This window comes from Emydura macquarii, unplaced genomic scaffold (genome assembly GCF_026122565.2).
Source record: "Emydura macquarii macquarii isolate MOO-44397 ecotype Brisbane River unplaced genomic scaffold, CSIRO-AGI_Emac_v2 contig_3671, whole genome shotgun sequence".
NCBI lineage: Eukaryota > Metazoa > Chordata > Testudines > Chelidae > Emydura > Emydura macquarii.
The window spans coordinates 10,258,126-10,330,214 of NW_027133808.1; the positions used below are offsets into that span (position 1 = coordinate 10,258,126).

Genomic DNA, 72,089 nt, shown 5'->3' on the forward strand with positions numbered 1-72,089 from the left:
GGGCAGAGGGGCCTGGAGTCCCATAAGGGTTTTTGCTTTCCAGACCTATTGTGCTCCAGGACTTACCCCTGAGCTGGCTTGCTGAAGTCCTCCTCGTCCTTGGAGTCTCTTCCTGCTCAGCATATCCACACTAGGCTTTTCTCTGTTGGAGACATGGCTTCTCAGGGCAAACGTAGGGAGGAGGGAACCCAACATGCCTGTTTGACTCAGAGCCCTATGCCCTAGCAGCGCAAAGGTGGGCTGATTGAGAACAGGCAGGGCACAATTTGCCCTCTGAAGAGCTTGGAAAGCTGCCTCACAAGTAGAACAGCATTTTGCTTTAGCTCAGTGTTCATGCGACAGCTCTGCCACGTCTGAGAAGGGGCTGAGGAGTCTGGCAGGAAGGCGCTGCCGTGCTGGCACTGGGAGGCTGAAAGCACCCTACTCAATGCCCAATCCAGGAGAGGAAGAAGAAAGAAAAGCTGCTCACTAGTGCCGGTCAAAACAGATAAAATAAAAGGCCAGCAAAGAAAAGTTGGAAGCAAAGTAACCAGTCCCTGGCCTGCTGCTGGAGAAAGGGGCGTGGTTAGCATGGGCTGTGCTACAGCTTTGAACTGTCTCCTCAAACTGCAGACAGGAGGGGAGCAGCCCATACATATCAAAGTTGTGGGAGACACTGAACTTCAGAATTTCAGGTGAGCTGACTCCTGTGCCAACCACACACCAGGATATTGGGTGTGTGCCAAGGGAATGTTGGGGAAGGAACCAGGTACAGCTGCCCTCTGCCTATTCTCAGCCAGTGTATGATCCTTTAGGGTAAATTAGAACTGCTCATAGGTTGCTCTAATTTATGACTGTGCCAAGGCCAGAGCAGCTGCAGCCTGAAAATCAGGGCGGCGGAACCTGTTCCTTGATGCCCCTTCCTGTGCCAAGTTGATCTCAGTGCAGGAGGGAAACTGGCCCTAAATTTTCAGGTCATAATTAATTAACCAAAGGGCATGGAAAAGTCATTTTCCAAAGCTAATAGCCTCTGCAGTTATGAAATAATCTAGAAAATGGGTAGTTTTGTAAATATACATTAATGAGTTGAGTCACAAGGTTGAGAGATGCTAAACGACAGGAGAAAAGCTACCTGACATGACCCCGCTTACTACCAGTAGAGTGACAAGTAACTTCTATAGTTGCATTAAAAAAACAGATTAAATTGATGTTTTCAAATAATCTGGTATGACGTAAACGAGCAGGATGAGGTTATCTGCTGACCAACGGATGTGTTCAGGAAGATGAAAAGACTGAATGTCATACTACATATTTATGGTCAGATGAACTATGAATTCTGAATTAGGATTTTGTATTCAGTATATTTATAATGTGATGTGAATGAATTGTTTACCTTTATACTAACAGGCGGTTGCCATAGATTGATTTATATTAAGTAACAAAAAAAGAGTACACCGGGTAAAGAAAACACGGAGTGCTCCTTAAGAAAGGTATACCTTTTCTGAATAAATTAAAACCTTTATCATGTCAAATCATAAACTATAATATAAACTGCCTCTATTCCAAAAACAGTGTATATTTTTAATGCGTGAAATACGTTTGTCTTGTACATGAGGAAACCCACAACTATTCCTACCCTATTACTAGAGACTTACACCAAAACAGAATGCTTTCTCCTTTGGAAGTGGAAAACAGACATAACCAACAACATTTTGATGTGGTAATCAGAGGAATGTGATAATTAATCTTGTAGTCATTCTGCAGATCGTGTGAAATTATAATATCTCATCTTTTCTAGCCTCAACCTGCCATTCTTGACCTGAATTACAGAGAAGAACTAGCAAGAAGATGATTTAATGAGCGACTTTGTCACGTTGCCATTTTGCCGTAGTCAAAGGCAAATATTTCATCTATCTTGAAACAAAAAGGGAACATTTTTAGTTTCAAGCAAATCTACAAGAACAATAATGTCATAGATATATTTAAACTAAACTCTTATCTTCGTATTTTCACAAAAACACACATTACAAATATGAATTTTCATTTCTTCTAAAAAATTCAGTAAGTTTACTAGTAAAATAAAATCAATGCAGTGAAGAAACAAAATGTGACAATAATAGATCTAGATAATTTGACAAATACCAAATGAAGTACAAACAGGTAGTTTTCAATCAATGACTTAATAGGAATGTTTATATGATACAGAAAACAATTGACAAAATGATTTAATCACACTCAATAAATAGAGACTTCAATAAAATATATATTTACACTGGCATTCTGAATGCTAGGGCATCACAAAGATGTATGGCTTTATTACAATGGATGGAAGATGGCAACTACTTAGAACCTAGTGCCAACATGGATTATAACAAATCCAGTGAGTATTTTGTTTTTCAATTATTCATAGAAAATTTAATCCTGATTAAGTATCCTTGGGCAGGAATTCATGAGTAGTTGATGACTGAAACCAACATTTATTTGAAATGCTTCTGTTAATTTAATCTGTGTATATGGCTTAATTATGATTGAATCCTCAATGTAAGAGAAATGAATTATATCAGGATTAAAATTCTAGTACCATATCACACATTCTTTCCTAAAAAAAGGCAAGCCTGCTGTTTTTCTTACTTTAGTGTTGGCACCTATTTAAAGCCTCATCGCACCTATGTTATGTTTTTAGTAACATTTATCTAAAAAATGTTATGGCTAAAAACCCCATTGGTGCTTAAGTTAAAATTCAAACTAATATCAAGGGGGGGGGGGGGAGAAGTGCTTTCCTTTTGTACAAATAATGAAAGCAAGCTTACTGCAGTTAGCTGTAAACATTTTACATTGGTTTCCTGGAGCAATTTTGTTTTTCAAGTCCTTTAAATTTAAGCACAACATTCATTTTCTTTACAGCATAAAAAGAAAAGCATAAACTTTTATGTAGTGTATTACACTGATTTCATAATTGGTCTATTTCAGACTTGTTTGAGTTCACAGCCATTTAAAGGACTAGATTTATTAGGCCTTCAAACTTAATATTGATACAAAGTGAGGGAGTTCTTGGAAACACTGTGGCTATGAATAGGAAAGGTTAGAGTCCTTTGTCCTCCTTTGTTGTCACACAACTCAGCAACACGTATGCCACAAAAACAAATATCTATTCAAACACTCAGATTTCAAATATATTTTCATACCAACAGGTTTTTTTTTTGGTTTGTTTTTTTTAAATGAATGTACCTAATTTGAAGACTTGTTCAGATCCAGGGTCAGTTTTTATTATGCAGTTTTTCCAGGGAAACTGACGTAGCACACAGACCTGATGAAAACAGCTGTATTTAGGTCATTATTGCACTATATTCTTTCCTAAATATATCTCAGAAGTAATGTCGACTTTTATGTCCAGATGCCATGGTCAGTGGCAATGTTACTGATGAGAGAGAAGACACTTCCCAATATAGACTATGAGACAGAAAAAGTCTGTAGAGGATAACCATGGAGACAGACTGGCAGAGGATAACACCTATGGTAATAACCTAAAGACAAAAAGGGAGTGGGGGAAAGAGAAAGTGAATGTTTTGAAGAAAGAATAAAATCAAATCAGTGACTGTTTTTATAAGCATAATGAAGCGTATCGAACACCTTTTGCTACTGCAGTAGTTACAAAGGGTTTGAGCATGGGCCTGGGATCCAGGAACTCTTAACTATTAATTCTGGATCTACAATAGCTCAGCGGGTAGCCCTGGACAAGTCACATAACCTTTTGGCCTGTGTCTGCTCTTAGAAATCTCAGTCCTGTAGTTCAGTGTTTCTCAACCTTTTAAGTAGCAAGTACCTCCTAATTTCTGAAAATTTTAATAAGTACCCCAACACTCAATTTTCCACACTGAGAAATACAATCTTTTTCCCCTTTACCGCTGCATGACTGTGTTTCTCATAAAGCAGGAGAGTTCTGCAGTGCTGTATGTCTGTGGCAGATCACAAAACCCCCTGCTGTTTCTCCCCTCCTTCCTTCTCCCCTTCCTCCATATAGGAGCAAAGATCAATGCCAGCCAATCACTATGGCCTGATGGCAGGGTCACGTGGTGTTCTCCTCACACAGGTGGCAACTTGTGAGGTATGAGCAGGCACTAGCAGCCCACTAGAGTGGATAGCAGCGCTCCCCATATCCGTCCCTAGGGGGGTGCAGGCCTGGGGCAAATCACACTGTGAGAGTCCCTCAACATTTTTAGACTGGTAAAATCTGGGGCTGTCATAGTTGTTAATTTCATGGCTCAACTAGAGCTGTGAAATTGACAAGTAAGTCTGCGGCTTCAGGACTGGGCAAGCCACTGGGCTCTCTGCCTGGCTTTCTGGGCACCAGGCTTTCAGCTGGGGAGGGCAGCTGCCACCTGGGCAAGTTGTAGCTGGCTGCCAGCCCGGGAGGTAGGCTACTGCCACCTGCTCTAAGCTGGGGTGGTGGAGGCTTCCGCGCAGGCTGGGACCCGAGGATGTGGGCAGGTGGCAGGCAGCTGCTCCCCATCTTCAAGCCAGAGCGTGGGAGGCTGTCTCTTGGCTCAGAACTGGGGCACGGGTGACAGCCACCCAGGTGCAAGCCCAGCTCGCAGGAGGCTACCACCGGGCTCCCACCTGGGAGCTGGGACTGGGCAGGATGCAGGCAACTGCTGCCCGGCTTCCCCAAAAGCCATCAGCTGCTGCCCAAGCCAGCGGCTGGTACTTGGTGCCCCAAAAAGCCAGTGGCTGCCGCCCAGCTTCCCAGGACTGGGGCAACTGCTGTCTACCTCCAAGCTCGGAGGTGGGACCGGGCAGGAAGTCAGCGGCTGCTGCCCGGCTTCCCCAGAAGTTGGACACTGCTGCCCACCTCCCTTCATTGGTTTTTTCACCACATACCCACTGCTTGTGTCTCACATACCCCCAGGGGTATGCGTACCACAGGTTGAGAAACTATGCTGTAGTTCACCACTTCAGCTCCACAGGAATAGACAGGGCTTTTTTACCACTACGATAGATTCACAAGAGAACATTTAGGCACCACTGGACAAAACCATTGCTCAGCTGCTGCTTAATCCCATAGGTGCCTACATTTCCACTAGTAAAGTCCACGAGGCCCCTTAGATTCTGCCAGTGGGCATGCATGAAGCCACTTACATCCTGACACCACGGAGCTACTCAGAGCCTACATCACACAAAAGCCTTTGTGGGATCACAAGAGGCGCTTCCCTGCCTATCTTCCCAGCAAGGCCCAGTCTGGTAAACTCTGAGCATGTCTAACATGCAAAGATGGTTGGCGAAGGTGCCACTACTGCTATTGCCACACACTCTTATACTCTGTAGTCCAGTGCTTAGCGCACTTACTCGGGATGTGGGAGGCCGATTCAGGGCAGGGACTTGAACCCAGCTCTGCCACCTCCCAGATGAATGCCCTAACCACTTGGTTATTTCTCTCTCAATCTCACCAGCTGAGGCTGTTCCACTTTGTGTGAAATACTTTCACAGTCATTAGGCTATAGAGACAGAGTGTGAGAATAACTCTACAGACCACTGCTGAGTATCGCCATGCCTAACTGCCCATCATGAATCTAGCCCTTAGATGACACAGCAGTAAAATGCCTGAGCCCCATCTGCCCCACAGCCTCCATTCATGGAGTTGCAATGGTGTTAATTTATTGGTCTAATTTCCCAGTGTAGACAAGGCCTTTTAACCTTAGTTTCTCCATCTGTAAATGACGTGCATGTTAACAGTTACTCAGCTCACAAAGGTGGTGTGAGATTTTACTTGTGTGTATAGGCACTTTGCGGAAATTCTATATTAATGTATAGAGCATCTTTTTTAAATACATGTTTTTCCTCAACTCAATGTGACATTTACTGACCAGATATTTTTCTATATTTTTAATTAAAAGGCAAACAATATTAAATCTTCATAGTTTCAGAACTGCAGTTGCCCAAGCACAGTGATTAAACTTGCCCAGTACCCAAGAGCAAAAATCCTCCTACAGTGCTACCAGATCTCTACATCACAGGGAGGAATAATTTCCTGCACTGAATGCCATCTCAAGAGAGCTGGAAAAAACAGCATGAAGGTTTTCAACCAGCAAATGAATGCAGCTATAGGAATCAAAGCCCTAAAAGTAAACTAAGGGCTAAATTTCTTCTATATTTTTAGTAGCATATCATTCTATCTGCATATCCTCTGAACATTAATGGTTGTCTCAGAAAATATTTGCACACTCATACACACACTGCATTAACTGTAAGGAATGAGAGAACTCCGCTCTGGAATGATGTACTCACCCACCTGAGAATGATGGTGTACATTATCTAGGTGTGGCAGGCTCCACACACTGGCTCCCTAGCTTCCAGAATGTTAAAGCAACAAGAAAGCCAAATAAATCCATCTTTGTTTTCCATTATTAAGAGTTTACAAACCAAATTATACATTTGGAGAACATTTTTTTATCCAAATACTGTTTAGCTGTGGCTTTCCTGATCCCCTTAGCCACCTATATATAAAATATATATTTTTAGGAATTAGCGTAAAAGCCTCCCCAGAGTTTTTTTTTTTTTTTTTTTTTTTTTTTAAACCAAAGTAGGCAAACCGACAAAAGTTTGAGTTTCTACCTAGAGCCATTTTTTTGCTGTACCTTAGCAAACATCTCCCACTTCTTCCAAAAAAACGATTACCCTTCCATTTTACAAGGTAGGCAGGGCTTCAGCCATGACTCCCTTTTGCGTCAGTGACAGTGGTGTGACTAAAACTCTGTGGGTTACTTTGGGAATGTAAAGGTTAGAGGCCTCGAAACATGAGTTTGCTAACAGAACACTCAACAGAAGGAACAACTCCTTTGCAGTTTATGCAGAATGTCTATTCAAATCCCCTTTTTTTTTTTTTTAATCCTGCCCATACATACCTTCTCTCTTTGATAGTCTCTAAATAGTACAGAAATGGTTGCAAGACCTGGGTGGCACAAAAACCACAGAATGCAGCCCTGAAAGAGAAAAATGGCATTTTATATCATTTACTCTGATATATCAGTACAGAAGATAGATATGACAATTAGGGAGATTACATTTACATGTTTCCATCTTTGGATATCCATTGTTCTGCAATCAAACAGAATGAAAACCACACTTAATGCTTTTCACATCAAATTTAACTACAGAGTAGATACTGAATGAATACAGTTTATTTAATCAAATCAAATGCTTAATCATTAACTCCCTCACAGAGGAAAAGCATAGTTCAGTCAATAGCATGCCACAAGAACATTTACAAAGAAAGAGATTAGTTTTAAAGATGTGAGACCTACTTTGGAAAAGGTGATATAGAACTCCCTTTTGAGTGTACTTCTCTCCACTGTGATGATCTGGTAAAGACCACAGGCCAATGACAGAGATAGGCAAACTCTTAGACCAATAAGAAGTCCACTTGCTAAACTGTGGTGTGAATGGTAGCTGTGCTGATTAGTATCTTCAAACTGCTCCCAAATTAGTAAAATACTCTGCAAAACAACAAAGTACATTTAGAGTAAATACTGTACTTACGTTACATTTCTTCGAATAACTAACTCTGTTCACGATAGGACCATGAAACTAGTTATCAGCACAAATGCCTCAGTTCTGTCTTCTTGCCTGAAACTGCCACATTACTAAAAGCAATAGTTAGAACTGCTCCTTTGGCATTGCCAATTAACACATTAAATACAACTGATGCTTCTGTTATCAGGGAAGGAGTCTGATTCCTGCCTTTCCTAATATTTTGAAAAATTCACTAATTTAAAATATCAATTAATGTAGTGACCTAGAGCTTCAAAGCTGCAGCTAAACTCCATTTTCTCCTCTGAGAGGAACCTGATGGAGAACCACAATCCTGCTTCTACTTACGTGGGAGTTTTGCTAATTGACTTCAACAGAAGCTGGATTAGGCTCATAGGCACTAATTCTCCAAACTGACAGCCCCCCCCTCCTACCTGAACTAGTATGCTCTCTAGTAGCACCACCTTCCGTGACTTACGCCTGATCCACTATCCATTGAAACAAATAGGAAGAATCCCAATTGACTTCTGTAGGCTTTGGTTCAGGCTCATTCTTAGCAGGGATCACTACTAAATACTAACTGCTAATAAGAGAGTTCCAGGGCTCCATTTAATTTCTGTTTGGGATCAGTACTAGTTACAAAGACGACCAAAATCTTGTGACAGTCCACTTCTAGCTCCCTTCCAAAACCAGTAGCCATATGCCTGCAACATTCTTTTTCTTCATTACTGTCCTCAATTTCTCTCTGCTCCTCCACTTCTCTGATTCTCTCTTCCCTATTTTTTTTTTTTTTAAGGTACTTCAAAGGACCAGCAAGGGTGGATGTTCCATCTACTAAGATAAGTTTTACTATAATGTTAGCGATTTATTTGCTATTCTAAACTGACTTTATTTAATTACATTAATTCAACTCTTTTCAGTATATGTCCTAGACCATTTTTATATTTGAGGGACCAATCCTGCATCTGAACAGCTCAAGAATTCTCCTAGATAGATTTGAAAGACCGCTAGATACCGTAATCTGAGGGTCCTGAGCTGAGGACGCTAAATAGTAAATGACAGCAGATGTTTTATCAACTGTTACTTACTCTGTCTAGTGGGTATTTGATTTTTTGTTATTTTCTCTGCTCAAGTGTTTAAAAAAGATTGAAGATCTTGATGTTCACCCAGTCATAAAATATTGAAATGGGATGTTCCCTGTTATATCATACTTAACAATACGCTTCTGCCAAAGTAGCAGCTGCTCAGGTAACAGTATTACAGTCTGTCTACAGTACAGCAAAAAAAGTCAACACAAATACAAACCTGGGTTACAACAACTACTACAGCAATGCCAGTGGATGTTGGAGTGGAATCCCACTGAAGGGGTCTGCTTTGAGATTTCTTCATTCTGCCTATCGTCCAACCCATACACAAACTCAGCAATAGGTATAGCATTTGTATCTGGCAGATTATGTCACACACTAGTGGGAATGAAAAAAAAGTTAATGTAGTCATAACAACAGAGTGGCAATTGGTTTCTCTAGCAGAAAAAGCAGAGTTAAGTGGCAACTCTATGGTAATCCAGCTAATGTAAAATGGACACTTCTCAATATAATTTTCACTCTTAATTAAACACTAGAGACTTTGAGACAGTCTGACTATTATTTTCATGCTGTGGATAATTATCTATGTGAAATTTTATTTAATCAGTGGAGAATTACATCATCAACATTCCCTTACTAAGGCCCAATCATGCGATTGGCTCCATGTAGGCAGATGGATATATCCATGCAAAATCCCACTAAAGACAGAGACTAAACATGGGCTGAAGCATCCACCTGCATGAATCTGTTTGTAAGGTCAGAGGACTAAAATAGAAGTCTATATATTAATTACTAAGTATGTCTTTACCCTGCAAATACAGATATATATCAGAATGAATTCCCTTATTTATCCAGCAGGACTCTTGTTTCCAAGATCAGATACTTGTAGTGTAATTTCTTTAAGTTAAACTGTATCTTTCTTATGGAACCATACAGCAACCTGAACAGAAAAACACATTCTACTCTCTCTACTCTACCGATTCACTGGTGGAAGTGAGGACAAAATCTGACCATTCGTATTTAAAATGCAGGTATTGTAGGAAAAGTTACTACGCCCAATGGCACTGGGGCCAGGGCAGAAAGGGGTGATTAGTCATCCCTGGAGACAGGAATGAAAAGAACCCTATCCTGTGGCATCAACTACCATGGTCATGCCTGGAGGGGGGAACCTCCATCTGTAATAAGATTATTAGAAAGGGGGAGGAGTCAGATTTCTAGCAGGGGCTTCTCTACAAAATAGAAGAGACTCCTTCCAGAGACAGAGGTAACTGGATTTGCAAGGTCTGTCTTCTACTGGCTGGTGAAATGGCTCATTTTACAAGTGGTTTGACCAGTCGGTGAATGGGGAAAAGTTAAGTCCAGGCCTCACTGAGGTAAGAGAAAACCTGAGGATAAACTTTTTATGGGTTTTTGTTTCCAAGTTGTCTACAGAATAACCAGAGACTGACTTGGGTTTCCTAACCTAGCTGGTGACTGACCCTGACCAACACTTAATTTAGACTTTTAGTCCTTGCTTAACTGATTTAACTTTTGAATTTAAATACTTTCTTTTTCCTAATTTCAATGTTGGACCTTGTCCATTTTTTCGCCCTTGCTGGGCTCTATCTTAACCACAAACTCTGATCTCTGAGTGTATTTGTGTGCTGTTATATCTGCTTACTCTAGTGAAGGGGAAATTGGGTTTGGTTTTTTTTTTTACAATTCTATTAGCCTTCCCTGGGTGCAACTGCTGTGGGAGAGGAAGATGGATGACTAACAATACTACAGTCACACATTTATTACCACCAGTGCCAATGAGCCCTCCAGAAAGAAAATTGCTCGACTTGTAGCTCTTGGACTGAGTTTCTGACAGTTCTGGAGTAGCTTTGCTAGATCAATTAGCTCTCTAGTTTTAATAAACTGAGTAAACTTGTTATGGAATACTCCGAGACAGCCAAACTTTGAACTTCACAATAATTAGATAGAATACCTTAGTTTCATTAAATATTCAGCATGTAGCAAATGACATTTCAGATGCAGCACAGAAATATGAATACGAGAAATAGCATTGTTTTTGTATCACACTGACAAACTTAAGTACTTTTCATACATAAAGTCTTCAAAATGTTATGGGGTACATGCCCACACAAGAAATTGTATTTATGTTAAACTGTGGTCAGTGAGAGTATTTCCTTGAAGTTTGGCGATATTAGCAAAATGTGGATGTTAAATAGTGAAGCACCAAGATATTACCCTGAGATTTATATGGCATTAAAAGTAGTTTATTGGCTCTTAATTCTTCTGGTATTTGGAGTGCTCAGAGTAAACGTTTTGCTTATTTAAAAATTATTTTCAGGCCATTTTAATAAAGATGTACTAGTTCTATCTTTAAAATCATGAATTCACATTTAGCTGAGCAAAACATAACTGTAAACTTGGAATAATATTAGGTTCCCAGACCACCAGGTGTGAAGGCAAGATTAATTATTTTGGTTATTTGAAGACAAGGCTACAGCACTGGGTCAACTACTTCAACAACAAGCCCTGACAGCTATTCTGTAGAGTGGTATTATCAACTTCACAATGCCATCAGTACTTGGCTATAGATTTGGCATTCATCTGCCATGGCAGACAAAATCAAAAATAGGCAGATGACTGAAAACAAGACAGCCTGAAATCTAAAGGAATAAGAAAGAAGTGACTACTCCATCTCTCTTAAAGATAACCTCTTCCCTACCAGCAAGTTATGGACAAACAGATGCTCTTTTAATCACAGTTCAGAGATAGAAATTGTGAAATGTTCCAGGGCATTTGTGGGAGCTCAATGCGTCTTATTGCACTGTGGAAAAAAGGAAATAGATTAAGTGGATTTATGGAAAAAATCATATTGTATTTTCGTCCGCTTTGATAACTTGTGTAAATTGTTTGAGAACAATACGGTTACCTTACTGTTCGGTGAGATTTCTAAATTGTCTACCGCACAGTAGTACCAAAGTCCAATGTACAGCCCTGCACAGGCGCAGCTGGTATGAAATTTACTTGCTATCTTCATCATCCATTTCTCTCATCAGGCTGTACAATAGCAAGAAAAATTACTGTCCAATTCTCACATTTAGAAGCTGCCTAAACTTAAAAAGATCTGCTGACTACTCACAACACTTGAAGTCAATGGGACTATTCATGTGAGTGAAATTAAATGCTTAAACTGTTGTAGGAGCAGGCCATTAGCTTGTATGAGATATTGTAGAAAGAAATCTCAGATTAGTTACTTGGGATAGTGTCAGGACCGGATATCTTGAGTGAAATCCTAGCCCCACTGAAGTCAATGTGAGTTTTGTCACAGATTCTACTATAGACAGGATTTCACCCCTCACATGAAAAAAATCTGCTTTGAGAGCAGTAGCAGCTACAAAAGATTGTTGCACCTCCGCAATCTACACTTGTATCATCCATCCTTCCGAGCTGTGGTTGTTGCCGTAAGAAATCTTCCAATTTCTATCCCTTCTGCCCTCCTGCTTCCTTTGGAAACTATTATCATAAAAAGACAGGAGTAGAGAGGAAAGCTCTCAGAGCCAAACACTTCTTAAATTAAACTATTCTTAAAAGAAAGATAATGGGGACAAAGAGAATAAACTATCCCATTGAATTAAGAGGATATGAATGTATGGTGGGGGTTGCACCGTAAACAGTACCCCAAGAAAAGAATCGAAACTACAGTACATATCAACCCAACATATACAAGAAAGTGCACAGCAGTGGCCTCACCAAAGGAGTTATGAATAGGTTCAGATACGCCATCTAACCTCACCTCTGGAGGCCGAAGAAAGTGAAAGTAATCACTTGGCAGAGGCAGAGTCATGAGGATTCACTAGTTCAACTGTCCAAAATGAAGAATTAATGTAAGTTACTGTGGGGCCAGCTGCCACCAAGAGGCTGTTAATTCCAACTGCAAGTTTTTATGGACTCTCTGGATACTTTTTGCTGTTGGCCAATGAGACAGCACACAAAATTACATGCCATGTCAGAGTGGCAGAGAAGAAAATATCAGTTACCCTTACAGCTAAAAACAAACACTTTCATACAAATTGTTTTATAAATCAATCATATGTACCAAAGTAGTGCAATAATCAAAGACTCCTTTATTTTGCATAGAAATTGAATTCCTGCTGTTTAATGAAATGGAACATTATCTGCGGGAATTTCCATAACTTAATGACAACCTGATCAACAGCTGTCAGATTTCTGCTCACTGAATGGGCTAGAAAGTAGGGTCCAGTATAAAACCTGCACAGGTTCTAAATCTTCAGCCTGAACCTATTTGATAAGTGTTTATATCCAGATAAAATAATCTGATTACAGACCCCTGGCAATAAAACTATGGGATCTACTTTATCAGGTGTGTACTATTAAGTGTCAATATTCTATTTAGGTGACATTAGCCTAGTACTGTATTTGCATAATTTCTTCACACAACTTCAAATCCTTTGTTCAGTTTTCAGCAAACATTCACTTATTAATACAGTATGTATGATTTCCTTCCTAAAGGCCAGATTATGATCCTTACTCCCATAGGTGCTCAGTCAGTAACACAAGTAGTCCCACTGGCTTCAAAATGTCTGACACTTACTAGCAAGAGGCTGTTAGGGAGCCACTCAGTAAAGTCCAGGGACTGCACTCTAGTATAAATGCCAGCACCTTTCCCATTGTAAACAAACGTGTAGTAGATGGGAGGTCAGGGCTTCTCGTCTAGCTTTTGCCAATGAGCTTCACTGGTGTAGATCCCCTCTTGTCTTTTGTATCCACCTGTGGTTAGGTAGGTTTATTCCTTCAGCTAGTAGGTCTCTGACCAGTTTTTTCATGTCCTCTATTTTAAGATACAAGATCATGAAAACTGTTGACTTTAATAGCCATTGAGTAAAGGGACTGCTGGACTATGGACTGCACTAGAGCTCGCAAAAGGATTCCAAAGGGCATCCAGTTCAGCTGCCAAAGGTTTGTGGAAGTCCAGAACAGCAGGATAGGATTTGTGACAATTTGTGAGGAGATACTTTGCTATTTAGGTTCTTACACTGCATCTTACACTTGAGCACCAGTTTCTTGGAAAGTTTCAGTCAAGTGGAAATACAATGCATTATCTTACAAAGAACCCCTCTATATTTCTAGCCAGAATTTCAGAACAACCAAAGCAGCGTCAGCTTGTGAAGAAACCAGCCAAGATTATGTACAACTAGTGCATAACTAGTGCACTAGACAGGATGCTCTAGGCTTTGGTTCCACTTAGATGTTCAACAAAGCTGGATGAAATCAAGAAAGCTGCTTTGTGCTAATATTGAACCTGAGGGAAATTTTTTGGGCACAGCTCTAATCTTAAAATACTTGTGCCATTAAATACTTCATTTTCCACTAAAATATATATAGATGTTCAGCCTCCATAAAATGGATACAGATTTTTAAAATGCATCCATACTCAAGAAAACACCTGCTAACAACCTGATCTAGCAAAATGCTTCAGCATGTGGATAACCTTCTTCATATTATAGTCCCCTAGACCTGAATGGGAATACTTACAAATATTTAGGCACATACCTTTTACTCATGCAAGGCTGCGTTTTAAGGTGTTCTTAAATCACACCTTAATTACATAACTCTTAGAAATACTCAGAAAAAGAGCCATTATTTTCAAAGAAATAGCTGCATTTCATATATTTAAAATAAAGTAGTAATATATACCTGAGATCAGAATCTGGCCCTAAATGTTAGCATTAGTTAATACGCTTTAACAGATTATTCCTCCACATTGCTCTGCATAAACATGTTGAACAAGGTAAGTGTTTGTAAGCATACTCACATTCTGCCAGACTTCCCATAAAAGGTGCCCCTATTCCATCTTTAGCGTAACTAATAAAAAACAGGAGATAATAATGGTCTAAATTATTCAGTATTAAATTTCTCTTCTTTCTTAGAGAGTCAGCTAAGTAATTACATATCTGTAACAAGTCAACCCTACAAGTTTGGTCATGATCACCATTACCTTTAGCCTTACTGATCTCTACAGCTGCTTCCCTCATTATTTAAAGGAATTTTAAAATGGGAAGACAAGTACGTAAAGTTACCTTGAGAAATGCAGGTAGTTGGCAAATGCTGAACCAACTTGAAACAATAATGCTGTTGACAGCACCTTTAAGACAGTATGCATAGGTCCACCTTTCTTAAGAGTTTGCCATAGAGACTGAGCATATATGCAAGCAGTTACAAAGTATGCTAGGACAAGTAGGAAAAAGAATTCATGTAATCCTGCGAAGAGAAGAAATGCAGTTAAATTTAATAAAGTAAATGATGGCACATAACAAATACTAATAAGATGCTTTGACTACAAGACAATATTAAGTTACGTGGTTGTTACTAAATAGTAACATAAAAGAGATAGTGAGAGTTCTGTAGCACCTTAAAGACTAACTAATTTATTTGGGCATAAGCTTTCGTGGGCATAAGCTTTTTGTCAGATGCCCAAGAAAGCTTATGCCCAAAGAAATGTGTTAGTCTTTAAAGGTACCACAGGACTCTCGCTGTTTTTCTAAAAACAGACTAAGATGGCTACTCCTCTGGAACTCATAAAAGAGACAGTAATGATGGACTAGCATTCAGCTACTTTCTCTTATCCTTTCCACACAGTATTAGAAAAAAATCTTCATATCAGTTTAGTTCTTTCAGATTATTTGACCTGTAAAGTTTTCATCCATCAAAAACACCTTTCTTAAACATAAAGAGGCATTCTGTAAAACAATTTCTCTTTAAAAAATGAAAACATATGTAAAAATTATTGGAATATCATAAATGGTAAATAGTTTCCTGTAAATAAGCTTGGGCGAATTTGATTTTGATTTTTTATAATTTTGATGGAAAATACTGATGTTAATTTTTAAGCATATTTCACATTTATCAGTTAATATTTTCACAGTTGCACAAAGTTATGAGCTTTAAGTATTTTTAATGGATTTAAATTTTTACAGTTACAGAAAAATATTGGGGGTGGGGAGATGTCAGACAATTATTTAATGACCGTGGGTGTCAAGATTAAAAAAGTTAAAGCTTTACAACCATTAAAACATAAATTGCCAGCATCACATGTCAAATGATATAAAGTAAATATCTTAAATCAAATGCTAATAAATTCTCAAGCAGTTTTTTCTTACATTTGTCTTTTTCTTTGCCCATCTGTAAATTTCTATGATCACTGCTGGTATGTTTTTTTGTCATGTGCGCGTCTATGGTGAAATCGATGTTTACCAACATTTATCAACAAAAATCTAATTCTCCCAAGCCTACCTATAAGTTAAACAATAGCCTAGTTCAATGGGTAGTCGGGAACATCTACAATAAATGGATTCAAGTTTAAACAATTGTTTATCTTCAAAGAGAGGATCTTAGATGAGAAGAGCGAAATCCAATACACACTTGAGGTGAGCCTGTCTAACCACTGGGTGTCACTCTTGCACCATGTAAAATGAAGTATAGTTCGCTCAGACAGCACCTGTGTCAAAGGGACAAATCTTTTAGGCATGGAGAAGATAAAGGCAGAGCTGTTGGAAAAAGGCAATTCCATTTTGGAGATTTTATTATTCTGAAATCTGGTTGGAATGAAAACCAGAAATTTCAAAATTCTCTGTGAAAGGGAAAGCCCTGGGGTCCCTGGCTCGGGATAGTTCACCTGGCTGGCTGCCCTGGAGCCACAGACCCTTGAAGCCCAAGCTGCTAAGGAGTGTCAAACTTGGGACCCCGTGAGGGGGAATCAGGCTCTTGGCTTCCCCTCAGCATGCCAGGCAAGCTGCCCATGGGCTGGATGGGTAAACTGGCAGGAAACCTGCCTGGTTTCCAGCAAAAACCTGCCTGGCTTCCCTCAGACATTTGTCGAAATTGGACCACATCCATAAAACACTTCAACAATCAGCGTTCTCTGATGGAAATATGCTCTGCCAGAGAATTTCCAACCAGCTAATTAAAGGGGATAGGAAATCTAGAACAAGAATACATGTCCCATACCTATTAACCAAGGAATGGAATCTGTGTTGGAAGAAGTATGAACATTTGCCAGTGCAGCTAGTGACTGAGATTGAAGGTGGGCAATGATGGACACAGATAGCATGGGTGGAACTCACCTCAATGTTTCAGAACATAATAAGGAGCTTTCATTACAATTTTTTTTAAAATAGACCCTTCTGTTTCTCCCATCTAGATTATCCTTCTCTCTTCTTTCTTCAGAATTCTTTATTGTACACTGCATCAGATTTTACCACCCTTACTTGCACTGAGCTGCTCCTTACTCCATAAATAGCTCCATTAAAATTGAGAACTTCATGCAAACTGATTACAGGGCTGGATTAATGCAATCTGGGACCCTAGGAACACCATGATATGGGGGTTCCCCTCCTCTCAGAGACAGATGCATAGGGTCCCTTCCCTTCCCTCCCCCCACGGCCCAGACCCCCTCATCCCTCTGGGAACACCAAGAGGACAATCAGTACTTAGCTCAGCTGCTGGGCTAAATATTTGGGTGCGAGGACAGGACAGGCCTACTGCACTCTTCCTTTCCTGTAATATAGTCTCCTGCTAGGGTTGTGTTATTGGGGACTCCCAAGGCAGTGGGCCCTGGTGTTAACATTGAGATAGCTAAGGCTGTTCATATCAGCCCTGCATCTGCCATGCTCAGGTCACTTCTTCAAACTTTTCTTTGCAACCCTGAAGACTGGGAATTTGCACTTTTTAAATGAAAGATGGAACTATCATAATTGTATGGCTTCGGGGGCTGGGGCTCTAGCAATGGGGGGAAATCACTGTTTTAATTTGTCATTGATGATTTAGGCATACTTAACTGAAATTTCACTAGCAGAAAATTAACACAGTCCCTGCTGGATTTATATAATAAATCTTGCATATTTCTTAAAGAATTACTAGGACTAAAGAAATGACTATGGGAAATAATCCACACCTAGGCTATTTTATTTGCATAGGTGTCAGATTGATCGAACAGTTGTAAGGCTTATTGCTTAGCAACAGTAAGTTGACTGCTGTACAAACAAATGAAGACACTGTTCCTCCTCCAAAGAGTTACAGTCTAAATTACTCAGACAATCGAATTCATACATATACAATGGAGGCTGAAATTTCAGCCTGAAGTGAAGGTATTTTGCATATATATAGTTCCTACATTCACTCATGTCTTAATACTTGGAAGTAGTCACTGTGTTTCTAAGAAGGGATTTAGTGCAGATGGCATGGGCTTGTCTAAATATAAGCTGCATTCCTTTAAATATATTGATATAGTTAAATGGATAACCCCAGCATGTGGACACTTAAGACACGAACAGTGCCTTAACCAATATAGCTTCTAGCTATTCCTATACAGGAAGGGGAATAAGTGATATAGGACACCTTTATACCAAGAGAACTGCATCCACATTGAGGGGTTGTATGGTATGACTATTTTGATTAAGGGTGTGATTTTTTTTAACCCAAATAAATATATCAATACAAAAACCAGGTGTACAAGGTACAAAAACGATGCACAAGGAAGAAGGAGAAAATTTCAAGCATAAAGGGTAGATGGCATGGAATAAGGCATGAAAACAAAGGGGATGAAGGATACAAAAACCAGAGGTAGGAATGAGGCTTTACAAGTACACAAAGTGAGAACTGTAGTAGGAACACGGTTATGGGATATTTGTGTGCAGACGCAGAAGAAGCCTCAGAGTTCCATGCTCAAAGCCCACTCAGGCTCCTTTGACAATACTAGCCTTAATGTAAAAGGCAAGAATAAGCCTATAAGTGGATATGAAGAGGGGGGTGCCAAAGTGATCAATGAAGTAATGATATTAGCAGCAATGCTTTGGACAGACCGAAAGTGACAAAAATAAGAAGCAGGAAAGAGAAGAAGATCAAAGTTTGGACAAACACATTCTAGAGGTAGAGACAGAAAGGATGGACTTTTGAAGTGATGAACAGGAAAAACTGACATGATTTGGTGACAGACTGGATATAGGGAAGAAGTATCAGAAGGAAAAGAAGACTCAAAGATGACTTTGAGGTTTTGAGCCTGTGTGGTGGGTGTGTGTGAGATGGGTGTGTGTGTGTGTAGAAATGAGATCAATTTTAAGTTGACAGTAGGACAAACAAGATGACATGTCTCAAGATAGCCAAAGAATCAACTGAAACAACACTACAAATTTAATACACTAACTAGTATTATGACAATACCAATAGGGTAGAATGAAAAATATATATAGAATGATTCTGAGTCCAAGACCAGAGGTATCCATTATAGAATGTAATGCAACATATCACTGATTTTAGCGCTGATCTTTCACTTGTTCCTGCAGTCTATACTATAGGTGAGAAGTTCAAAACCAAACAAGCAATAAAGCTCCTCAAAATGTTTCAAAAATCTTTATTGTGAACTTCTCAATTCTAGGACAGTTTTATCCTTGACACTAAGTGATAAAACCTGTAAATGCACCTAAAGAACTAACTTCGTCAAAGGAATAAAGTATATGGTGAATTAGTTTATCAGAACTGTTAAATATGTAATAAACAAGAACCTAATAAATAAAGTATTCTCTTAAAGGTATATAACTAACCATGGCCAATCTCATTTTGGGGAGTTGTGCGTTTATGTATGTAAAACACTTTGAAGATAAACATGAAATAAATCAATTTTTTTTACTACTTCTAAAAGATCCATATTGGGTTACAATACACCTACTTTGTATTGCAGCAACATAAAACTTCAGTATACAGTTGTAGATCCCAGCTGTTTCAAGTTAAACAAATACTGGAGAAGCAGACTGTTTGATATTATCCTTTTTAAATTAATCTATTTCTCTGATTAGACCAGAGCTGGATAATTAGATTAAAGATCTAGAAAGGTCCTTGTGTTAGAAAAATTCATCAGAATTACCTACTCTCTGAGAAAGCATTGTGTGGGAGTGTATTATTTGTACCCTGACCTGATGGCTACCTAAGTGGACACTTACAGCAGGCCTGGTGCTGGACACTGGGTCAAGTGAGGCTGCCTACAAGGAAAGTTGGCCAACTCAGGGGCCTCACTTGCGGCGAGTTCCTAGGACTTGGCCGCCATCCACTAGATAGTAGAAAGTGTTCAAGGTCGTAAACAAGATAGTTGTGTGAGCTAAGAAGCTACCAATAATATTAAGCTGTTCCCATGTGAAGTAGGTGAAATCATATAATAGCCAATTAGCAACTGTGTGAATTTTGTAGGCAAAGATGATTAAAAAGGTATATAAGCTGGGAGGCAAGAGGGAATAAATGATTCTGCTTGCAATCATACTGGTTGTTGTGCTTTATTCCTGCATCCTCTGTCATCAGCAGTGGAACTCTCCCTCATCCTCTGCCATCAGCAGTGGAACCCGACAGCATTGTCCTAAAAATGAAAGGCCTCTACCTGCAACGTATGTCATTCATTTATCCAAATGCACACCTTTTCAAATACAGTGAACACTTATTTGTTTGATGATTTGATCTTTAACTTACTGATCTAATTTCAAGAAAAAAATCTTACCCGATTCCCCTGCGCTAAAGTGATTTAATGGATTCCCTTCTGCATCTGGGTTTAGTAACACCATTTCAAATTGAATATCCTCGGATTCAGATTTTTCATAATTCTCCTCGCAGGTAAACTTGTCTACATAAAACACATACCATGTTTCTGGATATGGAATCTGGGACACTGTCAGATTTTGCTCTGTGTGGTTCATAGGCACTTTAAAAAGAAACAAAGAATGAAATAAGCATTTAATGGACTACTAATCTTTCTGAAAACTATTAAATATTCTGAGATGTGGTACATTGTGATACTTCCCAGAGGAGAACCCAGGGTTATGAGTTACCTTGCTACCACCTGCCCGTAGCGTGAGGAAGCCTTCTCTATGCCTGCCAGAGGTCAGCTCCCCAACTTCACTGACCATGGGCAACAGAAGCACTGCCCTCTAGGTTTTGCAAACTCTGCCATCACACTACAGTTTAGCAATTGTCCCCACCCCAACCCTCAAATCCTCCGAGCATTACCCTGGATTGTACAGCCTTTACTTCACTGGGCATTTGCAGTATTCAGAGATTTGCTGCTTGCAAAGAAACAGTACATCGCCACTTACCAGTTCCACCTCAGATGACTACTCTGCTTAACACAGTTATGTTTATATGAAAAAAAGTATAAAAGTTTATTTAACAAAGCCCAGAAATTCAAGTAATAGCAATAAGCATTATTGGAAACAAATGATTACATATAAAATAAAATCATAAACATGCATTCCTAAGCCTAGATTTAATTAACAAGATACTCTGCAAGATGTGAGAGAATTGCTCACCCAAAATCCTTGGAGTACTTTACATCCAGGCTGGCTGTGACCCTGAAGCCTTGTCTACACTACCGAGTTTTGTCCACAAAAGTCAGCTTTTATTAACAAAACAATGAAGGTATACACATTACAATGCTACTCCCGCCGACAAAACTCTCCTGCTTTGGCGTCAAAAAATAATAAAAAAAATAAAACCACCCCGACAAGAGGCGTAGAGCTTTTTGCAGCAAAGTTAGATCGACAAAGCGACAGTGTAGATACTGCGCTTGGTAATGTCACTGTAAATGGCCTCCAGGTGTCCCACAATGCCCATCCTAACTGCTCTGGTCAGCAGTTTGAACTCCGCTGCCCTGAAGTGTTGACCAAAAGATAGAGCCTGGCTGAAGGGAACCAACTAGCCTGTGATGAAAATCACCTCAGTTTGTAAGGTTGCTGAAAATATTAAGCTTAGTTTAGAAAGTTTTTTGATGGTGTTACTCTTGACTAAATCTAACTTGTTATGCTTTGACTTGTAATCACTTAAAATCCTTCTGTAGTTAATAAATTTGTTTGTTTGTTTGTTTCACCTAAAGCAGTGCCTTTGGTCTGAAGTATATTGGAGACTGCACTTGGAATAACTAGGCTGGTGCATATCAATTTCTTTGTTTTTTAACAAACTTACATGAGCTTACATTGTTCAGTGGGCATAACTGGACATTGTAAAATGGAGGGCATTAGGGTTGCATCTGGAGCTGGGGTTGCTCTGTTATATAATCAAAAGAGTGGCTTGCTAGAAGCACTCACTCACTTAGTTGGCAGCAGCTTACAAGCTGGAGGTTGTGTGTGAATAGCCTAGAAGTGAGGGTTCTCACAGCAGAGCAGAGAAAGACAGGCTCTAGGAGTGGGGGATTAGGGTGACACAGCAATACACTACTCCAGATTGCACCCAGGGAACGTCACAGCATGCCATCTATTGCCCTGCCACAGTTAGGGAATCCCATTGCAGCAAAGCCATCTACTATTTCACACACATTTCCAAAAGTTAGTCCTTCGTAGCATGATGCAATTAATGGCCCTGCACACTTGCATTAACGCGACCCCCAACGATGGACTTTCAGACTCCAAACTGATTTGCAACTGGCTGGTAACAGTCTGGAGTTGCCAGCTTCCACACAGTGATCACCACATGCGTCTCCACTGAGAAGACAGCTTTCATTTTGGTGTCCTTGCGGTGCAGTGCAGAGGCGAGCTCCGCATACAGTTCCAAGAAGGTGGATTTGTGCATCCTAAAGTTCTATAGCCACTGCTTATCATCTCATACATGCATCACAATGCAATCCCACCACTCAGTGCTTGTTTCCTGGGCCCAATACCGATGATCCACCGTGGCAAGCTGTTCCATGAATGCCAAAAATAACCTGGGTCTTGTTTCTTTCCATGGCACATAGCAGGACAGGCACCCATTCAGGTTCAGAGCTCATGAGATATGAACACAATGTGGCTGATCATGTAGTAACACCGACCAGAACAGCAGAGAGCAGTGTAGGATCCAACCTTTCAGGCAGAGATGGGAGGTGCACAGTAAACAGGGGTCATTGAAAAATGATGCAAAACATGGTCAGAAGCCCATGCAATGATGGGACAGAAAAAATTGAATCATGGAAGGTTGAGCCCACATCCATGATGCATTGCAAACCACTATGCCTTCCCACAACCCGTAGCTGCAGAAGGTGGGGAGTTGCAGTGAGTTAGCTAGCCACAGTAAACTACTCTCACTGTGAATGCTAGAATATCAGAAGCGTGTCATGTGAACATGCAGAAGAGATGTAATAATAGTGGTTCATGATGGTCGGCGTATCTTGCGTTGACAAAACTTTGTGGTGTCAACAAAGCCTTATTTCATGAGATGGACACACTGTCAGTTTGCCTCCTGGGTGAAGAATTCAGTGATTCTCTTTGCATTACCAGATATACCAGACCAATCCTCTGTCTCTACTCATGAACTAGACACTCCCCCACTGTTTGTTTCTTCCTCTATGGTTTCTCACTTGTCGATCTCACAACCTCTTAATCTGCACCTGTCTTAGTATGCAAATACTGGCAGATAAACATTTATCATCTCCTGTCTGAAAGAAACACTGCCAAGAGATGTCATCTTCTGATGACCTGCCTTAACTCCAAGACCTTAATGACATAATTTTCATTATAGACACAGAGGTCTTTAAATATTATCTATACATACATTTTGCTATTACTATGACAACCAGTGGACAACTGGCTCTTGGTACAGACCTCACATGCCACCCTTTGGGGAACTTATACAGGGGATCCCTGTACAACCATGTGAACCCTGTGCCCTCTGCCATTTGGCACTAAGAGGTCCCCGGATTATGTACCTATTTAACTCTAGAGCATCCATCATATTTCTATACACTACAACTAATCTACATATTGACAAAAAGGAAGAGTCTCTACTTTGAAGCATAACCACAAGACTGTATGAAGACAGACACTGGGCTAAATCTTCATTTTTGCTGAGTTTAAACTTGATTCAATTTAGGAAGTGTCTGGAGCACACACTCTGATCCATCTTTCAGCTTCTCTAATCTTGGGTTGGCTGGGGGATGAAAAACCACAGATCTAGTGCAGTATTGTGTACTTTGGCACCTCCTTCCCTTTCTCCTCTGGTAAGGAAGGAATGGGTTTCACTTGGCCAGTGGAACTGGGTCTGAGGACTGAGACCATTTTCTTTGAAAATGTAGCTGCTCCCAAATTGCATTATACTTATGTATTTTTTTTTTTTTTGTAAGAGATTAAGATGCTCAGTTTGGCCATGAACTATTGCATCTTCAAAGAACAGTAGCAGCAGAGTCAATCATTACTAGAATTTTCTGGAAAAAACAAACATGAGTCACAAGTATTTAAGTGTTTAAATTACTGTACTGTAATACAAACACGTTGTGATACCAGCTCAGACTACCAGGCAGCGAGCAACTTCTTGGCAGTTTTCTGATATTCTTAAATTATTCAGAAGGCCTATACAATATACCTCTTGTGAAAAGGTTATATATACCTGGTATTCATCTTTGTGGACTTCCTGTAGGTTCTGTTGAATGCAACTTGTAGATGGGCTGAAGTTTGGGGTGGGGAAGCAAGACTAAAAGGGAACAGAGAAAAGTGGAAAGAGGGGCAACTAGAGCATTATTGAGTTACCTGTGTAAATCATGAACGAAACGTCAGGTTCCTAAATTGACTGTGTCCCCTAAAAGGGACTTACCTTACGTAGCTAACATTTCAGTTAATAATCATAGCCACATTGAAGCAATATTTTAATTAACTGCTCCTAAACAACCTCTCTGTGTTATACACATATATTGTTTTTATTGCATCTATTTCTTTCCTTCAGAAAAATAGTGTTATTGGGTATAAAGGGGGAGAAAAAACCACTTGTGCTGAGAGTTTCCCTGGTCTCTGACAGAATTCCAGATTATTGCTGAAATAAAAGGTTCTTGTTCTACACTTAAATTATTTTTGTGGAATCTCTTTTCAAGGCTTCAGTGCAACAAAGCAATTAGTATTAATTCTTTGAAGTTGTTCTGGAGACAAACTAGCAATGAAAAGATGACGAAACAACTAGCAATGTGGGGTGGAATCCCTATTATGGATTAAAAAGACAATGACTAGATGGAAAAGGAGAAACAAAAGAAGTGACAAATTTATAAACTAAATAGTATAGAGAAGGACACTTGAATACTTTGCAACACTTTTGCAAAATACAAAGAGAGTACTCTAAGATGGAAGACAAGCAAACTTGTGAATTAAAAAAAAAAATCTTAAATTACATACGAAAAACTCTATAGAACATACTGCCCCAGGATATTTAAGACAAACAACTTAGAAAGTCTAATTCCCTTTCTGAAACCCACTATGATTAGCTGGAATTAAATTATCTGGGATCAAGTTTAAAGGGCTATTTTCCCCTATCCTTCAAGGCATACATTGGATTCAGTTGGATTCAGGAAGAAACACATTCAATGTTCCATTGAAGCAACTGGCATTGAGTGCTACTGGGGACTATATACTGAACTAACACCTCCACATGTCGTAAATGCAATTTGTCTAATGTAGCTCTTTTTAAGCTTGTGTTATCCATGTCCCAACCAAGCATACGTTGTGGTAACAGCTGACACAAGACAACAGTTTTTAGAACATGGTAGCCTTAGAACAGCACCACAGTCAGACTGAATGAAGGTTCCAGTCTGTCAACATGCAAAGAGGTCACTTAGTTACTCCACAGATTGTGGTCTCTTGGTCACATAAGGGAAACGTGAAAATAGAGATGCATTCATGTAATGTACAATGAATGAAGTTCCTAATATCTGTTTAATTTGAAAAGGAAACTTTATGCTTGCTTCAATTAGAATTTCTAATGTAACACTCAATAAGTAGTACAAAAATAATGCTTTTAGTATCTGTCTCTTTCAATTACATAATTAATCTGAGCTATTGAACGCTTAATTGTTTGGCTGTTCTACCATTTGCACTTTTTTTTTTTTAAACTTAGATCAGTACACAAATTAAGCATTATCTTGATTAACACTTCTTTGAAACTGAATTTAAAGAGGGTCTTCAATGCTTTGTACATCAAAGGCTGACAGATTTATGCTTCCATAAAAGTGACACTGCCCTTTTATTTTTGTTTTCCTGTCCTTGAACAATGCCATTTTCTACAGGGATAAGGAAAAAGAGCTTCTTGACAAAACTGAGTTATTCTTCTAGAAACAAAAGACCATGATACAGCATGCATATTCTATGCTGGTGTAATTATCAACTCAAATATTAACAACACTTGAATTAGAGATTCAATGCTGAATAGCTAACTGCAGAATTAAATGGTAAAAGGAAATTAATATTAACAAACTTTGTGGAATGAAACAACACAATTCAGTCTTGAATTAATATTTAGAGAAATGAAACTTACAAAAGGAAATGAGAAATGCTAAAGTAATTGTATGAGGCGGTGTGAAAAAACATGTAGAGGGGAGGTTCAGATAAAAAGCTACCCTTTATGGATGCCTTACTCTCTGACAATTATACTCACCTTACAAACATGCACTTCTTACTATGACTGAGATCTCTTAACATTTTTAAATGTATTTATAATGAGTGAAGTCTATTGCAATTATATGTCTATAAAATCTGTTTTCTCCTGTTCCAACAAAGAGAATCTAGCACCCCCACCCCAACTATACTGATTGTACATTTAAAGAACTAATTCCTGCCCCTAATCTCGCAGCTCCCCCAAATATTTAGACAACATAGTGATTTTATTTTGCAAATTGGCTTAGAGACTGCACTTTGTTAAGGTCTTCCATTAAGATTTTCTGCACACTTAATAACTGAATCTTATACCATTGTGAAATGGGAATAATTTCCAGGCTGAGCCCATGTATGGAAAAGTTCAGCCAAATACTAGTATTTTTCAAAATTCTAAGCAAAGGAAAGCATTGGGTTATAATGAGACTGGATATAAAATTACCTATATTAAAATGTTTCACTATTTGGTTTGTCAAGGAATGTTAGTATCCCAGCTGTTAAACAAATCATTTGTAAAATAAACCTTCCAAAATGACAAGCATTTCGTTATAATTTAAAAATAAAAATTACTATAGGGCAATGTTCTGGTTTCACTTAAGTTGATAACGAAAGTCTTACTGACTTCAGTGAGACCCTGAATTGGTCCTAAATACATACAGTTAAAAGAATCTTGGCTCCAGGATAAAAAAAAGAATAAACTCACTTGTCAGCTGAGCTTTGGACAGATCCTCTCCACAGCTGCGATCCTGGGTGCTGTCCTGCAGCTTTAGCCATTCCTGTGCTTGAAAAAGGTGAAGTCTGGCCTCTTTTCCAACAGCTGCTGCTACGTTGTTGATTCTGACATACAGAACAGCATGGTCACCTTGATATTTAAAAAAATAAAATCAACTGCTTGTTTTATGTGGATCACACAAAAAAAAAACCTGGAAAGAGTGCCCAGACAGCTATCACACTATCTAATGCATATCACAGATCCAGATGGACCTCTCTTGGCCCCTCACCAGACTACCAAGAGGGGGCCCACTTCACTGAATCTGTGTGCTTTAGACCACTGAGCATGAACAGTGTCCAGTCATTGCCCCTGGTTTGGAATCACTAGCTACAATCTTGAGGTGCAGTTCTTCTGTATTATGCTCCCTACGGAGAGCTAAGACCTCACATTCCAAATGCCCAGCCCCTAGGACGAGTACTGACCCCTCAGTCTCCCTTGTAGTTTAAACACACCCTCTCCCAGAACTACAGCTTTACGGAAGTTCTGGGATCCACAGGTTAATTCTTGAAGTGCATGTGATAGGTGTAACACATAACACACAGACTTTGCATAGGATTCTAAACCACCATTGCTCTTATTCAATTGCACAAGAAATATCCAAATCTATATAAAAATAATAAACCCTGCATGCATTTCCCTGCCTTGGTTTCCTTACCACCTCAGATAATTTTTTGGCTTGGGGTCTGAATCTTCTGGGGCTGTCCAGGGTTCCTCTACTGCAGCAGCACATGGCTTATCTTCTCAACTACAAAGCTTCCCTCTAGGTCACCTTGCTTTGATCTTGGTTGGCCTACGCCCTGCTATGAAAATATGTCTCTCTCTTCCTACCCAAAGCTCCTATGGGTTCTGGGACTCCCTCAAGTTTGTGTCCCACAACCACCACCTGGTTCCTTTGTCCTGTTGCTGGTAATTTTCCATGCATCAAACTCTTTCAAACTCTGGCCCCCTACAGACAAGCTGGAGGAAATGGTTCCACCCACTTCAACCAACCTCCTTAGCATATCTACTGACTACTCATAGTCATTAAGATTAACTAGAAGCAGCACGCTTTGTACCTTGTGTAGGCCAAGCTTACTGCATACGACAGGGGTGGAATGCAGGCCACATGCTACTTGTGTGCCATCCTCTTATTCCCCTTTATTTCAGGGGTGCCCTGCAAGTCACCTCAATCTCCCTCCTGCCTAATCGCCCCTCCTCCCCTACCAGGATTCCCATTCTCCTCTCCCATACCTCACACTCAGCACCTCTGAGTGCACCCCAATTCCTACTTCCCCTATGCTCTCCATACCCCTCAATGAAGAGGTTCTTTGTACCCTCATCCCACCTCCCATGCCAGGGGCTGTGTGCATGTATCCATGCCTGTCACCCTTCTGCTTTCTGTCTGAGTGATAAGTTATCCAGGGTGTCAACATGTTTCACTCTATTGGGAGGACAGGCAGAGACAAGATGGGGTACTGTTATACCAGAAGATGTTAAAGGGTGCCATCAATCTATTGTTTGTTCTGCTGACAATTGCAAAGGTGTTTGAGGTTGTGGTTGTTCTAAAGAGCTGACAGGAGGAGGGAGGGGTAAATGGCCATTGATGCCTAGAACATTCCCTGAAATTTTGCAACTGATTGGATGAGATGCTCAAAAGTTATGATGTTACAGACAGACAGATGATGTCAACTTGAATACAAAGCCTTTGCAAGCCCAGCAAACTACTCTTCATTGTATCTAGTCTGACAAAGATGTGCATACAGACCTATCCGCCAGTAATAGTGGATAGGAATAAAGGCATTGCATGGAACAGCAGTTTTCATAAGAACACCTTCATAATATCAGCCAGAACTCCTAATTTGTAGATAGATTCCCCAAATCATCACCATGTCACCCCATCAAAAGTTCATTTTATTCTATGCCCACTGTCATTGCTTTCAGCTGAAGTCTGCATCATCTTTACTGTAACTAGTTTTCTAACTGTACTTAGAAAACTCTGTAAGAGTAATAAAGAGTCCCTTAATGCTCACGCATCACATTCACGAACATACTCTCTATCCAATAAATGAGTTCCATACATCTCCAACTCATACAGTAGCACAATATACATGTGTTCATGAACATCATTCTCATGATTTCAACTTGTGCAAAATCCTTTCTGGTCTCAGTAACATAAACATACATGTGTGTTATAAACAGTTGCTTAAAAAAAAAAAAAAAGCCTTTGAGATAATTGTCTCCCCTTTTCCTCCCAAATTACCTGCTTAGGGTCCAGGAATTGTTCTATTCAGTTTTGTACTACTGACTGGTTAAAGATGTGATTTCACATTTGAGTTCCCTCAAAACTCTTGGGTGGATACCATCTAGTCCTGGTGACTTATTACCGTTTAATTTATCAATTTGTTCCAAAACCTCCTCTAATGACTCTTCATTCCGGGACAGTTCCTTAGATTTGTCATCTAATGGGGGCTTTCAACTATCCCCATATTGACTAGGTACAGTTTGGTTCATTTAAGATTTTTATTTCATTTGACTCTATACTTTCTTTCACATATAGTGCCACTACTCCACCAGTGTGACCTATTCTGTCCTTCCGATATATTTTCTCCAATTTTTTTTAAACCATCTAGAAGTTCCTCAGTAACATGGTGTATGTGTGTGTGTACATATACACACCAAATACATGGTAGGGTGAAAAGGTTTTATTTGTTTGAGGGTGACTGGCATCACTCATTACTTCGTCATTTGTGAATAAGTCAGTCATCTCCAACTTATGCCAATAAATCCATTTATTCTTCACCACCATGAGATCTCGATATTAAATATAATACATACCTCTCTGCCCTGAAAAGAAAAAATTCTTAGAATTGAGAATTCTAGTTAAAGTCAAAACAATACAAATGGCAAAGAAATAAATTTCTTCAAATTTATGTTGGTATGGTTTGACTTTTAAACTGTAGACACCCACTCCTTTTCCACCCTCTTGTATATTATCTCTAACACTCATAGCTTATTCAGGCACCAATCCTGAAACTGGCTCTGGGCAAGTGGACTCCCATTGACTTCAATAGGGCTCTACACAGGAGCAGAGGTCTGCCACATAGAGCCGGATAGTGGTCTTAGACGGTAAAAACTTGGGGACAGAAATAGTCTTAGACATTGTCTAAGCTATGCATATATGTCTATGCTACAGTATAATGCATATGCATACATACATATGCATATATGTCTATGCTACAGTCTAATAACTCTTTGTCTGCATAAGTAGATTATTCATAAACATGCCCCAATAAAAGACACAAAAACTGGTTTTATAACATTAATTATGAATAACTGATGATCTATACAGAGGTGTTTGCAGAGGAGTCATTTTCTGGGAAACATCCTGATATTTTAAGGGCACATGCATATAGTAAATGGAGAAAGCTACCAGGCTCCTTGAAACTTTCTGATTGAAGAATGTAAAGTATTAAGTGTCATCCTAATTACTATTCAGTGGCTTAACATATAACCCGAGTTACTGTGAAAATTAAACAAACATAATGCAAAATACCCTCAAGATAACTTTTCTTTTATTACCTGGCAACTTTTTTGTAGCCAAAGCTCATAAAGTTCTTGGCTCTGCACTCTATTGCTGTGAGGCCTTGGATAACTCGCTATCCCTCCGTGAGGCCCATTTTTCCCATCTGTAAAATGGGGATAGTGATAGTGATCTCCTATGTAAAGTCTTTGAGACTGACTGATGAAAACACATTAAGAACTAGATATTGTTATTACTGTATAATCTAATGGGATATTTGGACACTGGCAGAGCCAAACTAGATGGTTTGGGATTGCTGAAAGGCCCCTTTGGGTATGGGTACACTGCAATCAAAACCCGTGGCTGGGTTGTGCCAGCTCTCAGGTTTGTGGAGCTCTGGCCAAGGATCTGTTTAACTGTGGTATACACATTGGGGCTTGGGTTAAAGCCCAGGCTCTAGGACTCTGTGAGGTGGGAGGGTCCCAGAGCTAGGGATGCAGCACAAGCCCGAACATCTACACTGCAATTAAACAGCTATTTAGCCTGAGCCCCATGAGTCTGAGTCAGCAGGCTCAGACCAGCCACAGGTTTTTAACTGCAGTATAGACATACCCTTAGTGGTTTACTTCTAAGGCCTGGTTCTACACCTAAAACTTAGGTTGAGGTAGCTACAGCACCCAGGACTATTAACAATTTCATGCCCTGTGCAACATGGGTACCTCGCCTTAACCCCCACTGTCCACCCAGCCAGGTCGATGGAAGAATTCTCTCCCTGACCCAGCAGCTGCTGCTGCCTCTCCAGGGGGGGTGGCTTAACTACAGCGATGGAAAACCTCCCCTTCTTCCGTGGCTGTCGGGAGCATCCACACCGGAGCCGCCGCGCCGCAGCTGAGGCTGTAGAGCGGACATGCCCCAGTCGCCCTTCCAGACCTGCCGCGGGGGCATCATTCGCCGCACAAGAAGTGGCCCGGGGAAGAAGGGGGGGGGGAAGAGACAGGCTGGCGGAGTCGCGTCCTCCGGCTCTTGGCTCAGCGCCGAACCCACTAGGGCAGCAGAAGCGGGGCGGGGCGGGGCGCGGCGCTGCACAAACGGGTCCGCAGCCGGCTCCCGCCCGCGCCCTGAGCGCAGCCCGCGGGCACCTACCGTGGAACTGGAACCGCGCCGCCGGCTGCGCCCCGCCGGAGAAGCGGCCGCGCAGCGTCTTCCCCTGGGCGCCCGGCAGCCACCAGCGGCTGCAGCCCAGGGCCACGCAGAGCAGCAACAGCCGCCCCATCCCCGGCGGCGGGCAGCCGGGCTGCGTCATGGGTCACTTACTCGCGCCCCACCTGTATCACGTGACAGTCCCACGTCCACGGCTAGAGCCGGAGGGAGAACCAATAGGAACAGTCCTGAGCCGTGAGAGCAGGCGGGGGGGCGGAGCCAGCGCCTGACACCTCCCCCCTCCTTTCTGCAGCCGCTACGTGTCCGTTGCTTGGCGTGGCCGTCAGACGGCCACGTGACGTGTCGTGAAACTGTATTTTACGGCGGCCGGGGGAGAATCTGTCGGGGGTTCTTTACACTGTAGCTGCTTTCTGTGGGGTCGCCTCCACACCATCCCCGACCGCACAGACCCGCCTCCTGCCTGCCACGCGCTCCCGACGACAGCGGAAGAAGGGCCGGGCAGGAGTAGCGCTTGACTGCGCACGCGCGCGGGGGGGAAAAAATAAAGGAGGGGGCCCGAATTCGCCTTTCGGCCGCGCGCCGCGGCGGCAGCCCCCGGCGGGCAGCGAGTCGAGTCGCGACGCCGCCGCCCGTGATGTGATGTGAGCGGGGCGGGTGCCGTAAAGTGCGGGTGATGTCGGGGACTTTGGGCCCTGAGGCTGCCGCGGCGCCTTCTGGCTTTGCCAAGCGGCTCCTGGTGACCGGCGGCGCCGGCTTCATGTGAGTAATAACGGGCGCGGGGCGGGGCCTCTGAGCTGCGCTGCCGCCTCCCTGCAGCCCCCGGCCCCGACGGGGGGAGTCTGGCTGCCGGCGGAGGGGCAGCAGCGGGCGCGGGCGGTGGATGCGCCGCTCGGGGCAGGGGGTGAGTCTCTGTCTCTACCCCCCCCCCCCCCTCCGGTTATCTCGCCGCTGGACGCTGCTGCCACCCGCGCTCCTGGCTCGGCCCCCCCCGGGGTTGGGTCTCGGTGGCACGAGCTGCCGCCCATCCAGATCCCTTCGCAGCGGCGCCTTGCGGCTGTCAGGAGCCCCGCCTGGCGTGGGAGGTTCCCCCCCCCCACTTCTCCAAGAGCTGGTGGGGAGATTCCTGCACTCTCCGCTTCTGGCGCTGCGGGCTCCTGCCCTGAGCTCTCCAGTTCCGTGTTGACCGGGGGAGGTTGACCTGGACCAGTGCTTCTTAGCTGCTTACCGTTGTGAGCCGCATATGCAGCTCTCTAGGTGTTGTTATGTGGGCTGCATCCGCACAATAAACATGTTGCGTGTATAGCCCTGAGGATGTGCTGACTGGGCCACAAGCAGGTTGAGGACCGCTGCCTTCAACAGGTCGGACCATGACAATGCGAAAAGCCACTTCGTAGACGGTGCCAGCCTCTGAGTCCCCCCCGTGCCAGCTTCAGCAGTCTGGCCGCACGTTCCGATGCTCAGAGTTGTCTTGCCTTTACTAGTTGCAGTATGAAAAATTTGCGCAAACAGGGCGAGCTGGTGATGGCCCTGGACCTGGAAACTGACAGCTCTGCACTGGCGGATAACTGCAGATAGAATCACACCTCAAAACTACTTAACAGTGCTGCCAAAAGCCCTAATGTAGATGCAGTTACAATGTCTTTTGGGAAGGTGGTGTGTCCCCTAGGAAGGTTTGCTGGTAGAGCTGTATTGTCAAAGCCTTTATAGAACAGACAAGGTAAATCTCTAGGAATCTTTTCTTTATTCCTTTTTAAGAAAAGAAAGGAAAGGAAAGAAAAGCTTTATCTTCAATACAGAATTTGCACCAGGATAACTTAAATTGGTTATAAAATTGATTGGTTAAAGTAGGGCACAAGTCTAGTTTATACTGATTGAGCTTAAATATCTTCCTCACTGACTTCATCTAAATGAGTGTGAAAACAGGTTTTTATCAATTTAAGAATGTGTATACTTAGTGTTTTGCTTCTGTTAGCTAGATTGATTGGCCAAGCAAAGTGAGGTTTACACTCCAGGGCATTTCTCTCTTTTGGTCTGTATAAGTCCGGCCATACTGGATCAAACCAATATTCCATCTAGTCCACTATCCTGTCTTCTGTTAGTGGCCAATACCAGGTGCTTCAGAGGGAATAAACTGAACAGGAATTACTGAGTGATCCATCCCATTGTCTACTCTGTTTCCGGCAGTCAGAGGGATGTCTAGAGTATGGGGTTGCATCCCTGACCAGCTTGACTAATAGCCATTGATGGACCTATCCTCTATGAATTTATCTAATTCTGTTTTGAGCCCACTTACAGTTTTTTGATTCCAGAATTTCAAGGAATGTTTCAGGTGTCAATGGGCAGAATCCTTTGCTTTTGGTGAAAAACAGAAAACTGGAAGGGAGAGAAAAGGAAGCCACATAAGTGCTCCTTGCATTTAGATAGCAAATCTAGCAACTGAAGTAGATCAAAGAACTGGTTAATAAAAGCTGTGAATGCCTTCCAGCATACATTCCCCACCCCCCCATCTCAGCTCTGCTCTTCCTCCTAATAGTTTAAAAGTGTTGACAACCTGAATGACTTATCTCCAAGACAGAAACAAAAGATATCAGAATGGTGGGGTGGCATGGGAAAGGGAGGGCATGGCTGAGAGAATGGAAGACCCTTGCATGGGGGGAAGGTGGGAGCACATGGACTCACTGGCTCAGGGAATCCAGTAAAGGAGATTACAGGGAAAATGGAGTATAGTATGGGCAGAGAGGGCAACAAGGAATGCACAGGGCCTCCTGGCTTGGAGGGAGAATAGAGGACAATAGTATGGGAGGGAGTATGGGGGGGCATACAGCCCCTTGATTAGGGGTGGAGTGAGAAGAATTGGCAAGAGTCCCTGAAATAGAGGGGAATGTGAGGGTGGCCCACAGGGAGCTTGGGGTGGGGAGGGGGAAATGAAAGTAAGCAAGGTGCCCCTGGTGTGTGCAATGTGCCCATTCCCTCTTATCCTTCCTACCCATATCAGGTTCTGTGTGACCCTCCCATTCTCCCTTCTGCCCAGAAGTGTCAGAAACTGCTAGGTTTGCTAACCAGCTGCAAGGGGCTCTGCAAATTGGCAAATTTAAGATCGAGGAATGTACAAAAATAAATTCTGAAATGTGCATAGGTGTAGCAACTAATGTAATATATAAATGGAACCATGATAAGTGAAAACAAATCTGTGGGTTCATAGTGTGTTAAAGCACAGGCTATTGAGACACTATTGATGTGGCAGATCAGCTCTTTAAGGTAACACACGTGCTTGCAAACAATCATGTGTTTAACTCTGTGCAGTGAAACCACACACCTATAAATGTCACGGCCATATGTAAGTTTGCAGGATTCTGGCCAAAAATATGCTGCTATCTAGGTTATACAGTTTATTAGAAAATTATTAAATTTGAACAAATGAGAATCTAATTGATTTTGTGGGGGATGAGTTAAAGCATCAAAACTTTAATTATAGAATAAAATTATTTCTCTAGCTTCTAATTTACTAACATTACATGCTGATGAAAAAGCATTACAAAGCAACACTAGCAAAATTTTTAAAAACAATTAATTTTTGTGTCAATTAGTGTTTTGTTTGTAAGCATCTGATATCCTAAAGTTATTGTAATTTAAAACAGGATTATTCTTTTGTTTTAAACCTGCAGTGCATCACATGTGGTTGTGTCGCTTGTAGAAAACTATCCAAACTATCTGATTATAAATCTAGATAAGGTAAGTTTTTTGGGGTTTTTTTTCTCTCTAAAGAAATGTGGAAAAAAGAATAAATTAACCTACAATATGTTGAAAGTTGGCTTGATGTGGAAAATTTTACATTAGACATTGAATTTCTTAAAATTCAGAGTTGGGATGTTTTATGTGCTAATTTAGGGCCTGATCCAAAGCCCAATTCTCAAAGCCCAGCTCAATTCTGCTAACATGTTTTTTATTTCACATGCCTTAACTCTAAGCAAACAAAGTATTTTTATTTGGAGTTTCAATGAGTTTCAAATCAGCTTCTCAGCCATGTTATGCTTTCTACGGTGGATTTGAAATTGTTACTTCAGACAGCATATTTGGTTAGAGTTGCTCAACTGCAGATCCCACCAACTCAATCCCTGAAAACCTCCAGGGAAGAGCACCTAAAAATTCAGACTCTTCAGCTCTACAGTAAACTCTTTGCACTTCCATAATATAAACAATCACAATGGCATGTGTTCTGATAGTCTGAACCAATCCTGAAAATATGTACAGAAGCTTAATTTACTCATGTAAGTATCCCACTGAAGCAAATGCTTAATCATATGTCTATTTTTAGAATCAGGGACCTATAATGTTATCTCTCGGGGGGGGAAAATAGTTGGGGAATTTTAAAAAGAGGCTCACTAAAATGCTGCTTCTGCCAAAATTTAATATTTTACTCCAAAATTATAGAAAATTAAAGGGCCCACAAAGAGATTGTGTCTAAACTTTGAGCCTGTTTTCAATTGAAGCATGAAACAGAAGCATTTTAGTCCTGCCATTGCACTGATGCAGCTGTAGCATGTCTGGTGAAGATGCTGCATGCCAATGGGAGAGTGCTTTTCAGTCAGCATAATTACTCCACCTCCATTAGAGGCTGAAGCTATGTTGTCAGGAGAGCACTGACAACGTTGGTGTGGACAGCGCTTAGGTTGCTCAGGGGGTGTCTTTTTCACACTCCTGAGCAAAGTGAATTACATCAACTTAAGAGGTAGTGTAGACCTGCCCTAAACATTAAGGTGCTGTGCAGGGCGTCTCGCTGATGCCACCAATGCTGCATCCTGAGGGTATAGAGATCCATCAGTCCATCCAGAAGCTTTAAGGGCAGTTTGTTAATACATACTAGACAAAATAGCATTTTAAAATATTCAAACCTTTTCATATCCTAGTGTGTATCCAATTAGTTCTTGTATGAAGTGCAAAGAGTTAAGTGTTTTGACTGGTCACAATATTTTCTGTGCTCCTTTGCCTAAAAGTATGTGAGGTCACTAATTAGCCTTGGAGTTGTGATATTATGCAATATAATATGCACTCTAAACTTATTTAGATACCTCTGAGAATTTGTGCACAAAGTTGCCTATACAACCTGTCACTTGTTAATGATGGATCTATCTATAGAATAATGGCAGTCTTTTGAAATCTTCAGTGAATTAATCTAATTTTCAGCAGTTCTTTGAAGCAGATGATATCTGAAAGATTGTGGGGGGGGAAAAATCCCATTTAGAGACAACTCAGTTGACAACTTCCGTACATTCCTCCCTCTCTATTAGAGGGCATTCATATGAAAATGTCTCTGTTTTGAAGGACTTCAACTGTTTCTCATTTTTATTTGCCCATCTCATAATCCTCTGTTTTGGCTACCAAATGATCACAGAGAACTGTTGTTGATAAGATAAGAGTGAGCAGATGGATCAATTCTGGGGGACTGGGTTCGAAGCTGATTATTGCTAAAGATTTTTGCATTCACCAGATAATGATACACAATATACCTTTTAAATAGAAAAATTTTATCTCTCAGCAAATCTATTTTAAACAGTAGCCATAGCACTTTCTTGAAGAAACAATATGTACTTCTCCTCAAGGCTGTTAATTAGAGACTGCTCAATAAATAAGCAGGATCTAGTATAGAATCTTACAAGAAAACTCATCTTTGTGGTGTTAATCTGTTTTTTTTTTTTCTTAAGCTGGACTATTGTGCAAGTTTGAAGAATCTTGAAACCATTTCTGAAAAGCAAAACTACAAGTTTATCCAGGTACGGCAGATTTTTTAGTAGCAGATAAACAAGTTATGGTTGCAAGTCTCTGAGATTAAACAGGCTGTCATATCTTGGCTTCTGCAGAACTGAGACCTGATTTGGGAATCTGTCTTTTTCTTTTCATAGAATGCTGGCTTCTACTTTTGATTACACTGCAGCAAAACGATAGACTTCCACTTTTGACCATATGTATATTGGTATCCACATAGCATATTACTGCATACTTCTGATACAGTGCTAGAATCTAAAAGTACGTGCCACCACCACATAGGGCAACCCCTCAAAAATGGAAATACGTAATTATAGAATAAAGGTTGGAATTTAATCAAGCCTCTGCATGATGATGAGTGATCTTTGTTTTACTTTTGTAACTTCTGGGCTAACTTTATGAATAACTGTACTTTGGAGTATCAAATACAGACCACTGCCAGAGCAGGATACTGAATTATATGGGCTGCTCATATGTTCTGTTATGTAAATTCCTGTGCTCAGGTTGATCAGCTAGTAATGTTATCTGTTCCGTGACTTAAAATCTCAAATGTGCTGGGAACATTTCACAGATGTGTGCTTAAATATAGCCTGTCTGTTTAGAAGTCTTAAATATCTGTAAATCTTGTGGCTTCCTCTTTCCCACTGCTCAAATAATCAGTTTAGTAACATAATTGTAAACAAGTGAAATACTATGAGTTCAATGGAGTGAGAGCTAAGGAGGCATATGGCATTGCTGAAGAAGTGGTATATATAGCTTTATGAAGGTTACCAGTTTAAACTCACTTTGATACCTTTGCCCTAGTCAGACTGACACAATGCCACTTATAGGGTGGCATGATATGGAATCATGGGAATGAGTTGAGCATAGACAGAAGGATGACCTTGTATGTGCAGTAGTTATGAGTATTGGAGCAGAAATTTAAGATGAGAACACAGACATAGAATCATAGAATATTAGAGTTGGAAGGAACCTCAGGAGGTCATCTAGTCCAACCCCCTGCTCAAAGCAGGACTAACCTCAACTATATCATCCCAACCAGGGCTTTGTCAAGCCTCAGCTTAAAAACCTCTAAGGATGGAGATTCTACCACCTCCCTAGGAAACCCATTCCAGTGCTTCGCCACCCTCCTAGTAAAAAACTTTTTCCTAATGTCCAACCTAGACCTCCTGCCCTGCAACTTGAGACCGTTGCTCCTTGTTCTGTCATCTGCCACCACCGAGAACAGCCTAGCCCCATCCTCTGTGGAACCCCCTTTCAGGTAGTTAAAGGCCGCTATCAAATCCCCCCTCACTCTTCTCTTTTGCAGATTAAACAAGCCCAGTTCCCTCAGCCTCTCCTCATAAGTCCTGTGCTCCAGCCCCCTAATCATTTTTGTTGCCCTCCGCTGCACTCTCTCTAACTTGTCCACCTCCTTTTTGTAGTGGGGGGCCCAAAACTGGACACAATATTCTAAATGCGGCCTCACCAACGCCGAATAGAGGGGAATAATCACTTCCCGTGACCTGCTGGCAATGCCCCTCCTAATGCAGCCCAATATTCCATTAGCCTTCTTGACAACCAGGGCACACTGCTGACTCACATCCAGCTTTTTATCCACTGTTACCCCCAGGTCCTTTTCTGCAGAGCTGCTGCCCAGCTCGTCGGTCCCCAGTCTATAGCTGTGCATGGGATTCTTCCTTCCTAAGTGGAGGACTCTGCACTTTTCTTTGTTGAACCTCATTAGATTTCTTTTGGCCCAATCCTCCAGTTTGTTTAGGTCACTCTGTATCCTATCCCTATCTTCCAGGGTATCTACCACTCCCCCCAGCTTAGTGTCGTCCGCAAACTTGCTGAGGGTGCAATCTACCCCATCCTCCAGATCATTAATAAAGATGTTGAACAAAACCGACCCCTGGGGAACTCCGCTTGTGACCGGTTGCCAGCTAGACATGGAGCCATTGATCAATACTCGTTGAGCCCTATGCTCTAGCCAGTTCTCTATCCATTTTATAGTCCATTCATCCAACCCATACTTCTTTAACTTGCTGATAAGAATACTGTGAGAGACAGTATCAAAAGCTTTGCTAAAGTCAAGGTATATCACATCCACCGCCTTCCCTACATCCACAGAGCCAGTCACCTCATCATAGAAAGCAATCAGGTTGGTCAGGCATGACTTTCCCTTGGTGAATCTGTGTTGACTGTTCCTGATCACCTTCCTCTCTTCCAAGTGCCTTAAAATGGATTCCTTAAGGACCTGCTCCATGATTTTTCCAGGGATTGAGGTGAGACTGACCGGTGTGTAGTTCCCTGGATCCTCTTTCCTCCCTTTTTTGAAGATGGGCACTATATTTGCTTTTTTCCAGTCCTCAGGGACCTCCCCCTGTTGCCACGAGCTTTCAAAGATAATAGCCAATGGCTCTGAAATCACCTCAGCCAACTCCCTCAGCACCCTCGGGTGCATTGCATCCGGCCCCATGGACTTGTGAATGTCCAATCCTTCTAAATAGTCTTGAACCCATTCCTTCTGCACTGTGGGATGTTCGCCTCCTTCCCATTCTGTGCCACCCCAGTACAGCAGTCTGGGAGCTGATCTTGTCTGTGAAGACAGAGGCAAAAAAGGCATTGAGTACCTCAGCTTTCTCCACATCCTCTGTCACTAGGTCGCCTCCCTCATTCTCTAAGGGGCCCACACTTTCCCGAATCTTCCTCTTGTTGGCAACATGCCTGTAGAAACCCTTCTTGTTCCCCTTCACGTCCCTTGCTAGCTGCAACTCCAGTTGTGCTTTGGCCTTCCTGATTTCATTCCTGCACGTTCGAGCAGTGTTTATATAATCCTCCCTAGTCATCTGACCAAGCTTCCACTTCTTGTAAGCTTCTTTTTTGCGTTTAAGTTCACCAAGGACATCTTTGTTAAGCCAAGCTGGACGCCTACCATATTTGCTATTCTTTCTGCAAATTGGGATGGTTTGCTCTTGTGCCCTCAATAAGGTCTCTTTAAAATACAGCCAGCTCTCTTGGGTTCCTTTCCCCCTCATATTAGTCTCCCAGGGAATCCTGCCCATCAGTTCCCTGAGGGAGTCAGTCTGCGTTTCTGAAGTCCATGGTCCGTATCCTGCTGTTCTCCTTTCTTCCTTTCGTCAGGATCCTGAACTCGACCATCTCATGGTCACTGCTGCCTAGGTTGCCACCCACTTCTACTTCCCCTACCAAATCTTCCCTGTTTGTGAGCAGCATGAATCCTGAATTTCTGTGACTAAGGGCTTGTCTAAATAGGGGAGTTTCTTTGGTATGTTTTTTTTTTTTTTCAGGGTAACCAGTTTGGTGTTGGTAGATCAGCTGATTGGCCTGTTATGGAGGGTATGCTGCTGTTGAGCAGGTGCTGTTGGCTGATCATAGAACTTGGAAACACACAGAAGGTTAATGATGGTGAATTTGCGAATTGTTTTGGGGCCATTGATGAGACCCAGGTGCCCAGTCTTTGTCCCCAACACCAGACCTCAGAGTTTGTTGTGATAAAAGTGTATTTCACCAGGGTGCTGCAAAACCTGATTGATCACCATGAAAGGACCACCAGTGTTAATATGGGAAGGTCTGTGCTGGTAGGAACTTTAGAAACTCAGCATTGTTTTATGCAAGGAAGAATGGAACACTTGCTCCCAAGACCATTATGGACATGAATGCTGGTGTGATTCCTCCTGTCATTCTGAGAGCTTTCCCTCTGCTTCCCTGGTTTATGAAGGGTGCTTGGATGAACAGCAAGACAGGTTTCCTTTGTAAAATACCCTAACTGGTCAGGGAACCAAGGTCAAGGAAGTGAATGAGGCATGACTGCTGATATAATAGGTACTTGACTTCATGAATATGAACTTGTCATGAGCTGGAATCACAAAGGGGCAAATGGGTACATGCCAGTATTTAAACAGGATGGTAGCATCTAGTCAAGGTGATCCCGGAGCAGTAGAGGGCACGCAGTTAAACAGGCTGACCCAGATGCGAAGCAGTGCAATGTGGAATGGCAGTGGAAGGACTTCCAGAAGTGGTATAGTTAATTTAAAATAGGGACGAGTCTACACAAACCATATTCCAGTATAACTCACTCCAAAATAGCCGTGTATCTTCCGAAGAGGATTATTTAAAGTGGGACAAGATGCCAGATATGTTTTTAAAAAAGAATGTGTGTGGACATAAGGCAGTTTGTACCTAATCTCTTTTCTATATAGAAAAGCCCTAACAGTATTTTGAGAAACAGTAGCATACCCTAAATTGGATTAGATTGTTGTCCCCTCTTCTTTTAAAAACAATATACTTGTATGGTAAAGAGCTTCTTTTCCCTGGTGGATCATAGGGATTATTCTGCAAGTTACTTTAACCCTATGTGCCTTACCTTCCTCATTTGTAAAATAGGGATAATACTTAATTACACATCTCACAGTGGTATGTGGCTTAATTAGTGCATGTTTGTAAAGTGCTTCTGAAACTGAGAAACTTATAAATGCAAAATGCAAACTGAGAAACTTATAAATGCAAAATGTTAATGGAAAAGATAACTAGGCTGGTGATATATTTTAAGGTTATGAGAGCAATAATTCACAATGAAGTACGTAGCTATACCAAGTACTACATGTGAGACATTACAAGGGCCAGAACCAAAAGCCCGAAGGTTCTAATATTTGTGTATGATTTTAAGAGTATTAGCATTATTCAGCATTCCCCACTGAAAATTACCAGAGTTTTGGTAGCTCCTCTGAAAGATGTATTTCTCTAGAGGTACCGTGAGGAACACATTATTTTAAATCCTTTACCTACTTTTTGCAAACTCTAATTTCCATAAAAATGGGAACTTAGCAACCTACAGTAGAGTTGTCAAAATCTGGGAACCTTCAGTAGCGAAGGCTGAGTGATGCTGTTTAAAGAGCATTTACTAGTGTGTTTTAGCTTTGGGGTGGAGAAATAGGAAAACGTCAATGTAATCTTTGTGTGTGGGGGGGACATTATGAGCAAAGGTAAACCAGCACCTTAGCCTGTGTAGCTATACAAAATAGTTACATTACTGGAACAAGCCAGTTGGTTGCCTTGATTCTGAAAACTATAAACTAGAACTAGATCCTAGTATGATCTTCAGTTCATCTTCCATTTTATAAAACCACTAGATGTTGCTGTTCATGCACGTATGACTCGTGATATCTTTACGGTTTATGTATAATGTAGCTAAAACTTGTTGTTAGCTCAAATTCTAGTATTGGAGATGTTTGTTAAATATCTAGTGGTAGTAATTTTAGCTCCATTTTTAATGGATAATATACATAAATAATCCTGAGATTTAAAAAGTAAATATGATTCTGAATACACTGGAGAGCCTTGCTTAAAGCATGAAGTACACTTCTATTTCCTCGTTTTTAGAGAGAGCTCTAGTTTGTTGGCCAAAATTTAATTACAGAGAAAAATCTACAAAAAGAGCAGTTTTTGAATAACTTAAAAAAAAAATTGGGTATGTCATTCCTTTCTTTGTTTTTAGATATTTTTGCTTGCTCTTTTGAACACTTAAATTTTTTTCATACGGACAGTCTTAATTTTCTTTTACCTGGTTTTCTTCTGCTTTCAAATAACAGAACTTCTGACCATGTGGCTTAGCACACAAATTCTGGCTTCATGAAGATGATCTTAGAGAAGAGTTTTTTCACTTGCTATTTCTGTGATAGTTCACATTCCAAATCATGAAAATGCATATTAACAGAGCCCTGCGTGGATACAAAAATGTGGCACCGCATTCGAGATCATCCACGTCTGTCTGACCCGCAAACCACACTCCATGCATTATATCTATCTGCATCGCACCCGCACCCCTGGGTCGACAATCAAGTGTTTGGCACCCCCTCACCCCCACTTCTGCCACCTCTCAAGCTGGGCAACAGCTGATCGGCAGCCAGCCCAGGGTCCTTGTCGGACAGCTGATTGGGCTGGTGGGGAGGAGGAATGGGAACAGGTGAAAGCGGTCTGGGCTGCCTGCAGGATGGGGAGGAAGGGGATGTGGGCTGCTGGGGGGGGAGTTAGGAGAAAAGTGAAGGAGGGGGATGAGGGGAGCAAGTGGTTGGCTTTCCACTGGGAGCCTCTGGAGCTGGGCTAAGGGAAGGCTTTCTTCTCAGCCTCCAGTGGTCCCAGAGCCAGGCTTTTGTTTGTTGCTGCCCCCTCTAAGGGGAAGCCAGCTCTGGGTCCCAGCACTTGCTCTCTGTTCCCTCAGGGTGCCCCCATTGTGAAGTCATCCTCTGCTGGCTGGGGGATCCTGGCCCCTCCTGCAGGGATGTAGTGAGTCTGGGCTTCAGGGGGATTGGGGCATGCCCCAGGGGAATGTCTTTCCCCAAAGTTGCTGGCTGGGGTAGCGCCATGTGGTTATCAACCCTGAGGGTCCCTTTGCCAAACAGCTGATTGGCGGCCAGCCTCCAGCCCCAGAAGGCCGGAAAGTATCCTCAAAGGCTATGGGGAGCTGTAGACTGCCTTGTTATCTTTGAAATCTGCATCCGATCTATGATCCACAAAAAATTGTCCGTGGATATCTGGATTTTCAGGGCTGTACATATTAACTTAGTAGTGTAAATGCTGAAGTAAACTAATTAGATAATTGCAAAGATATAATTTTTGTAGTGCTCTCTAATAAACTTAGTGGCTCTTACCATTGCTAATTCAATTTCATATTTATTTTGTGTAATTTAAAAACTATTTTAATATTGACCGCAGCTAGGTCAACAATTGAACTTGTTTTAGAATTTAAGACTTTCCTTCCTTATCATCGCCGACAGGTTCTGAGAAGGAGGCTGTTGGTTACTTACACACACACACGACTTTTTAATATGAATTTTATTCAGTTAAGTGTAGGTTAAATTAACTGGTCCTCTTACGATAAAGTAATATTTCTGATTCTCATGTACTATATTTTTTTAAATAAGCTATTCAATAAATATGGACTGACATGATAATATAGTGGTAATCAACAGGACTGCAGTCTTCCTGCGTGCAGTCATAGATAAAATGAACAAAACCGATTATATGCTGTTTTTACACTATAGATAAAACTTGGTACAGTTAAGAATCATGACTCCACTATCAAAAGCTGACTTGCATTGCTAGCTTTGTTTATAGTCTAATTGTTTTTCTCTTTAGGGTGACATCTGTGAACCCCAGTTCATAAAACTACTTTTTGAAACTGAGAAGATTGATATAGTACTACATTTTGCAGCACAAACCCATGTAGGTGAGCACTGTTATACGTTAATATTGTAATAAATCTACTAGATGTTTTTTTTAAACAAGTAACCTATTCATGTTGTTGCTGTTTTCATTCCTTTCCCTTTCATGTTAAACCGAAGGACCATAATTGTATATTTATTATAGCTGACAACAAGTAGCACTGTTAAGACTCAGGGTCTGTCAGTATTTCCATTATAAACCTATTTACAACTTGGCAATAAGAACAAAAAAAGCTCCAGGCAGAAACTATAGATGTTGCAAAGTCTCAGCTAGGGAGCACTTTTAAAAACAAGTTTTACCCTTAAGCTAAAGGAGTGCAAAATATTGCTTACTAATATCTGGTGACAATCATCCATTTTGCATCCCTTTGAACTTTAATGAGTGGCATGCCATTACACTTTTTTTCTTCTTAGGTTCAAATTGTGCTCTGAGGTATATGTGCAGTTGCCATTGAAATCAATGAGCCATGTAACATCTAGGAAAGTTCTGTAAGAGTTGAAGCCCCATGTGCTAAAAAATGAGCTTTAGTTTTTAATATATTTTTCTAGACGATAGTTGTAATTGCTTCATGCTTCAGGCCAAGCCATGGTACAAAACAATGGCATCAGGACTCCAGAGATTAAAATAATCCTACCCTTAAGTGCCTAAATATAAACTAACATTATTCAATGGAAGTGTCAACAGAAGGTATCAATATGATAAATTCCATTATTCATATGCCTTTTGACCACCATTATCTGCACTCTGCCCTATAATTCATCTCCATTGGTACTACTACTAGCATTCCAAATTGGTGTGTAGTTTCAGACAGCTTCTGTTTTCTTAAAAGCTACCAGTTAGAAAAAATATTTCTTTATTCTTTTTTCTTTTACCTTCCCCCCTGCTACCCCTCTCCCCAAAAATAAATACTCGGTGGGTCACACTTAATTCTGGTCCAGAGATAGGTTTAAGCTTGAGCATTACATGACCATCCTGACTAGAATGGAAGCTTTGTTAGACAGAAATTTCATTAGACAGAAATTTTCCTTAAAATTTTGTTTTTAACACCGTCAGTTTGTAAGACTGGGCCTTAAAAGATTGCTTCAAACCCCTCTTTTCTCCCTCCCCCCCACCTCGTGCATAATACCTTGAACATCTATACTACTTGTACTAGGAAAGCCTGACTTTCTAGATTCTGACCTTTTTCTGCAATCCAAGACATTTGGATTGTATTTCACTGCCTGCGAACAGCAGATAGTGTAGACTCATCCGTGGGACTTTGGGCTGGGTGATGCCCTTTTTGCTGTCAGGTCAGATATGAAAAGTGGTGGTTCAGGGCTCCTACATGAAATCCTGCCTTTTAATAGCTTCTTTCTTGGGGAAGCAACTTGAAGAATATTCCTTCCTCATTTCCCCCTCTACTGTAGGGAACCACCATTCTGGGACCTTGCACCCCAAATGGGACCATTTATCTATTATACATTATTGTTTCAAAGTGGAAACGATGGAGCATTGCAATTCTAAAAAAATTCCAACATTGTTATAATGTCAGGTCTTTAATACTGTAGATCGTGTGTGTGTGTGTGTGTGTGTGTGTGTGTGTGTGTGTGTGTGTGTGTACACACGCACGTGTGCACACATACGCTGTTAAGATATTTCCAACTTGTATTTACCAGACTACCAAATATGGATATCATATAAGGCAAATTGAAAAGAGGATAAAATTAAGATTGAGCATTTTCTTCCTTAAATATTTAATTTTTCTTAATGTTTTAATGCACTGTGTACACACACCTAAAAAAACCCCCAGCATCAATAACAAATTTCCCTGAAGAACTCTCCAGCAAATAGTTACTTACATTGCAATGTTGGGAAGTAACATTACTCCTTTCAGTTAGTTTTAGTGTCTTGTCTAATGAGAATTGTTAAAATGAATGTTTTAGAAATAATAATAAAATGATTGGATATTGTACTGCAACCTATGCTTAAACCACACTTGACTTATGCCTTTTGTAGCATACAGGGGTTTGGTTGTGTGGTAACGCAAGTGAATTGACTGCCATTTAACTTAGTTAACTAACACTACTGTAAAGGCAAACATAGGTACTTCACAAACATATTATTCCTGGTTGTAGTTCACATTGGAACTGGTCATGGTTCATTATCAGATAGAAACGTTTGTCTTGAAGCAAATATGGGGTGTGTCTATATTTGCCTTTATAATAATGTTAATTGGCAGTCAAGTAACTCAAGTTAAAATATCACCGAAAACTCTCATCTAGTCAGTGCTTCATGATATGGTTCCTGGTTAATATATTTTCATGTCAAGTCATCTTTTTAAGGTCTTCAGTGCCTGAGTTGAAAACTTTTTTGTCATTCTTTGCATTTATCCTAAAATTTAGATCTTTCATTTTGGCGTACCCTGGAATTCACCTCTGTGAATGTTTATGGCACTCATGTTCTGGTCACTGCTGCATATGAAGCCAGTGTGGAGAAGTTCATTTATGTCAGCACAGATGAAGTATATGGAGGTAGCATTGATGAGGTGAGCTTGAAAAAGCAGCTATTTTTTGTACCTTTGCTTGTTTTATGCGCATTTTTAAGAGTTTAAACAGAACAAAATAAGATTTTAATAACTTCCCATACGTTCTGTGATTGGACTATCATATGCTGTATGTGCTATTCCTGAAGATGCCAAAACTTTCAAGCAAGTATTAATTGTTACTAAAACAGTTTAGTAACAGTCTCTTATTCATCATCTTCTGTCATTTGTATATAAAATTTAATACCAACTGCCTAGAACAGTGCATAGACAGTTCAATTTTATTTCTTCAAATGCATTTTTTTAAGTGGCATGGAAAGAATGTTCTGTTACAAATTCTGCCCAGGGCACTTTTGAGCCTATCTTTATTTAAAGAACATTCTGTTCTTTCTACCATTCTTTGTGTGTTGTCTGCTTGGATTGTAAGCTTTATGTGGCAGGGAACTTGTTTTGTTATATATTTAAAGGCTTGTCTACGTGGTAAGATACTACGTAGCAAGCCAGGATGTTTCTCTGCATGATCTGGCAAACTATGCTTTCAAGTAGTAGTATGTCAGGCTGCACCTGGGAACATTCACTGAGCTGTAGCAGTGACCACACAAGATATTACTATGCAGCAATCTAGTGCGCTGTAGATTCATACCCTGGATTGCAGCATAGTAACTTGCCATGTAGACAAGCCCTAAAATACCTACACTTTTGGGCACACTGTAAATAAGGAAAGACATAGCCTTGGTGCACAAATTGTGCAGTGGTTCCTTCATCTTGTGCAAAAAGTAATGGCAAGAACTATTTCTCAGTGTTGAGGGGAAATCCTACTTATTACTACCCATTCACAACTTCTTTTTCAATCAGCAGGGAGGAGTGTACAACTTCAGTCCACTTCAATGAAAAGAAAGAAAAGGAATACTGTTTTTCATAGATGAATCCCTCCAATAAGGCCTATTTTGCATCTGTATCCATTTAGCCAGGAGGCTCTCATCTCAGATCTACCACTTTGTTAGGTTATGCATCATAGCGAATTAGTGATAAGGAAGTCTTTATTGGTACCTGTTGCAGAGATTGAGGCAGACACCCCTGGGATGGTAGAGGTACATTACTCTAAAGAGCACATCCAGTCCAGGGTATGGCCATGTGGGTTTGGAGATTACCTTCAAGAAAGTGGAGAGATTGGATAGGAAGTTTTATGCCATTGATCATATGGATTTTAAAGTTTCCCCAAGAAAAGCAGTGTGAACTTCATCACCATGTCAGACAGAACCTCAGGCAGTTGCTTTACTAAGATTTCGACGTCTGAAGGTCTGTATATTAATAAAATGCCCCACTTAGTTTTGTCTGTCCACTTGTAGATTAAGTGGACTAGCTCTATTTATTCTATTTTGCATGAATTTTTCTTGCATCTGATCCCACAAGGGAATAAAATGGTTACCATGCTTGTGAATTTGTCCTCCTTAGACCTGTGTTAAGAGTAGCTTAGGGGTGAGGTGAACCAACACTGGGCCTGCAATGTCAGCCAAATCTATGTGATGCATAAAAGAGCAGGTGATGTTTTGTTTTTTGATGAAAAGATCATAGATAGTGAAGGATTAGTTGACCCTTGATAACGCTGATCACCATGAGGTGACAGTTTCAATGTTTCTGCTTTGACCTCGTGAGGTAGTTGGCTGGCTGCTGACTACCCTAGGCTTAGTGTAACAGTCTGGGGGAGTCCACGCAAAGTACTGTTTGACTGGCAAAGAGGGTTCTGATAATTTTTGACTAGAAAGAAGTGAATACTAATGAGTTGGCTTAGTACCACTGCAGTATGGCAGGAAGATACATTTGTTTTGTAGGGTTTGGGTTTTTGCTTATTGCCTTCCAGTATGTTCATGTGACCTTCTTCATTATTTAAACACGAGTACATCAAGAATATTTATCATAAGAAAAGGAGATTTTGACTTCAATGTGAACTTATGCTGTTGTCCTAAAATAGCATATTCTTGGCATCACTGTGATTTTAAAAAAACAACTGGTAAATCTTTATGGCTTGTAGCTGTGCCACCTGAGGCTGTGATCTTTTTAGCTAAGGAGGGTTTGATATGGTTTGTTCTTCGATGGGAGACATTTGAGGAACCCAGTCTAGGTACTGCATGATGTGGTGGTGATTCATTGGATGTACTGCTCCAAGGCATCTGTCTGCACTGAATTCTGTATGAGCTGATTCGTTGATGTCAGTGGGATCTGCCCATGTGGAACTCTGAAGGATTGAGGTCTAAATAAGTATTGAATTAATGTCCCACCAGTGTTGAGGTATGAATAATGGTTATGGTGTTAAGGTACTTCTTTGAAAATACTGGTTTACAGAAGATGGAAAATAGAGATCCTTATCCTTTGAGGCTCTTTCCTGAAAGTGAGGTTTTTCTCAACATGTAAAAATGTTAGCTCTGGTGTCCTGGCCCATTACTAATATAGGCATTTATACTCTGCCTTCAATTTCTCCTTTGCAGCTGAATGATGTATTCTTCACTTCCAGTACTGTCAAACAGCTGCTGTATTTTACCTTAGTTATAGCAGAAATGTTCTTACTTATAGCTTCAATATGAAACGTAAAAAGCATTCTAGGATTCTGTGGGATAAAAGCAGTTATATAATGCAATTTATCATTCTTTTCAGGAATTTGATGAATCCTCACCAAAACGACCAACAAATCCTTATGCTTCATCTAAAGCAGCTGCAGAATGCTTTGTTCAGTCTTATTGGGAAAGGTACCAGGTAAGCTTATGCAAGCTTCAGAAACTATAAGTTTTATTGCAGTAGCATCCCTGCCATATGTGTCAAAGGAAAATCTCCCACGAGATGTAAACGCTGAGTGTAGCAATATAAGCCTACATTAGATCTAAGTGAATTATAGTTTCAAATTGAACTTGGATTTTGACATAAGTAATAAGCGTAAAGCATGTGATGATAAAAGAATGAGATTATGAGAGAGGGATTGTGTTAAACTTATAGTGATTCTAGAAATATTTAAGATTTGGGCTGAACATTAGAAATAAAGAAAACATAACAGATTGGATGCTAAAAGCAGTAAATTATTAGTTATGTGAGTTTGTTTAAAAATAAATGTTGTCCAGTAGCTAAGGAAAAATACAGCAAAATAAGATAAGGAAACCCTGAAAAGAGAAAAGTGCAGCCCTAACTGCTTTGGCTGACTTTTGCTAAGGTGAAATAACTAGTAATGATATTACTTATTTGTTCTAGTATATAAAAAGATTGTATGGGTTCTTGGTCAGTGATTTTCCGTACCCCTTTGGAATCATGCCATGATGGGAAGGTATCTCCTGGACATGGACCTGTTCTATTTTGGCTATTTCTTATAATTGTATCCTTGTTGGGGTATAAAATATAAGGAAGTATATGCTTATATTCATGTTTTGAACATAACCAACAGCAAGTGGCATTTGGACTAATAAAGGATTGCTTGTTTGGAATCAGAGTCATGCTAAACCTTAAACTTATTAGGGAAATTATTTCCGACATAGTGCCATCTGATTCACAGTTCTATTTAAATTGGATCAAAAGGACATTACCTATCCTATTATTAAAGGCATTGCAAAATAAACCGATATTTGCAAAGATTGAGTCCCTTTTTTAAAATCATAATTATAAACTTCTAAACTTTCGTCTGTCTTCTACCAGTTCTAATAACTCTAAATTCCCTGGTTCCTAAATTAAGGCTGAACATAAAAGAACTCATATATTCCAAAGTAGGGGTTTGCAAAGTTAAGGTAACCAAATTGCATTGTCCTCTGCCGTGGGGAAAGTAACTTCCCATCTTCCCTTATTTATTTTTATTTAACCTTTAAATTGCTATGCAGATCCTTGTTTGTTTAAACATTTCAATTATAAACGGTCTAGCTTCTTTCTTCTTATTTTCTTTAGGCCTTTGTTATAAGGCTGTTTATAAGTACGTTGCCTTTGACATGGGGGAAAACTCAGGAATAGATGTCTTAGTGACAATTAATCATTTCTTTTGAATAAGAAATGTCACAAAAAGAGACTATTGTATACATGTTTGTAGCCTCCTCTAGAAAGGAATGCAAATGAGAATGGCCGCCAGGAATGTCTGTTGCCAACTGCATGTCTCCATCTCTGAACTGGAGGTACTTGTCTACTGGCAAATGTGTCTTGAGGTTTTATTAGTATTAATATTTATAAAGTGTGTTCAGATCTTTGGATAGACATTACAGAATTGCAAATTGCTACTATAAACTGGTCAGTGAAGGTGCTAAGGCAGTTTGAGCCCACATTCATTGACAGATAATACTGTCCAATTCTTGTATACTCACATGCTTAATATTTTAAAGTTTCCAGTTGTTATTACACGAAGCAGCAATGTTTATGGACCACATCAGTATCCAGAAAAAGTAAGTAAGCAAGCTAGATGTATGCTTCTATCTAAACTCTCTAATCCATTATAAAAAGCTCGTTTAAATATTTTACTTTTTTTTTTTTTTTTTTTGGTCACAATATACTTGCGCTGTTTTCCACAGGAAAAAATTGTATCACAGGCAAAGTGGGTCAGACTCAATTAGCACCATCTGTTTTAATCTGATATTAATAACCTACCAACCCAAACCCCTAGATGACTTATGTTGGTGGATGTAAGGGAAAACAGGAAGTACATTTCTGGACTCCATTAAAGCATTTTATAGAAATTTGAGGCACTCTACTTGAGCATGGTCAGAATATTTTATAGTGCTTCTAGATTTTCAGAGGCTAAAGGGTGCCATAGGGATTGGTGTTAATTCCATTTTTGATTAACAACTCCATTGATTATATGAAAGTGAAGTAAACAGTAAGGTGGGTTCTTTTTTTTAAAGAAATCCCTCATATGAAAGGGAGCAGAGTTGCAGCAGTAAAGACGAAAAATAAACCTAAAAAAGTGAGAAATATGGTCAGAAATAAAATTAATTTTAATGGCTTGTATTTGTCTAGGTTTATCTTGTGGAGGAATAATTCAAAATAGATACAAAATGGGAGGGAGTTGTTTGGGTAGTAGCAATACAAAACACATGGGATGATAATGGATAAATGACAATGCAAGTTAATACCCCTTTTGATGAAAATGCAGTATTTCGCAAAGGCATATTTATGCTATTTTGGTGATGGTGTTGCTTCTCTGAACTACCTTTATTTCTGGCTATCTTGGGAAAATTTAGACAAATTGGAGGTAACTCATGGAAGAATAATTAAAGAAAAATAATTAGATGCTGAATGGATTGACTAATGAGGAGTCAAAATGAACTAAAACGTATAGCTTTCTATAGTTAAGAAAATATAGCACCTGGAACAACCATTTTAAGGTTCTGTAGGAAGCTATAAGTTTTTGATGGATTCTTGGTCAGAATTGGATACCACGATTGCCAATGTAAATATTTGCAGGCAGCCTGGGACTCTTGCTCAAAAATTAATACCTTAGTATTGTTCTATTTTTATGCCACATTTGTGCTGTTTAGCTGGCAACTGTAGTAACCATTGTTTGTAGTTGTGGATTTGATACAGGTAGGTAACAGGCCACCAGATTTTAACTCATGCTTACAGATGTTTGAGTAATTTTTTGCCAGTAAGGGGGTATTTGGGTGTGACTTCTCTTTGCAGGGTAGGATCATATTTGTCCAAGTGTTTAGCCCCATTTGGCCTTGATCCTGAAAATTCTTTCACATGTGTTTAACTTTATGAACTTAAGTAGCCCCTTTGGAGTCTGTGAGGCTCCTCACATGCATAAAGTTAAGTATATGTTGTAAGTGTTTGTTTATAGGATCAGGGTCTCACTGGCTCCCTAAAGAGGGTAAGCTCTCCAGTGATAGAAGCCTGTGCTTTTATAGGAGAAAATCATGAATTCTATTTCACCATTCTGCATATCTGCTATTTAGACAGGTTTGTTTCACAGAATCATAATGATATTTCCTGTCTTGAGTTAGATCCTTTGAACAGACTTTTGTATGTGAGTGCTGCATGTAAGTGCTTAATTTGAACAAGAAAATAAATATGCATGTAACTTCCATGCCCGAGGAGCTTTTAGCTTGGTTGTCAGGATGAATGTTGGTGGGCATACATGCTCACAAACACTCTTTTAAAAAAACCCTAAACTGTCTTCTATTAAGCAGATTTTAAAATTCAAATGAATATATTAGGTCAATCCTTCCATCTAACTATGGATTGTGTTGCTTTGTTTTTAAATAGATATTCTTTATGGGTGAAATCCTGGGCCCATTGACTTCAGTGAGGCCAAAATATCACCTAAAATGAATATAGCAATAAACTTTTTTTTTTTTTTTTTTCTGTTTAGGTTATTCCAAAGTTTATATCTTTGTTGCATCAGAACAGGAAATGGTATGTAACTTTAGTTTTCTGCTGCATTTTGGTTGGTTGTGGCAGGGAATATGTGGTGGAAAAGCCTTGATTACAGTTGTAATCGATGCAATATTTTTCATAAATTGTTTTAATTAGTTCCATTAGTAATGAGTATGTCCATAACTTACTTTCATTTTAGTTACATTGCAATCAGGTGCTAAAAAAGGCTATTTTAAAATTAAGTCAAACTGAATCTTCTTTCAGCCAAAAAAGCATCTTTGTCTACATTTTTAATGGTTGTATTCACTTAAAAACAAATCTAAATGTTGATAGAATAATTGGATGCTTCTGTTTTTTAAAGTTACATCATATCTTTCTTCTTCTTATTTAGCTGCATACATGGTTCTGGGCTTCAAAGAAGGAATTTTCTTTACGCCACTGATGTAGTAGAAGCATTCCTTACTGTTCTAAAGAAGGGGAAGCCAGGTGAAATTTATAACATTGGAACCAATTTTGAAATGTCCATTACACAGCTTGCTAAAGAATTAATTCATCTAGTAAGTAAACAATGTAGACAGCTCAGAATATTTGGGGTTGTTTTCTTATTAATGGTGGTACATCTATAGTTGAACTGCAAAGGATTTGAATTATTTTAGGCTTATGTGAGTTCAAAGGGTGGGAAAGATGAGGTTTGACAGTTCCCTGGAGACAGAAGTTCCATAGAACAGGTAGCACAGGTATAGTGCACAAAACAGCCATGCAAGCTACCTCATTCTACAGTATTTTGTCAGTCCTCCTGAACCCGGACCTGGAAGAAATTATCTACAAGTCTGACAGTACTTCAGTCTCCATACTAATGCAATCTTCCTACGTCTTGGGAGATCTGGGTTCAGTGCCTCACTCTGCCACAAACTTCCTGTGTGATCTTGGGCATGTTATTTAGCCTGTTAGTGCCTCAATTCCTCATCTGTAAAATGGGATAATGTGAGGATAAATACATTTAAAGACTTGGAAGTATTTTGAGATCTACTGCTAAAAAGTGCCATATAAGTAATCAATATTATTATTTATTGTTTCTTACTGATGTGAGTGCTCTTTTTTTAAAGGGGCGGCATTGAGAGCTCTGAGCTCTTCACCTGCTTTCTATGTAGGCTAATGACCAGTCATCAGCTGGCAACTACTTCTTGATACTGTCTACTTCAATTTGGTCAGGGAATGTGGAATTACCAAAAGAAAAACTTGCTATAATTTAGAATTGTACAAAAATCCAGTTATTAAATGAGTATTGGAAGGTATCTGGAGAAGAGTGGCCATTGGAATCACTTAAAATGGTCAGAATTATTTACCTTGCAGTACTTTCACCAGCCACAGCTCATAAAAATTAGACCAAAAAACATACAGAAATGGTGGTTCTTAGTCTAGTGTTAAATTTGAACCTTAATATTGATATAAGTCTATGCATTGCAACCAGGTTTGTAATATAGAAAATGATTTATTCTTTTCTGGTTGACAGATAAAAAAGACCAATTCAGAATCTGAAATGGAACATTGGGTGGATTATGTCAAAGACAGGTGAGGAATTGGTTAACCATCTGTTGGGGGGTTGACCCAATCTCAACCTACCATCGGGTCTGGGGACTACTGCTCTGGTAGCCATGGGGCTGGCCACTGATCAGCTGTTCCAACAGCCCCAGTGCTAACAGCTCCTCCGGCACTGCCCCAAAAGAAATCATAGAAGTCCCGGAAAGTCACAGAATCCATGACCCCCATGACAGAATCTTATCCTTAGCTGTCAGTTACTCTGTTTATATTTCCATGTTTTCTTGGCAGTCAGGAGGACTTTAAATTTATTAATTTTAAAAGATTGAAGCTTAGATTCTGGACAATCTGAATATAATAAATACATAGGCTGCATAAATATGTCAAGTGAGCCAAATGCAGCCCATTGGCTGTATGTTGGACAAATCAATCATAGTCTAAATCCAGAGGGGACCATTATGATCATCTAGCGTAACCTCCTGTGTAACACAAGCCATTACATTTCCCCAGAACAATTCCTAGAGCAAAAAATACACAAGCTCTCATTGTACTCTAGATAAGATCAGGAAACTTATGAACTTTAGAGAAGGGAACAGATGGGCCCTGAAGTGTTGAAGAAAGATAACCTAGTTTTCATAGGACAATATCCTTTCTATAAAATATGAACCCCTACCTCTCTTGTTGTGAACAAACATAAAGAAGGGAAATTAGAAGACTAATCCTGCAAGCTGCATCTTTGAGGAAAAAAATTGGTGACAGTATAACATCTTAAAATGTAGCACAAGACACTTTATATTCTATTTTATTTAAATAAATGTATATAGTATCTGGAAGGTGTTTGGTTGAAACTAGCAGACACAAAAGTCTTGTCCATGTGACAGAAATTATCACAGTTACTCTGGGACAGTGCTTAATATAGTTTGTCCTTATTTCCACTGGCAGCTGAACTGTGTGTTCAGCACCAGTTCAACTGTGTGTACATCTTTTTGTTATTCTGGAATGTAGACATGGCTTACTGCCTAGGTGCCTGAGCTCTTACATATAGTGATGCAATAACTTTTCTTCTCAAGTAAACAGCACTTTAGATAAAAGGTGACATATGTAAGTAGGATTCTCCCTGCTCACTTCCCATCCGTGGATCTTGGTGCATTTAAGTTCCACGTATCGAGCAGCACCAAACCTCACTAAGGGTGATGTTGCTGTTGTAGACTTCTAGAATATTACCATATCTTCAGAAATTCAAACAAGGAGAATATTTGCAACTTCCTAACTGTGTATTATTAGTATTTATTATTAATCATGTTTATGATGATAGTGCCTAGGAGCCAACTCAGAACAGACCCCCATTGTGTTATGCATTGTTCAAAGAGTAGTACGTGGTCCCAGGCCCAAAGAGCTTAAAATCTTCATAGATAAAACACCCACAGGTGGGAGAAGGGTATAACACGAAAGCAAAATGAACTGTGTGATGGCAACAGAAATAACGATGAAATTCACCCTAGAATACTTAAGGAACTAGCTGAAGCAATCTCTGAACCATTAACTGTTGTCCTCAAGAACTCATGGAGGATGTCCCAGAGGACTGTTAAAGGGTAAACATAGTACCTGTCTTCAAAAAGAGGGAAAAAATAGGACTTGGGGAATTATAGACCAGTCAGCCTGATATCTGCAGAGATACTGAAACAAATTATTAAATAAACAATTTGCTCAAACCTAGAAAGAAAAGAGGTGATAGTTAATAGCCAACATGGATTTTTCAAGAACAAATTATATCAAATTGTCTAATTGCTTTCCTTGATGGGGTAACTGGCCTACTGGTTGGGGGGAAGAAGTAGACATGATATGTCTGGACTTTTTACACAGTCCCACATGATATTCTCATAAGTAAACTAGGGAAATGTGGTCTATATGGTGGGTGTGTGACTTGTTGAAAGACTATTCAAGAATATTTATCAGTGGTGTGCTGTCCAACTCCTAAGATATATCAAGTGGGTCCCGCAGGGGTCTGTCCTGGGTCCAATACGATTCATTATTTTAATTAACAACTTGAATGACGGAGTGAAGAGAGTATGCTTATAAAATTTTGCAAATGACACCAAGCTGACAGGGGTTGCAAGCACTTTGGAGGACAGGATTAGAATTCAAAATGACTTGATACATTAGAGAATTGAGCTGAAATCTACAAGATGAAATTCAATAAAGACAAATGCAAAGCACTGCTCTTAAGAAGGAAAAAAATAATGTACAACTGCAAAATGGGGAATAACTGGCTAGACAGCAGTACTGCAGAAAAGGATATGGAGGCTATAGTGAATTACAAATTGAATGAATCAACAGTGTGCTGCTGTTGTGAAGAAGGCAAATATAATTCTGTACTGTCTTAACAGGCATGATTTGAGGACTTCAATAACTCAGTCATAGGTGAGGGGTCTTATTACAAGGGTGGGTGAAGTTCTGTGGCCTGCATTGTGCAGGACGTCAAACTAGATAATTGTAATGGTCCCTTCTGAATTTAAAGTCTGAGCCTGTCATATGTAAGACACAGAAGATAATTTTTCTTCCCTACCCAGCACTGGTGAGGCTTCAGCTGGAGTAGTGTCCAGTTTTAGGCACTATACTTAAAGAAGTAAATAAATTAGAGAGTCCAGAGGAGAGCAAAAAAAAAAATTAGGATGTTTGGAAAATATGGCCTATGAGGAAAGCTGAAAGAATTGGGCATGTTGACTTTCAAGGTGCAAGGGCTGAAAGGGGGCGTAAGTCTTCAAATATATAAAAGGCTGTTATAAAGAGCATGGTGATCACTTGTTCTCCATGTGTTCTGATGGTAGGACAAGAAGCAATCAGTTCAGTTTGCAGCCAAGGAGATTAAAGAAAAACTTTCTAATTACAAAGATCAGTAAGCATTAGAGAGGGTTACCTAGGGAGGTTGTAGCATCCCAGCCATTCAAGTTTTTTAGGAATGGGTTAGACAAACATCTGTCAGGGAGGGATTGTCTGAGGTATATTTAATCCTGCCTCAGCACAGGCAGATGGACTGATGACCTCTTGAAATCCCTTCTGGATTTATATTTTTATGATCAAGTTAGTTCCATAACTTTTTTGAGGGGGGAGGGGGAAATTAATTAAGAGGGAATGAGTTAAATGGAAAGAAGAGGGAAGGAAAGGGGATGAAGGGAGAAGTGGTTAATAGAGACAAATGTGGAGTGAAACTGAGGTGAAGAGACTTTGGGAGTGGGAGGATCAAACAGCAAATCAGCACAGGGCAGAGAAAGTCCAGTCAAAATTGTACAAAGTTTTTTTTGAATGTCCAAAAGACCAAAGGTCCCAGCTGTGGCTGCTTTTGCCCCCACCAGCTGGAGTTTCTGGCTAGCTTCTCTCCCCAGTTTTCTCCAAAGGCCCAAATGGGTTGGGGGAAGCACCATCTGGGTTTTTCTGTGTGTTGGGGATGTGTGTGATGGGGGTGTATATAATATTAGCACACTGGGGATTAAGTTAATTTGAGGGCCAAACTCCTCATTTTTCTCCCTGAGTAGTTGTTGCACTTGATGACTTTTGTACGTGTTCTCATGCATGATAGAAATGTTTTGAAAATGTGACATAGCAGATCTGTTTGTTAAAGTGGGAAAATCCTTTTTAATTTAAAAACACCTAATATGAATGCCTGAGTGATGCACACTGAATTATTTTTAACAAATTATTTTAACATGCTTTAACTGTATTTTTCTTTTAAACTTGTATTTTTGTATTTAAGACCTACCAATGACCTCAGATATCCAATGAATTCAGAAAAAATGCACAATTTAGGATGGAGACCTAAAGTTCCTTGGAAGGAAGGAATAAAGAAAACAAGTATGCTGCATTTAATACCTGTAACTGATTTGGGGGTAGTGATTTGGAAAGAAAAGTAGAAAATATTTTGGTTTTGAAATTTAGTATTCTCTTAGAAGTAGTTAAAGTTAGAATGCTTTCACATTAGCCAGTAGAACTTTCTCCTCTTTAAGTAGCTTATGTGTCTTAGTCTTTAAAAAAAAAAAAAAAAAAAAAAAAAAGAGACCCATTAAGTAACCTTATTATTAGTAGCATTTAACAGCAGGAGCAAAAAATAAATTAGATATTTTGATATGGTACAATAGTGTCTTTGTTAAGGATTTTATTGAAGATTCTAAATATTATTAGCTATACACTTCACAGAATGCAAACTATGTATAACTATAGTACTGCTGTGTTAGCTTCCTTGTGGTACCTGGAAAGGGGTACAGATATGCCTACCTATCAGTTTCTCTGTTTAATTTTGATCTATGATTAAATTCAATCTTCTTATTTATGCTAGTTGAATGGTACAGAGAGAACTTTCGCTATTGGAAGAATGCAGACAAAGCTTTGGACCCCTTTCCTGTGACAGAACAGCTTGATGTAGGGTGAAGAGAGAATATGAAGGAAATCATCCTCTTGCCTCGTGACCATTTCTTCTTTATAGAAACTTGCAGTCAAGTGACCAAGCTGAAGTCTTCTAATCTTTCAAGATACATGGACAATTATGAATTCACAGCTATAAATAGGGAACAAAATGGGAAAGATTTTCAGAAGTTTTTAAAACTTGATTTTATAGATGTAAATCTATTAACTTCAGGTTTCAGTGCAATATTTTTAAATTTATATAGAAATTTATTTTAAATAACTAAACTATGAATTTTTATAACACTATAAATTGATAGAGTTGATATTAAACCTGTTTTGCTCACTTTGATTAAGAAATATCTTGCATATAACTCTGGTTGTTTTTTATGAAAAGTTTTTGATGTTTTTAAGTTCAGAAATTTCATCTGTATTAGACAGGTCATCACTTATACTTGTTCCATCATGTTAGCTACAACATTATATTTTCTGTTTAAGCATTTAATCATTAAGGAGAAAGTGTTCTTTATTCTACAAAATGTATACAGAATCACAAAAGGTAGAAATGAGATATAAATGGTCACAGTACATTTCCCTGCCAGTTCAGTATTGTTTTCTATAGATCACTGTTCTAGAACAGTGTCTGGTCTAATTTTTAATGTCCTGAATATCCTATATCACTTTTCTTGGGAAACTATTCTCACCCTTTCATGAAGTTTGTGTTTAATTTAATTCCATTATCTGTCCAAATTATTTTCAAAGGATTTTGTGGTCATTATCTAGTTATTACCTCTTGTATTACCCTAAATCATTTTTCTTCTTAATGTTTACAATTGGAATATTTGGAAAAACTTGAATGCTAGGTTTGTTACAGTATTTTGAATGTTATAACTTCATGTGACATGAAGAATATTTTTTGCCATGAGGCTAAAAGCTCATCAGTTCGTTGTTTCACTGAGTTGTGGGATGGTTTACGTTATCAAAATTTAGATAATCTTTTCAAAGAAATAATGCTTTTTAGTAAAACTTCCCTGGAAAATGACTTTTTAAATGAAGGGAGAAATAGTCTGAATTTTCACAAAATTCAGGGAGACAACTATAATTATGGAAAAGCTGCTGATATGGATTTTTTTTTTTCAAAGTTGATTTTGAATATAAAGTGCTTGTCTAATTTGATTGTCTTCTTTTATGCATGAGTTGATTTGGTTTGTTTAGAATTATTTGCCTCTTGTGTAAAAAGTTAAATGATGCCATTCTACACTAACTGAATCTTCCATGGACCTTGAAGAGGAGCTCTAAGTAGAGAACAAAAGTGGAGGGATTAAATGGTCAACAGGGAAATCTTATTTCATAAACTTCTTTAATACACTCTCATGCTTGTAATACTAAACACATAAGGAATGGAAAAAGCCAAGTTTTCATAGAGAAAGTAGGTGAAGTAATATCTTTTATTGGACCACTCTTGTTGGTGGAAGGGACACCACAGAGTTTCACAGAGCTTTTCCTCTGGAGAAGGTAACCTTTCGTGTCAGATCTAAATGTGAGGTGGGACATAATGTAAAGCATAAGAGTTCACACATGTAGGAGACCACTGGAAATGAAAGAGGCAATTAATATCTCTACAGTCATAGAATGATGGGGCACTAACAGGCAGCAGGGTGTATTAAAATTGTTGTAATGAGCCATAAAATCAGTGTCTTTAAGTCCATGGTTTTTAGTGTCCAGCAGAGTTATGAATTTAAGTTCTCAGGCTCATCTTTTTGAGGTTTCCTTTGCGGATGAGGACTGAGAGGTCAGATATGGAGTGGTTGCTTTGTGAAGTGTTCACCCATTGGTGATTGATATTTTTGTATTTTATCATTTTACTGCTTAAGTTCATTGGAAAGCATAGTGATGGTCTGGTTTCACCCACATGGTTGTTGAGGCATTTGATATACTGGGTGAGGTACTCCCCATATTGTGATAGGGATGTGTAGGACCTATGGATTTTAAAAGGTGTGTTGGGGGGGTATTGATCATCATAGTAGTGGAGCTATGACTACAGGTTTTGCATCTGTTCTGGCAGGATCTGATGCTGCTTTGAGTTGGTGTGTCCTGCTATGTGGGGAGCTTACTTCTGGTGATGAGCTTGGTGGGATTGGGACTGGGAGGCTAGAAAAGGGGGTTTGGGAAAGATTTCTTTCAGGATGTGGTCCCCATCAAATACGGGTTGTAATTGTTTACTGCCCCAAATAGGTTCTATTGTGGGGTGGTGTGTGACAACTAGGGTCAGTGGGTTTTTTCTCTCTGTATTGAAGCAGGTATGGAATGTACCAACCACATGATGCAATCTACTTCTCAAGTGGAGTGTTCTTGTTCAGTGAAGGCAGAGACTGCAGAAATATTAATTGCCCACTTCATTTTAAATGATCTCCTGTAACGTGTGAACCACTTATGCTTAACAATCTATCTTAACTTGCATTTAGCTTGCATACTCTGGTTACCTTCTCCAGACCTGAGGAAGAGCTCTGTGAAGTTTGAAAGGCTGTCCCTTCTGTCAAACAGCAATTTGAGTAATGGCACTGCAACCCCATGCAGCAACTGGCAACACCATTCTCACAAACTGGGCCTGGCCCAACCCCTGTTGAGAAGCCAGGCCAAACCTGCTGCCTACACTACCCAGAGTGGGGAGCCAAACCCAGGCGGCTCTCTGAGACAGGAGCAAGGGGGAAGCAGTTGCTGTTACATTCTCCAGGACTGGCCCCCTGTTGTACTGCCCTGCAGGTGGGAGACACCCTGTGTTCCAAACCCCTATCTGGCCCTCCAGCATTGCTCTCCCACTGTACCCATCTTATGCAGCTGGGCAACTCCCCCTCTGTCATACCACCTACCCCAGCCTCCCAGATCTTCCCCATCCCTTTACCCCCCTGGCTCATGTATAGGGGTTGCTTTTGGTGTGCTATTTGCTTGCCATCCATCTATTGACCCATCTGGCGCCCCCCGCCCCTCCCCCCCATATCCTTCCCCTGAATATCAGGATTGTCCCTATAAAATCGGGACATCTGGTCACCGTAGCTGTAGGGGTTCCCTAGCTATTTTCAAGTGTCCAGAGCATCTAAAATCTTAGCTTTGAACCCTATCTTCTCCTGCCCAACCTTTGCAGATAAGGGAAGCATTGGATTTGGGGGAGCCTCTAGGTCACAACATGCCACAAGATTTACAAATGGGTCCTGACCCCCAAACTGTGTTGGTCTTATCTAGTTTGATCTGTATACTACAGACCAAAGGACTTACTTCCCTTAATTCCTGTTTGAACTAGAGCCTAGCTTTAGAAAAATATCCAATCTTGATTGAAAAATGGCTACTGATTGAAAAACCACCATATCCCTTAGTAAGTTGTTTATTTGTGGTTAATTATCCTCACTTTAAAAAAAAAAAAAAAAAAAAAAAAAAAAAAAAGAGAGCCTTATTTTCTGTCTGAATTTATCTAGCTTCCAATTTTTGTTCCTCATAGTTCCTCAAACTGTAATCAAATCACACCATAAGCTTCCCTTTCATAAACTAAATAGATTGAGCTCCTTGAATCTGTCACCATAAGACAGGTTTGCCAGTCCTTTAATATAGTTGTGGCTCTTCTCTGAACTCTCCAGTTTATCAACATTCTTGAATTGTGAACACCACCACTGGACCCAATATTCCAGCAGTAGTCACCTGTGCCAAATACAGAGGTAACACAACCTCCCAACTCCTACTCAAGGTTCTTTTGCTTATAAATCTAAGGATCACCTTAATCCTTTTGACCATAGTGTCACACTGAGAGCTCATGTTTGGTTGATTTATCTAGCCTAACTCCCAAATCTTTTCCAGCATTACTGCTTCCTAGGATAGCATCCCTCATCCTGTAAGTATGACCAACATTCTTTGTTCCTAGTTGCATAGCTTTATACTGTACCATTTTAAAACACACACAATTGGCTTATATTCAGCTTATCATGCAATCTAGATCTCTCAGTATCAATAACCTGTCCTCTTATTATTTATCACTCCCATAGTCTTTGTCATCTGCAGACTTCCTTAGTTCCTTTTATTTTCGGGTCATTGATGAAAATATTAGCATAGGGTCAAGAATCCATCACTCTGGAACCCTACTAGACACTGTTAGTTGATGACCACTATAATTGCTCTATGAGATCTGTCAGACAATTTTCAGTTTATTTTGGAGCCAGTTTTTGTTGATTTGGGGGCTAAGGAGCCTTCTAGGGTAAGGTATGTCAAGGGATGGGGGGGTCAGGACACTGAAGGGAGATAGTTGGGGAGGCTGCAGGCCTGTCAGTGTTGTGCTTGACATAACACTTACTTTATATCTTTGAACCCGGAGAAGGAAGAGTACCACGATATACTCCCCCTCTATGGGAACCTCCTAAGCACTGTGTGCATGCCTAGGGAGATGGGCCAAAGAGCATGCAAGAATGACTCTAGCCGGGTTAGGAAACCCCCTTGGGAGAGAGGGGACTTACGGTATGACATACCCTACTTGAAAACCTGCAGCTGGCCTGCACCAGCTCACTCAGACTACGGGGCTATTTAATTGTGGTATAGACATTTGGGCTTGTGCTGGAGCTTGGGCTCTAGGACCCAGCACGGTGGGAGGGTTCCAGAGGAGCCCCGATGTCTATGCTACAATTAGACAATCCCTTAGCCTGATGTCAGCCTGGGTCAGCTGTCCTGGGCCAGCCTGTGGTTTCTATTTGCCATAGAGACATACCCTTAGGCTCTAGTCTACCTGCTCCAAAAACTTTAATTATTTAATCCATAGTGGAAAAGGAGAGTTTGAAGGAGCCCAAATCAGAATATCACATAGCTCCTTTGTAGGGGGAGTCCCCTGTTCAATTTTTCCTCCCTTAGGCAGTGGGGGTGGGGAGTTGAATCTGGGTCCCCCACATCACCAATAAGTGCGCTAACCCCTGCACTAAAAGTTATAAGGCAGACACTGACATGATGATGCTTAGACAGTCCCCACCGAGTGTGGTGGACTTGTTGATTGCGTTCTTAGGTGCCTTCATTGTATAGGGAGCCTAAGTGCCTAACTCAGGCTTTGTTATACCCCATTGTTCCAGGGATTTTCTGGGCACCTAAAAGTTTGGCATTCATCCCTTTGTGGAACCAGTCCACAGAGCTGAGTGGTGTGGGGAGCTCCTGGTGTGCTTTGCCATGACCCTCCTTTGGTGCGTAGGCATGAGCCTCCTGAAGTTCCTAATGTGCAGAAATGATTATGGGCTCTGATGGCAGAGTATGCAGTCTGGGGGTCCATGAGGCAGTCCCTCACCCCCTGATGCTGCCTCCATCTGATACCTGATGAGTGCTCAGAAAACCTTTTCACAGCTCCATTCCTTCTGCAGCTGCCTCAGTCATGCTGTCTTTAGTATGCCCACTTACTCAAAAAATAAGAGAAACTCACATGCAAAAGCATCATTAACGTGGAGTTACGGTTGCTCCAACAGGATCCAGGCCTTTCCAAAATGTGAGAGTTTAATTCCCAAAAGGCAAATGTTGGGAAATCAGGAAATATGGAGCTAAGTCCACACTTCCCAGACAAAATTGCAGTCACAGAGGCCCCTGTGGTCGTGGCAATAGGAACTGGCACAATAACAGTAGGTTGCTGCTTTTTCTGTGCCTGCAGCTGCAGTTCAGCACTCCTTTTCCTTCACTCTTACTGTGCTCTGTTGACACCCTTGATCATGAGAGTACTTGCTGCTGGTTGGCAGAGCTTTCCTGGTGCAAAAAGGTTGAGGAAAGGATGATGTGCTTTTGATTCCCATGGCATTGTTTTCACTATGAAAAAAGGTGTGTTCCTAACTCAAGGTAAAATCATAGGGAAGATGAAGCAGTTTGTAGTTAGCAGGTAGTGTTAAAAGACTAGTCTTCACTTGTCTTAACTGGAGGTAAAAATTAAGTTTCCTGAGGGTAAGTATACAGTTGAGCTTTAATGTGAGTTAATTACCAATTAACTCACATTAAAAGTAAGCTAGCATATTTGGGCATGCTAGTCACTTCACAAACATTTGTTCCAGGACACACGTTGTGGCTGAGCCTAGGATGAACCACAAGTGTTTGTAGTGTGTCCAGGCTAGCATGTTAGCTAATTTGAAATAATTGGCAGTCACATGTACACAACACCCCAAAAGACACTATAGGGTAGGAGTTCAAGGAGGCAGAGTTAAAATTGCATGGCTGTGTTGTGTGGGAAAAATCACCTTAGCTCTGCATTTCATGGCTTTTCCATGTTTGTGTTTTGAGAATTAAACTCACATTCTGGAAGGACACAAGAAGCATAGATAGGACTCAGTGCCAGCAACCTAACACTTCATCAACAAAGTTTTTGCAGGTGTATGGGGTTAAATACATTGGACTAAAAATAGCACTAAATAGTCATTTTAAATCTAACGCTTTAAAAAGGTTTTTTTTTTATTTGCAGCCTAATAGGTATATTTCAAATAAAATTGAATATGTATTCAAGTATTGTTTGAATATGTGCTTAATCACCAGCTGGCCCCAGATATAGTCTATTTAACAAGCAGAAGAATTACTTTATTTTCTCCGCGTTCAGGAGCCATGTATTTTAGGAAGCTTAGATATTTCAAATGCTTTTGTAAAGTGTCCTGAAAAGCTGTACTTTCTTCTGCATTTGTTCTCACTGCAGCAATTACGTGAGGTGAGATGGGAAGCATCTATAGTTACTGCATCGCTGTGAAGCAGAAGGATCAAGTCAGGCTCGGGAGATAGGAACATTCTAAACATAATATATTTAAAAATTTGCTTTGGAAGAAAAGTGACAGCTGAAGCAGCCACCAAATCAGAAATGAATAGAGGAGGGAGGCTGTGCTGGAGAAATCTCACTCATCTTTATCACTGTTGAGAGGTATCATAAAGATGTTTGAACGTGAACTATTAACTTAGGCATAATGGTCATGTGAATAATATTACTAAAATGACTTTGGATAGGATTTTCAAAAGTGCTTAAGTGACGTAGGAGCACAAGTTCTATTAAAAGTCAGTGGGACTCGTGGTTTAAGTCACATAGGTGCTTCTGAAACGCTCATCTCCAGTTGTGCTTTTGAAAATCCCACCCTTCAACCACTTTCTGCTCTCCTTGACCCAATGTTCTCATGCAGCAGTTTCTGCATTTCTCTTTCCCTGTCAGCTGCTTATTAGATTCAGCAGGTCAGATTGCACTGCCAGGGAAATGTCCTGGGAGGAATATTTTATTTTACCTTTAGCACACCTTCTACTGTGGAAAGAGGATGATAAATGGTCCTCTAGTGTCCTGCTGGTATAGAGAAGTGTAACAATATGTGTGGTAGTTAACAAAATATTGCTGAGAAAAGGTACAAAATAGCATGTCTGCAGAGATAAAAAAGGTACTAATACAAAATACTGTGAAATGAAGCAAACTTTGTCCATTTTTCAAAGTTCTTGCCCTTCCTGTTACATGACAAGTTAAAATCATAGCAATAAATATTGAACAAAGCAAGAAAACTACATATCAGTTCAATTAGTGGTGGCTCCTTGGAGCAAAAGGCTGGCAGAGTCATTAACAAAATGGAGTGTGATTTGAGGGAGGTGGGTTCCATTCCCAGTTCTGCTATGGTCTCTCTCTGCCTCTGTTTCTCATGTATAAAATAGGGATAATAAAATTCTTCCTTTCTCCCATGCTTTGTCTATCTTGTTTATTTACATTGTATGCACTTTGGGAGTAGGGACTCTCTCTAACTAGGTTTGTACAATGCCATGAGAATGTTTGTGAGGTCTTAAATGAAAGCTCAAGTAATAGTGGTCAGTAATATTCTTGTGAAATATATGTACAGATACTACATAAGGAATTATGTGTATTTATACTGAATATTATATACTGAAAATATTTTAAAAAAAATCTGTACTAAGGTATCAGTCACAAGCAAAGGTGAAAGGCAGGTTTTCCACCAGATAAGAGATAAGAAATGTATACCTCTGTCAGGATGTAAATTAAGCACTGTTAACTAACATGCTGGATGCTCGTTTACATATGAAGTCAACAGGGAAGTAGCATGCTGGAAAAACAAGCCATGGGTGGTTATCCTGTCTTTGAGTACGTCCCCTCATCCTGCAGCAAGAAAGTAAATGGACCATGCAATTACATTCATGAAAATGGGATCTTGGCCACAGTTGGTTTAAAAACATTGCAAAGGACTTGGGATGAGATAAGCTTCTTTAGACAGGAGGATAACCTGTTAGTTTAGTCTCTAGAAAGTGTGTTACGATTTTATGTTTTATATGTAACCATTTGTTTCCAATATTTTTACTCATTATCATCTGAATCTCTATTTTAATGATACATTTATAGCAGAAACAAGAATAAGCTTGTCTCAGTACTGTAGTGTTAAGCAAACTGCTGGTCCTGAGCTGAATGTTACAAGCTGGTGTGTGCATGACAGACCTGCTATTTCTGTGAGAGTTCAGTGAATAAGAGACTGGACACTACAGGGGAAGGCTTTAAAGGGGCTTGAGGATTAGGGTGCATTTATTGGGAACCTGCAAGACAAAGTAAGGCCTGGCATAGCTCAGAGGAGAATGCTTGGGTGGCTAACAGCCTGGTGCCATTAGGTAGCTGACACCCAGTTAAGCAGAAGTAAGACTCCTGGCTGGAGGTAACAAGGTACTCAGAGTCCAGAGTCCCCATCACAATTATACTATAAACTGGCTGAGCTTACCGTGCCCTGTCAGTTTTGCATACACACTACCCAAAGTCAACAGCTTCCATGGACTGTGACAAATACAAACACGTTAGAAAGGTCAGGGCCGGTCTAGAGGCCCTTGCTGCTCTGGGTATAAGGGGTGTGAAAACCCTAATGTAAATAGTGTTTCAAATGTTATGACTATGGTCACACATGCTTTAGCGTTTAACGCTTCTGAATATTTACACTATGTGCCAGCCCCTCCACTGGAAGATGTGCTCACTAACTGATTACATGCATCAATTTTGAACAGGCCACTCCTTACTAGGGCAGTGGAAAATCATGAAAAGAATATGAGATGCCAAGGTTTGCATTGTTGCTGCTTTGGAGCACCTTTCCATTATGCAAAATGAGGGTTTTGCCATCTCTCCCAGTTGAAATCTTCCACTCGTTTTCTTGTTTCTGTTTTATTCTTAATGTCTCCATGAGCAACCACAGATCATGTCCTCAGCATTTCTAGCTCTGACAGTGTATGTCATGTTCAAAGCAGCTACATACAGCATGCTAGGGAAAGCAGAGGCTAGCAGAAGAGCTCCCAGTGGGTAGTGGGACAGCTTGAGAAAGCTGATGCTTGGTCTAAAGCTAAAAAAAAGGATTTACATGATGTGACATATGCCACCATGTTCTTCCTTTGGGGCTGCCTGGGGGGAGACTGTGCTATGTTGCTTCCTCTATCTTGCTGCAGACAGCAGGATCATAATGATGAGGCTTTTGATGGCCAAGCCTCCAGAGCGAGAGAGAGAGAGTGAAATCTCTTAGGCACTTTCACCAAGTACTACTCACATCTCAGTAAACAACTACTCCCAATGGGTGCATTTCCTGAGGCATAATTACTCCCTGTGTGAGAGCCAACCCTAAATGCATACACTATCCACCCACCCCCCAGTAAGACAAATATTAATTCTTTTCTATTATTTAGTTGAGTATGTTAGCAGGGAACAAGGCAACCCTCAATACAATTATTTGGGTGCTTAGTGCTGTCTAATGCTCAGACTGATGGAATAAAGATGTTTGTTTTTTTAAATAGTAGTAGAACAAATTTCTCCCATGTTCAATTCCACCTTTCAACCCTCCATCTATGAAATATCCAGTCTTCAGTGCAGATTCTTCTTGCTTGGTACATACATTCTTCCATTATGTGAGTTTCCTGTGATAGCATCCACCCCTGTGTGTGTTGTCCCCATTAGACAATCCCCCAGGCCATGCTTCATGAGAGATGGTGTGTCTGTGGGTGGCCTCTTTCACTCCACCCATCACTGAAAAGAAGAAAGCGATGTTACCATAAAAAACCTAAACAGCCAAACAGAAGGTGCAGTGGGGGTGGGGGTGAGGGGGAGAATGATCTCTCCTGTGCCAGTCTTTTCCACCTGCCCTACTTGAAAGGAAAAATAAATAAGGCAACCTTTCCCATCATAGAATCAAAGAAGATTAGAGTTGGAAGGGACCTCAGGAGGTCATCTAGTCTAACCCCTTGCTCAAAGCAAGACTAACCTCAGCTAAATCATCCCAGGCAGGGATTTGTCAAGCCGTAGCTTAAAAACCTCTAAAGATGGAGATTCCACCATGTCCCATGCCAGTGCTTCACCACCCTCCTAGTGAAAAACCTTTTTTCTAGTATCCAACCTAGACCTCTCCCACCACAACTTGAGACCATTGCTCCTTGTTCTGTCGTCTACCACCATTGAGAACAGCCTAGCTCCGTCTCCCCTGGAACCCCCTTTCAGGTAGTGAAAGGCTGCTATCAAATCTCCCCTCATACTTCTCTTTAGCAGAGTAAACAAGCCTAGTTCCCTCAGCCTCTCCTCAGAAGTCTTGTGCTCCAGCCCCCTAATAATTTTTGTTGCCCTCTGCTGGACTTTCTCCAACTTCTCCACATCCTTTTTGTAGTGGGGGGCCCAGAACTGGACACAATACTCTAAATACGGCCTCACCAATGCCGAATAGAGGGGAATAATCACTTCCCACGATCTGCTGGCAATGCTCCTACTAATGCAGCTCAATATGCTGTTAGCCTTCTTGGCAACCAGGGCACACTGCTGACTCATATCCAGCTTCTTATCCACTGTAATCCCCAGGTCCTTTTCTGCAGAACTGCTGCCTAGTCCATTGGTCCCCCGTCTGTTGCTGTGTGTGGGATTCTTCTGTCCTAAGTGCAGGACTGTGCACTTGTCCTTGTTGAACCTCATCAGATTTCTTTTGGCCCAGTCCTCCAATTTGTCTAGGTCCCTCTGTATCCTATCCCTACCTTCCAGGGTATCTACCATTCCCCCTAGCTTAGTGTCATTGCAAACTTGCTGAGGGTGCAATCTACCCCATCTCCCAGATCATTAATGAAGATATTGAACAAAACTGGCCCCAGGACCGAACCCTGGTGCACTCCACTTGTGACCGGCTGCCAGCTAGACATGGAGCCATTAATCACTATCCATTGAGCCCGATGATCAAACCAGCTCTCTATCCATTTTATAGTCCATTCATCCAACCCATACTTCTTTAACTTGCTGATAAGAATACTGTGGGAGACTGTATCAAAAGCTTTGCTAAAGTCAAGGTATATCACAGCCACTGCTTTCCCCACATCCACAGAGCCAGTCACCTCTTCATAGAAGGCAATCAGGTTGTCCCAGCCTGATCCCTCTGGAATGCTGTGAGATGCAAATATGAGTCTCTCCAGCTCTACTCACATATGCACATACATAAAGCCCTGTAGCCCCAAAGCTTTCCATGATGGAAATGATTGTATATTGAAATAAAGGTATAAACTGAGAATAAACTGTAGTTTTGCAAGTATATGTAGTTAGACACTCAAATAAACCTAAGAATTTGTGCAGAGCTCCACATACCAAGCATGCATGTAGCTGGAGCACTGCATGATAGGCCAACCGCTTTGAGATGCTGAGATAAAATTTACTCTACATGGTCTTAAAACATGGGGAGGGGGGGCACTGTCAAGGTGGCCTAGTCTCTCCCCACTTCTCATGCTCCTACTACTATTTATGAGTTATCAGGGAGCAAAATAAAGACATTAAAAGTGTGGTACTATGAAAAACAAATCACACTTCATTCATGTCTCGATAACTCCAAAATGGTCGTACAGAACCGATCAGCCTTTGTACAACACCAACAATCAAAACAAATATTTTGGGACTTAGGCACAATATAAGAAGTTTTAGTGCTAAAGGTCTTTTTTTCCCAGAAAATTATATGCATCAGGAAATAGAGAGGTATAATGAAAGGATTTTTATATTGTTATTAATTATAATTGTCTCTATATATAGTAGTAAGGCAAAAAATTATTTGCAGAGATCTGTTGGTAAATATTGGCTTTGCTATATTCTATGTAGTAGATAATATATATGTTTAACAGCAATTTTTTTTATTTAAAATTTTGATTTGTTTTATTTACACGTAGTGTATCTACCTGGAAAAAAAAGAGAAGTGCAAAAAAGAAAAGTATTTTCTCACGTGTTCTTGCATATGTGTCATGTTCCTGGTGGAAAGGTTGGTGCTTACAAAACGTTTCATTGTATAATTTAATAAATGCACGTTGGGAAACACTAATTACTTTATGAGCTGCTGAAAGGCAGAGAATGTACCTTTGCCTCTGTTTATTGTGTGCGGATCACATGGATACTCAGAAAATAACAACGCGTAATAAAACCAGAAGAAAGGAAGTCCACAGTGAAATGACTTTTCACACCATCTCTGCAATCAGCTGAGCAGAAGCCGAAATAGCTCAGTTGGGAGAGCGTTAGACTGAAGATCTAAAGGTCCCTGGTTCGATCCCGGGTTTCGGCAGATGAGTTTTTCTTTTCTGCGCTCAATTACAAGTGACGTTTCTCGCTGCCTCTGTAGCCCTAGCTGTGGCACCCACTCCTGGCTCGCCCTCAGGCTCTATGCCCCGGGATATAGGAGCCGAGAGGCGGCAGGGCAGCAGCACGCCCCCGAGCTGGGTAAAGCAGCATTTCCCTGGTGCAGTGCAGTGGAGCTGCACTCGACTGGTGCCGCCGGCGCTGCAGGGGACGGGGCCGGGAGGTCCCACGGCAGCACCAGGGAGGGTTGTGCGCCGCTTCTGCTGCCAGGCACCGCTCCCTAGTGCCGTGGCTGGGGCGGGCTGG

The 72,089-nt window shown here is 40.5% G+C and overlaps 2 protein-coding genes and 1 non-coding gene across 4 annotated transcripts; 2 read left to right on the forward strand and 1 right to left on the reverse strand.

Annotated features, from left to right (window-relative positions):
* Positions 1–1,944: 1,944 nt before the first annotated feature.
* On the reverse strand, positions 1,945–31,560 carry GPR180 (G protein-coupled receptor 180). The gene is made up of 9 exons (XM_067536917.1): positions 31,426–31,560; positions 26,715–26,873; positions 20,140–20,340; positions 14,681–14,861; positions 14,416–14,465; positions 8,809–8,966; positions 7,278–7,469; positions 6,879–6,956; positions 1,945–3,503 (listed from the first exon to the last, which is right to left on the reverse strand). Exons 1-9 carry the CDS (start codon positions 31,553–31,555, stop codon positions 3,345–3,347), a joined length of 1,308 nt encoding a protein of 435 aa, XP_067393018.1. The 5' UTR covers positions 31,556–31,560; the 3' UTR covers positions 1,945–3,344.
* A 178-nt stretch (positions 31,561–31,738) lies between these two features.
* TGDS (TDP-glucose 4,6-dehydratase) lies at positions 31,739–60,393 on the forward strand. Of its 2 annotated transcripts, XM_067536918.1 has the most exons (12): positions 31,739–32,202; positions 35,109–35,175; positions 37,146–37,214; positions 44,347–44,437; positions 46,815–46,957; positions 49,607–49,705; positions 51,298–51,357; positions 53,283–53,326; positions 53,679–53,844; positions 54,801–54,859; positions 58,578–58,675; positions 59,157–60,393. In XM_067536918.1, the coding sequence occupies exons 1-12, from the start codon at positions 32,117–32,119 to the stop codon at positions 59,246–59,248; spliced, it is 1,074 nt and encodes a 357-aa protein (XP_067393019.1). In that variant the 5' UTR covers positions 31,739–32,116; the 3' UTR covers positions 59,249–60,393. The 2 variants fall into 2 exon arrangements, with proteins under 2 accessions (XP_067393019.1, XP_067393020.1); XM_067536919.1 differs by lacking the exons at positions 53,283–53,326; positions 53,679–53,844.
* Positions 60,394–71,696: 11,303 nt separating this feature from the next.
* Positions 71,697–71,769, forward strand: TRNAF-GAA (transfer RNA phenylalanine (anticodon GAA)). Its single transcript has one exon. It is a non-coding gene; the product is annotated as a tRNA-Phe (tRNA).
* Positions 71,770–72,089: the final 320 nt, after the last annotated feature.

Bases quoted from the DNA above. Each gene is read 5' to 3' on its own strand.
- GPR180 (XM_067536917.1), bottom strand. From the start codon at position 31,555: ATGGGGCGGCTGTTGCTGCTCTGCGTGGCCCTGGGCTGCAGCCGCTGG. The intron at 7,470-8,808 runs GTTTGTATTTGT...GTTGTTTTGCAG, and splicing joins TAGTAGTTGTTGTAACCCAG to AGTATTTTACTAATTTGGGA. The intron at 3,504-6,878 runs GTATGTATGGGC...TTTTGTCTTTAG, and splicing joins GAGACTATCAAAGAGAGAAG to GTTATTACCATAGGTGTTAT.
- TGDS (XM_067536918.1), top strand. From the start codon at position 32,117: ATGTCGGGGACTTTGGGCCCTGAGGCTGCCGCGGCGCCTTCTGGCTTT. The intron at 35,176-37,145 runs GTAAGTTTTTTG...TTTTTTCTTAAG, and splicing joins TGATTATAAATCTAGATAAG to CTGGACTATTGTGCAAGTTT. The intron at 44,438-46,814 runs GTGAGCACTGTT...CCTAAAATTTAG, and splicing joins TGCAGCACAAACCCATGTAG to ATCTTTCATTTTGGCGTACC.